At 42.5% G+C, this 72,089-nt stretch overlaps 1 protein-coding gene across 15 annotated transcripts; it reads left to right on the top strand.

Moving 5' to 3' along the window:
• Positions 1 to 41,111: 41,111 nt before the first annotated feature.
• On the top strand, positions 41,112 to 60,298 carry MED32 (mediator of RNA polymerase II transcription subunit-like protein). 15 transcript variants are annotated; one of them, XM_087661155.1, is made up of 5 exons: positions 41,112 to 41,506; positions 41,672 to 41,828; positions 53,579 to 53,651; positions 59,551 to 59,688; positions 59,765 to 59,895. In XM_087661155.1, exons 3-5 carry the CDS (start codon positions 53,628 to 53,630, stop codon positions 59,831 to 59,833), a joined length of 231 nt encoding a protein of 76 aa, XP_087517281.1. In that variant the 5' UTR covers positions 41,112 to 41,506; positions 41,672 to 41,828; positions 53,579 to 53,627; the 3' UTR covers positions 59,834 to 59,895. The 15 variants fall into 15 exon arrangements, 13 of the variants coding, with proteins under 13 accessions (XP_087517281.1, XP_087517269.1, XP_087517268.1 ...); XR_015687614.1 differs by lacking the exon at positions 53,579 to 53,651 and having other exon boundaries at positions 41,113 to 41,506; positions 41,672 to 41,819; XR_015687613.1 differs by lacking the exon at positions 53,579 to 53,651 and having other exon boundaries at positions 41,114 to 41,506.
• The last annotated feature ends 11,791 nt before the right edge of the window (positions 60,299 to 72,089 follow it).

Here is a 72,089-nt window from a genome sequence, read left to right as displayed (position 1 = left end):
GGGAGGGTAAATACAAGGGCATCCTTATAGGAGGTGCTATTGGCATTATAGATGATGGGGAAGTCGAACCTGCCGCGGATGGACGGATTAAAATCCATGCCTACCCTTCGAGGATACAACATGAAAATGGGGTCGTTTCTCTCGGAAGGGAGCGTGTTCCAAAACGCCATCCAAGCGTCAAGGTTGACATAAAAAATGCGTCTTCTCCAGGTGGGTTGGCAATTATAGCCTTCCACCGATCTCGGCACCTGGAGGACTTTATCATGCCAAAAGTCACGGTCCTCGGCTCCCCAAGCAGTTGGGTTGGCCTCTCGCTTCGCCAACCACTTGTCCTTGAGCCTTGCATCCGTAGCGATTACATCGTTTACAAGTTCAATGGGCATTACTCTATTCAGTGTAGTGGGAAGCTCAAAGCTCAAGTCGAAGGGATTGCGGGCACACTCCTGCTGTTCCTAGATGATCAGCTCTGCATGGAATCCAGTGGGGAGGTCCTCAAGGCGCGGTGGGAGAGGGGCAGGGTGTCTTGGGACAGGTCTAACGTTCAGCTTCTTCCTTGCCTTCTCCACCATTTCTCCTCTGCGGTGCTAGGCTCTTTTTTGCATTTAAGTTTATTTTCTTCCTCTAGCAGAGAGGCTTTAATGTCAACAAGTTGAGGATCAGGCATATTGGTTAGAGTGGTTGATACATTATCATAAGCAGGAGGCAAACTTTTTAACAAGACACCAATGCAAACATCTTCATTCATTTTTAGCTTTACCCCTGCAAGTTGAGTAAGCAGGATTTCCATGTAGTTCAGATGGGATGCCAGGGATGTATGAGGCTTCATATCAAGTCGGAAAAATTCAATTAATAGACCATACTTAGATGACTTTGATTGTGCACCAAATAAGGTATCCAATTTAACCCAAGTGTCATGGGACGTGTCACAGGCATCCACATGATGGATATAGCTGTCGTCCAATTCCAGTTTAATGATGGCTTGTGCTTTGTCATCATTCTTCTGCCAAGTAACTGCAAGGTCCGCATCTCGAGGTTTCTTCTCTTTGCCATTTGTGATGGCCCAAAGACCCTTCTTCATCAAGATGAGCTTGATGCGGGTTTGCCAAGTGTGGAACCCGACTCCCTTGAACCAAGCATTTGGAGAGTCTTTTCCCATGTTGGATGGCTGAAGCAACAAATCAACTCCAGAATTTTGAGATTTTATCAGTGGAAGAGTAGATTACAATGTGTCAAGAGACACAGGTAATGACAGTGGGAAAACACACTATGTCTGTATTGATGTTGAGCTTTAATCTTCTTGTTCGGGGTCGTTCGGTCCTTCTTCAATCTTCTCAGGTCCTTCCTCTCCTTGATTTGATGCTACGACAATGGGTCAGAGTGTGCTTTAGCTTGGTTTAGTGGCAAGAGTGAGAAAATGAGAGAAAAAATGAGCTTGGGAGATTTTGGCTATGGTGGAATTAGGGTTTCTGAGACAGGGGCCTGGTTTTTTGCAGATTGCAAGAGTTGTAGTTGATCATTTCCCAAACTTTTTACATGTAAAGGAAGCTTATGTCATAGCCTTTCAAAGCCCCATGGTTACAGCCTGGAATTCATTGCGTGCTGGCGGTGCAGACAGTATGATCAGCAACGGTGCAGTTCTAGATAGCGACGATGAATTTTTGCAATGCCAGGGCTGTCAGTTGCCAATGTGCCTCTATGATGTGCCAGGAAGGAGCGCAGGGAGTCAAGGAATGATTCTCCAGAAGAGAGCTTGGGGAGATATTGCCTGGTTCAAGAGATCTAAGAGCTCAAAGGCAGGTAGGTGCAGGTTTGGCTATGGCTGCCAAACAGGGCAGTGAGAAAAAAGAGTAGAAGATGAAGTCTTGAGCTGGAGACTGAGCTCAAGCTGAGCTAGATGAAAGTGAAATGGAGCTGAAGGAGTAGTGCCATGCCTATCTGTGCTCTGATACCATGTTGGAATGAGCGGGATCTAGGACATGGCAGAAAGTTATGGTGGATGGAAGGAGAAGAGTGGACTCATGATGGAGAAGACAAAGACACTGTTTGTTACACAAGTGAATTAGGTTCCAAGATTGAGACTTGGACTCATAAACACAATCTTGTGTATGTGGACAATGACATTGACACTTTACTAAAAAGAAAAGAGTACTATCATTGCATTAAGAAAAGGAAGCAAGTACAATGCTTTATAGGAAAGTAGGAAACTGCAGTAGGCACTACTGTGCATATGGGGTAGGTAAGCTTGCATGTCCTTGGCCCTGAAGCTCCATACAAAGAGGCTGTTAGTGAGTGTGATTGCTGAATCTCAACACAAAGTGTGCACCATTTTTGCTTGCAGCCAGGATGTTTGCCAAGCTAATCCCATCGTTGGTATGGACCTTCACCTTGTCCATTCCCAACATGGCATAGACGTCCCTCTTCGGCTTTCTTTCAGCTTTATTTGGCAGCCCCAGTGCCCTTTCCACCAATTCCGAGGTCAGCTCAATCTATACTTGCCGGGTGGCTTCATTCTCGTGCATCGTGATGGCGCCTCTATTTTTGTTAAAGGTGCGCAAAAAGTCAGTGCACTGGGTGTAGTCCACCCTCTGACCCACTGCGTCTAGGTATTTCTGCAGACGACACTAGTCTATAATTTGGCGCACTACCGGCTCTTCGATGGCCACGTCTTCAAGGTTGAAGATATGATCGAACTTCAACTGGTTAAAGGATCTAGTCTCCACTGTGAGGCCGTACTTGCTCCTCCTCTGAGAAGGGGAGCTTGCCAGCCTTGTCCTGGCTTGCCATGATCGATGCATGCAAGTTCAGCCATTTCCACTATTAGTGCTTTTTGACAAGTAACTTGTTGAAAGAAGAAAAGCGTAGCAAATTTTATATTTTGAGTATAGCCTTAACTTTTCTTTTCAGACTTTTACCATTACATTTTACCATTGCATTTCAAATTTTATTGACATTTCATACTTGGTTCACTTTTTAAATTCCACCTTACCCCCTCCCCCTTTGGAACGAGAAGAATCCGTCCCAGGATTGGAGGTTGAGAGGACAAGGGCGTTCAGCATAAAGAGTGTCGGTCTATTTGCGCAGGAGCCAAGCATAGAAGTTGGGGTTGTACTCGAGCTGAGCTTCACGGTCTAATTCGAATGGATGGATACCCACGTGTGTGAGGTATGTCAGAACATCGATTAGGAGATCGCCAGAGTCGATCCGACTTGCAATATGGAGTTCTTCCTCTGTTAAGAGGCGGTCAAGGTAGGGATGCCCCTTGATGTGCTCTTCCATGGGTCGGCCACGAAGAGTGGTTAATACTCGATACGAGGTTGGCGCGACGTAGGTGGGGTCGTACTTTGCTGTTTTGATTGCGTGGCGGTGCTCAACGTTGGTCATTATGCGGCACCCCTCAACTTTCCATTGCAGCCTAAGAGTGTACCAATGCTTCAAAAACGTGGAGTCAGTATCAGCGAGCTTGGATAACTCGGTGATTTCCTGATCAGTGATAGCAGAAGTGGTTCGCTGATTGTAGGATGTGATGAGACGTTGTTTAATGGCTTGCTCTTTGGAGATCTCGCTATTGAGCAACTCAACAGCAGAGCAAGAAGCTTTTGCAAATGCGAATTCAAAAGTCTCCCAAGAGCAAGGCATATTGCGCACTTCCGTTGCAAAGGGCTCTTCTAATAGACCTAAGTCCAAGCGGTCGTAGCTGAGGGCTAGCGACACGAAGGTGGCATCGAGTCATTTAATGCATTTCACCACGTCATCTCCGATGTCCTCAGCGAGGTCAGCGGCTAGCGCTAGAAAGGATTTTCATTCATAGGAGGGTGTAAGGCCGACGGGTGGTCGAGGTTTGCTAGAACTAGAGGCCTTCACAATACAGAGTTGCGGTTGGGAGTTTCCTTGAGCCTGTAGTTGGGCTGTTTGGAATATAGATGGAATGCTGCATTCAGGTTTGCTTGGGGGAGTCAGATTGGCTTGGTCGGATGATGCCTCCTGTGACGGTGGCTATTGCTTGGACCGATAGGCCTGTGCAACTCTCTTGGGCCGAAGCGTAGATGAGTCGGATGGTTGGGGCTCTGGAGAGCACTGCGGTTTATGGTTTTGAGGTGTTATGGACGTGGGCTGATCAAGCTTGAGGGTGGCATATGAATAGTGCCTTTGGCCATGGGGGCCTTAGGGATCCACAGCCAGGTATTTCCCTCGTAGTAGCCTTGCGTATGCAAGAGGGCTTTAGGGACCCATCTTTGCTTGATCACGCGGCACTTCCTTTGATTGCGTCTTGGCCTCCTAGGTTTAGAGTTTTGGGTCTTTTGAGGATAGGAGCGTTGACTCCTAGGCAGTTGTTGTGGCTGTTTAGGCACCCATTGAAGACGAGGCTATTGGGCCTTAGCTTTGGCTGCTGCAGGTTGCGGTTTATGGACGTCGGGGAGTGGCGGCCGCGCACTACCCCCCTCCTTAGTCTTGCCTACGAATGTTTCTACCGGTGGCTTTGCGGACGGTGATGGTGTCGTGCAGCCCTTGCTGAAAGTTGTGACAATGCGCACATTGCCTATTGCTAGGTGGATGCGCTGCGACTCATAATCAACATTGTAGTGAGTCTACTTTTTGAAGGTTCGCCCCAGCAGTGACTCCGTGCCTGCGTCTGTAGCATTTGGCAATACGTAAAAAAGCATTGGAACAGTCTCAGACTCGATAGAAACGGCGACTCTGCACTTTCCGAGAAGTGCGTATGAGTGGGCCCCATATGGGTTTAATTTGGCACTTGTGGGTTGAAGTAATGGTTTGCCAAGTTGGATCCAATGAATGTGGGTTAAGACATTGAAATCGGCTCCCTCGTCGATCAAGGCGTTGAAAGTTCATGTTTGCTTGGCAGTGACCGTGATAGGAGGTAAGCAGGTTCTATGGCTGCCTCATCCTCTTCATTGATTTCAGTGATTGTAGCTACTCGTACTTTGATCAGCGGTTCTAACAATGGTGGCTCATGCAAGGGATGCGTGGGAGGGTAGTACTTCTTAACACGACTGCCATTGAGGAAGCCTATTCCCTCACCGTCTAGTGTCTCAAGCTCGACATTGCCGGTTCGGCTGATTGCACGAACTTTGAAGGGTCCAAGACCTCTGAATTTCATTTGTTGCTTATGCCCCTTAACTAAGTAAAGGAGTACTAAGTCACCCTGTTCAAACTCGCGCTGCTTGACATGCTTGTCAAACCAACTCTTGTGTCGGGCTTTCTCATAGATAAGCGCATGGGTGGCTAGAAGACGAGTCTCTGATAGGCGTTCAAGCTCGACCAGGCATTGCATCCATGCCTTCTTCCCATTGTTCTTGAAGTGCTATTCTATGGCTAGGAACGAAGAATTCTAATGGTAGAATTGCCTCAGTTCCATAGGTCAGCCTAAAGGGGGTTTGGCCTACAGCCGTTTTATAAGCTGTGTGGTAGGCCCAAAAGGCTGCCATCAGCTTGTTGTCCCAGTCGCTTCGTGAGGCTGAGACTACTTTGGTCAGGACATTGACGAGAATCTTATTCGTGGACTTTGCCTGACCATTCTCTTGAGGATAGTATGGAGATGATTTGCGATGGATAATGAGAAAGGTGGACAGGAGATGTGCTATCACTTCGTTCGATGGGACAGCCGAATCGCGAGATTACTTGCTCCCATAAGAACTTGGCAGTCGTCCTAGCATCATTTTTTCGTGTGGCTCTTGCCTCTGCCCATTTTGTGAGGTAATCCGTGGCCACAATGATGTGCTTGGCTTGTGAGTACTGCGCCGCAGGACTGATGGGTCCTGTGAAGTCGATTCCCCATTTTTTGAAAGGGTTGTCGAGCAATAATTGGGGTCAACTGCATTTGATCCTTGCGAGTCGAGACTTTTGTCCCCGTTGGCACTCGTCACAATGCTTGATGAATCGCGTGGCATCATGGAAAAGTGTGGGCCACCATAGTTGAGACTACAGCACCTTTCGTGCTATCGTGTCTCCGCTAAAGTGTCCTCCCGCAATGCCGTTGTGTGCCTCCAAGAGCACATCGTGCATCTCATGCTCACATACGCATCTACGTAGCAATCCGTCTTGCCCTAGCCTATAGAGTTGGCTTGCAATCAGCTGGTAGGACTGGATTTTCAGGATCAAGCGCCTAAGGCGGGCTTTTTCTATTGGCCGCTCAGGTAGTCCGTGCTCCAGCACTTGGAATATGTCGTCCGCCCAATATGGTGTTAGATTAGCCTTAAATAAATCTCTCTTGCTCGACAGGTGGAATAGGTAGGCGTCGGGTAACTCATCAACGATGCCTTGTCCAGCAGCTTCTCCCGTGGGGATGCGTGACATGTGATCAGCCATGTAATGTTGCTTTCCCTTTCGTACTACCACGGAGAAATCAAACTCAAGAAGCAGGAGAAGCCATTAAGCTATGCGTCTTGTAGCACAAGGTTTGTTTACTAAATAGAGCAGGGCTTGATGGTCCACGAAAAAGATGAAGGGTGTGGCCAATAGATAATGCTAGAATTTCTTCACAGCAAACACCATGGCCAATCCCTCTCTTTCTGTTGTCAAGTAGTTCATCTCCATCTCAGTGAGTTGTCTGTTAGCAAAGCTCGCTGGGTAATCTAAGTTGTGCTCACTAGGCTGGCACAACACTGCCCCACAGCAAACTTAGAAGCATCGATGTGCACGTGGAAAGTAATGGTCCAATCTGGGGCTCGTAGAATTGGTGCTGTTGTTAGAGCCTTTTTCAATTCTTCGTATGCTCGTTGGCATGCCTCGGTCCACTTGAAGACAATCAGTAGCTTGTACAATGGTCTGGCGATCAACGCATAGTTCAATACAAACCGCCGATAGTATCCTGTATGGCCTAAGAAGCATTGAACTCCCTTGTAATTAATTGGGGATGGAAGGTCAACAATAACCCTAACCTTCGAGAAGTCAGTGGCAATCCCGTTCTTCGGCACCACGTGTCCTAAGATGCATCCGTGCTTTACCCAAAACTGGCACTTCAAGGGGTTTAAGGAGAGACGATATAAGTGACATTGTTCAAAGACTGCGCGGAGTTTGTCTAAGTGTTCGATCCAGGTCGAATGGACACACAGGTCATCGACAAAGATCTCTAACTCCTTGCGAAGCATGTCCTTAAAGATGGTGCATATGAGACGTTGGAAGGTGGCAGGGGCATTGGTCAACCCGAAGCGCATGACTATGTATGCAAAGACGCCCCACTCAGTGGCAAAGGTGGTCTTGTGCCTGTCCGCAGGATGCACTTGCACCTGGTTGTACCCTGAGAAGCCGTCCAAAAAACTGTAGGCTTCCTTGCCTGCCACCCTCTCAAGCATGTGCTCAGTGTACGGTAATGGATAGTTGTCTCTCTTCGTAGCAGCATTCACCTTCTTGTAATTGACACACACTTGGATTTTTCCATTCTTCTTCATCACAATGACTATAGGTGATACCCAGTCTATGTGCTCAATTTCGTAAATGAATCTAGCTCTCATCAGCTTGTCGATTTCCTCTTTGACAGCATGAGAGTGTTTTGGATTCATAGGGTACGGTCGCTGCTTGACCGGTGTTGCGTCCGGTGTCATGGGTATGTTGTGAGTCACGACACTCGGATCTACCCCCTGAAGCTGCTCTAAGGACCAGGCAAACACGTCTATATACTCTCGCAAGAGAGTGGCAAGACTCGTTTCTTCTTCATTGGTCAAGTCATCAGCAATGAATACCGGCCAAGGTGTTTCCCCTTCCTGGGCTAAGTCTACCTCCTTGACTTTGGTTGGTCCCTCAATTGGTTTGCTCTCTGCCCTTGACATTTGGCTCCTAGTAGAACTACTACCCTATCTCTTTTTTTGAATTTCGTGAAGCATTTAGGGAGGTCCTGCGGCTTTCGATGTTCTTCTGTTCGTGTATCCCGGGGTTGCTTTGCCTTTTCCTGCCTTAACCATCTGCGCCTCAGGTGGACGGGTAGGTCCCCCTTGGTACGTCTGGTCGTGGGCGGCCTAGGGATCTCTGGATCACTATCCGAACTAACTTTCGATTCTGAGTCAAACCCTCTATCTTCGCTAGAAGAGGTGGTCTCCCCTGGTGGCCGCAGTTCAGATGGTGATTCAATTTCCTGGATGGGCTAGGCTGCTTGCTCGTCTATGGCTCCTATGCGTTCCAACCAAGCGCGATCACATTCCATGCGCATGACTCCTAGTCCTACTCTAAAGGTTTGCCTTTTCTGCGGCTTGGCGTCTGCTCGTATCTGCTCAATTTCTTGTCCTTCAGTGTCATATTCTATGGTATCTACTTCACCCTCGCTCTCATCACTAAAGGATTGGCAGTCTTCAAATTCGTCGCTAGAATCTTTGTCATCCAACTACTCATCATCTCCTAGGGTTTAGTATGCCTCGTGTCATTGGTCAGGAACTAGGGCCCAGTTATACATAAGGTTTAAATCGTGCACCCTTGGTGTGCAGATCGGACGCTGTATGCTCGCGTAGTGAATGCCAGAAGGTCCCCAAGAACAAAAGAACTCTACTTTTTGCACAAAACTCAAGGTAGAAAGCATGCACGACATGAACAAGAGACCAATTGGGTGCAATCTCCCCCCATGCCTTGTGTGAGCGCTCCACAAAGCATGTATTTTATGTATTAATCATCTTCAAGCTCAAATAATAGCCCAAATTACAAAATAGCATGCTTTTGGCTTTTGCGTTTGCTTTAGCACAAAATAGAAATAAATCTAATGGGCGGGCGCCCAAAGAGTCAGGCATACCCAATACAATGTCCAAATACAAATATCATAATCGTGCGCCCATGCGCATACAAAATAATAAATAAATATCCAACGCCTCAATAAATAGGCACGACAAAATATAGGCGCCATGCCTAAGGTATGCGCCCATCAAAATATAAGTGATAACTCGAATACACGCTATCCTCTAATGCTTTCCTCCGCTACTGCTGCTATCTCTACACATCAACTGAAGCATTCACAATCGTTAGTAAAATAATACAATTAAACCGACAAAAGTGAATACCTAGCAGTCTTTAGCTTCATAAATAAATCAACTGGTTAGAAATCAATCCTAACATTAATTTATCACGAGTGCGCACTCTAAACTCATAAACGTTTATTAATTTAATATGTATTTGTGGAATCACCCATGTGCACACTAAATTAATGAAACGCCCGAAAAGGATAGGCGTCCCCATCAACTTCTCGCACAAAGAATCCACTTTGTGTATGAGCCCCAATCAACAAAGTTTACGGAATCCACCGTGAAATATGCCTCCTGGCATCATACCCCTTTGTTGATCAGTCTTAATCATAGACTCAGAACCCATTAAGTAATGTTTCCATTGTTTTAAAGCTTGTACCACAGCTAATAATTCTTTATCATATGTGGAATATTTAAGTTCGGAGGGTTTCAGTTTACAACTAGAATAGGCTATGGGATGATTATCTTGCATAAGTACGGCTCCTATTCCAGATCCGCTAGCATCAGTAACTACTAAAAAGAATGGCCTATTGAAATCAGGTAGTTGTAATACAGGAGCATGGGTTAATGCATGTTTCAATAAATCAAAAGATTTCTGTTGATTATCAGACCAATGATAAACAATACCTTTCTTAAAAAGTTAGTCAAAGGCAAAGCAAGTAATGAAAAATTTCGCACAAATTTCTTGTAAAAACTAGCAAGACCTAGAAAAGAATGTAACTCATGCACATTTTTAGGTATAGGCCAGTTCAATATTGCTTCTATCTTCTTAGGGTCAACTTTAATACTTTCTGATGACACAATTTGACCTAAATATTCAATTTCTGTTTGAAAGAACTCACTCTTTTCTGGATTAGCATACAATTGATTATCTTTCAACAACTTGAAAACCAAAGACAGATGTTCATAATGTTCTTTCTCATTTTTACTGAATACCAAGATATCATCAAAGAATATTATAACACAATGCTGATATTTCAAAAATATGCGATTCATCATTCTATTAAATGTAGCAGGTGCATTAGTCAATCCAAAAGGCATTACTAAAAATTCATAATGACCAAATTGTGTTCCAAATGCAGTCTTGAATATGTCAGATTTATCTAATCTCACCTGATGATAACCAGATTTAAGATCTATTTTACTAAATATGGCAGAACCTTGTAGTTTATCCATAAGATAATCGACCCTAGGAATTGGATATCTATTCTTTACAGTAATCTTGTTTAGGGTACGATAATCAATGCACATATAATAAGTATTATTCTTCTTCTTTACCAACAAAACAGGTGCACCAAATGGAGAACTACTAGGTCTAATCAATCCTCTATTTAATAATTTCTCAATTTGATTTTGAATTTCTTTCTGCTCTATCTGGTTATGTCTATATGGTGCTTTACAAGGTGGTTGTGTACCAGGAATTAAATCTATTTTGTGGTCTTCAGGACGTGAAGGAGGTAATCCAGGTGGTAGATCTTCAGCAAAACAATCTTTAAATTGTGCAAGGAATTCTTTATACCTAGGGTGCATATGTTTTTGTTTAGCTTGCAGTTCATTCACCCAAATTAGATAAGATTTACTACTTTTACGTAATGCACGTTTAGCTTGAGTATGAGAAAGCAGTGGAAAAGCATTAGACGCATGCATACCATACAATGTAATGTGTTTTCCTTGAAAATGAATATTAATTGAATGCGTGGAATAATCTATATCAGGATTATGCTGATGATGCCAAGGCATATCTAAAATAATATCACTGGACTGTAATGGTACAACTAGAAAATTCCTTCTTTCAATGTATTCACCAATTTGAATTTCTAAATCATGCACCTCTTGTGTTCCATTATACCTTGTGCCTAAGAATGCTGCTTTAATGCGATAATGCGTAGGAACAGCTTGTAATTTCAATTCCTTCACTAACTTTGCAGAAATAAAATCATGTGTACTACCATTATCATGCAAAATAATCTTTTCTTTACCATGCGCTAAACATTTCATTGTCAACAAAGAATGTAGAGTTGGCATACCTGGTAAAGTATCCGAAGGAAATAGTAATGTCGTCCTCATCTTCCGTAAAGTCAGGCATTTCTTCATGTTCTTCATCTTCCATTGCTCCAAGATAGTTTATATGGACAGGTGGCTTCTTCGATTGGCAATTGGCTGCTAGATGTCCAGGTTGATGGCATTTGTAACACACTATAGGTTTGGCTTTAGATACATTGTTTGCAATGGCAGGAAGTCTAGGAATATTAGGATTTGGCTGTGAAGATGGCTTAGGGTTTTGATTGGTATTTGATGGCAAAGCAGGTGGTTTTGTCCAAGACTTACGGAAAGATGATGAAGGAAATCGACTTTGATTGAATCTTTTAAAATTTGAATTGAATTTCTTAGAACCATAGTTACCATTTGCTTGAAATTGTTGTTGACGCTTGTCTCTTCCTTGAATCTTGTCTTCAGTGTCACGAGCTAAAGAAATTGCATCTTCAAGAGTTGCAGGCTTGAACATATTGTCTTCAGCGTAGTATGCCCAAGTAATCTGGACATATACTTGCGCTTGTGAGTCGCTTTAGGTACGTCTTCAAGCATGCGTAATTGGAGTAAGGCATTCCAAAAGCGTTCGGTGTACTGAGAAATAGGCTCATGATCTCTTTGCTAAAGAAGGTCCCATTGCTTTATGGCTTTTTCGTGGAATTGTGGAGGAAGGAAATTCTACATAAACTTCTTCTTGAAACTCTCCCAGGTAGTGGGACAATCTATGCTCTTATGAACCACGATCCACCAAAGAGATGCTCTATCCACTAAATGATTACTGACACACTTGATTTTATCTTTTTCAGCGTATGTTTCGTCATGAAGGTAATCGTCAAACTGACTGATGAATGCAAGAACAGTTTTTCCATCTCGAGTGCCATTGAAAGTACGGAATTTGAAATTTCTTTTACTTATCTTTGTTTCTTTGTGGATGGATTGAGCTTCGAGAGTCGCACCAATGGTACGTCGGATAAGATCTTCAGATTGTGGTTCCTCTTTATCGGTAGTCGATCTTTGTAAATTGGCCAATTGAACTTGCAATGCTTGCCGGGCTCTTCGTTCTTCGTCCAACTGCATCATAATTAAATCCAACTTTTGTTCCACCATAGGTTCAGGAAGATCGCCTTCAGCCATTAAATCATCCATATTTTGTTCCGTCATCCTGCAAAACTTCAAAAGACCTCACACTCTCAAAATCCAATTAGCGGGATGAGCGTAGCTCAAGATCAGGTGTACAAGGCTTATATATTTTGGTTTGGATTTCACGGTCTTCGTCTTTGGCAATTGAGAGATTTGAAATCTTTGAAAAATCTGCGTTTTGACCTTCTGCGTGTGCTGAAACTAGTTCAGCAAGTCTGCGTATACGAACAGAGTCTTCCAGGGAACAACTTTGCAGTTCAGTGCTTCTGCGCAGGAACAGTTCTTATGGGAGTTTTGAGCACAAGTCAGTTCTGACTTCTGGTTACTTGTCGGACTTGCAGAGTTGCAGACTTACAAAACTTGCAGAGCTTGGTAAACTAGGAAGACTTTAGTGATTAAGCTTTTATAAAGCTTTAATGACTAGTCTTTAGGAACTATTAAACTGACTGTTGCCATCGATTTGAATTTTAGGAGGGGATAGCTGTTTTTCACCGTCGAATTTTACGCCAGTATGTCGCCCTGCCGCCGTTTTGATAATTTGAAGCTTAATAATCTTCTAATTAAGCTTTATAAGCTTTAAACTCAAGCTTAAACTTTTTAAGATATGGAGGCTTATCTATTTGACTGTGGAAAAACGTTTTGGAGAAGAGGATGTAGGAGTGGTCCTCCACCATTACAGGCCGGTCCTTTGCAATCAGAGGCTGTAAATAGAGGTTCTTGACTGCCAGGAATCCACCTGTATCGACCATTCGTGATGAGACTGACCGTAGAGCTCGATCGTTCCAGGAGCTCCGCCTTCGCACAAGATGGGTAGCGATTGAAAGCTCTCGATCTCAGCTTTGCTCTGATACCACTGGTGCGCAGATCGGACGCTATATGCTCACGTAGTGAATGCCGGAAGGTCCCCAAGAACAAAAGAGCTCTACTTTTTACACAAAACTCAAGGTAGAAAGCATGCACGACATGAACAAGAGACCAATTGAATGTAATATTCCCCCATGCCTTGTGTGAGCGCTCCACAAAGCATGTATTTTATGTATTAATCATCTTCAAGCTCAAATAATAGCCCAAATTACAAAATAGCACGCGTTTGGCTTTTGCGTTTACTTTAGCACAAAATAGAAATAAATCTAATGGGCGGGCGCCCAAAGAGTCAGGCATACCCAATACAATGTCCAAATACAAATATCATAATCGTGCGCCCATGCACATACAAAATAATAAATAAATATCCAACGCCTCAATAAATAGGCACGACAACATATAGGCGCCATGCCTAAGGTATGCGCCCATCAAAATATAAGTGATAACTCGAATACACGCTATCCTCCAATGCTTTCCTCTGCTACTGCTGCTATCTCTACACATCAACTAAAGCATTCACAATCGTTAGTAAAATAATACAATTAAACCGACAAAAGTGAATACCTAGCAGTCTTCAGCTATATAAATAAATCAACTGGTTAGAAATCAATCCTAACATTAATTTATCACGAGTGCACACTCTAAACTCATAAACGTTTATTAATTTAATATGTATTTGCAGAATCACCCGCTATGGAATCACCCATGTACACATTAAATTAATGAAACGCCCGAAAAGGATAGGCGTCCCCATCAACTTCTCGCACAAAGAATCCACTTTGTGTATGAGCCCCGGTCAACAAAGTTTACGGAATCCATCGTGGCACGGAATCCACCGTGAAATATGCCTCCTGGCATCAACCTTAGTCCATTGCCACTTGGATTCCTCTAAGAGATCCTGGAGCGGTTTGAAATTTGCAGCTGGATTGCCAGCTAGCTTGTGTGCTTCTCTACCTTCGCATCAACTCCCTTCACGCATTGGATCTCCATCACAGCAGCCATATCCGATCTCCCCGAGCATTGATATTGAGGTATTTGATCATTCTTTCAGGGTTTTATTTCAGTCTACAGGTTGCAAACAGCAAGGGCAGCCATGACTTCAAACCCTTGAAGCTTATTCTCCTCATATTGTGCCTTACACCTATCAAGGCTCAAAGAGGCTTGTCATAGGCCTTTGATAGCCCCTTCTTGAGCCCCCCATTACCCCCTTTTAAGCCCATGTGGAGCAGCAGCAAGTTCAGCACCAACAGGGCAGATTGCACCATTTTTTTCCAGGCTATTAGCACTCGTCTACTTCAGCTGCACACTTGGCCATTGCTTCTTGCTCTCTACCTTGATCAAGAGGGCTATAGACTTCATGTTTGATGTCATTCAAGCTTTGGGCATTGGTCTTGATCATTTGGGGCTGATTTCTTCATATTTGGGACTGTCATAAACTATCATAACAGGCTGAAAATAGGGCACCATTGGCATTAGCATTTGTTGCCTATACTCCATTCCGGTTGTGCTATTTGATGCATGTATGTGGTCTACATGATGCCTAGTGCCTTGGGAATGAAAATGTTATCTGGTTTGCAGTATCTTCCGCCTTTGGACTATGCACGTTTTGACTCGTGTGATCATTATCTTTATGGTAAGCAGAATAGGTCTACGCATAAGAAATCGGGTAGGCCATGCATGAGTGAGCCCTTGGCTTTGGTGCATTCAGATGTTTGTGGGCCCATGCCGTGTATGTCTATGGGTGGCGGGAAGTACTTTGTTACCTTCATTGATGATTTTTCTAGGAAAGTGTGGGCTTATCCCATAAAGCAAAAGTCCGATGTCTTGGCAGTCTTTCAGCATTGGCTTGCTCTTGTTGAGAACCAGACTGGGTATAGGCTAAAATGCCTTAGGACTGACAATGGGGGAGAATATGTCTCATGTGCTTTTGAGCAGTTTTGTGATGACAGGGGTATTAAGCGTCAGTTGACCGCCCCTTACACCCCCGCCCAGAACGGTTTGGCTGAGCACATGAATAGGACTATTCAGGAGCGTGTCCGCTCTATGCTTAGCCATGTAGGCCTACCATAGAGATTTTGGGCTGAGGCAGTTAGTACGGTAGTGTATGTCATAAATCGATCGCCTTCTAGTGGATTGGATTTCTAGGTTACAGAGGAAGTTTGGGCTGGTAAGCCACCCTCTTATGCGCATCTCCGTGTCTTTGGATGTGAGGCATTCTGCCATGTGCCCAAGGACAAGAGGAGTAAGTTGGATCCAAAGAGCATTAAATGCATCTTTCTTGGTTATGGTGATTCAAGAGAGATGGGCTATCGCCTATGGGATCCACAGGCGCGGAAAATAGTACGCAGCCATGATGTAGTCTTCCATGAAGACAAGATGCACAGGCAGCCTGAGAAAGTGATTGAGATCTGCAGAGTGATCTTTTAGGAGGAGCCTAGAGCTCCTGCACAGCCAGTTGGACAGCCTACAGCTGCAGCAGATGCTCATGGTCAGGGTGTTAAACAGGCAGCTGGGCACGCAGCAGAGCTTGTAGTGAGACGGTCTGCTAGAGACAGACATCCACCTGATAGATTTCAGCCCTCTATGCATTATATTTTGGTTACAGATGTAGGAGAGCCTTTCACTTATGATGAGGCTATGCGTAGGGGTGACAGTTACTCCTAGGAGAGGGCTATGCAATCTGAGATTGACTCCTTGCATAAGAATGAGACATCATGGAGATTGGTGTAGAGAGTGCTTCATTAGACTTGCCGATCGTTTTGATGGCTTGCTCATATGCCTCATGATCAGAGAATGGTAGGTCGATTGTAGCGAGAACGTGCATCCAATCCCGCTCATCCTCTGGGCATGGGATATACTTGGTCAAGGGCCCATAGGGCTTCTTGACCTGAGTGTTCCCCTTGAGCATAGCAGAGATGGCGTCTAGGTTGACCGGTGAGGTCTTCCAAGTGTCCACCATCTCTATCCTTACGGCATCTGCTCTATTGCCAAGGAAGATCAAGCCATTACCCCAATCTTCAATGACTCTAGCGTTGCGCATCCAGGGTCGGCCTAATAGGATATCGTAGTCCACTCCCTTCATGACTATAAAGTCAACAGAGAATTGGACTCCTGCGATCTTCACTGGCCAATTCTTAAGTACCCCGAATGGCTTCACTCTCATACCGTTTGCTAACGTGACATTGAATGTAGCAGTTTCGACAGGTGGGTTTCCCCAAGTCTGAAGCACTGCGTGGCTAAGCACACTAACCCCAGCTCCCATGTCTATGATTCCCTTTCTTGTTGTGTCACCTAGGGCTAAAACCGGTAAGACTGCGTGCATCTCAAAGCCTTCCCAAAAGGCATTGACGTGCAAGGATTTAGGCATGGAGTGCAACGTCAAATTTGGTAATTGCATTTCTGCATCATGGTCTTGCGGGTCTGCCGTGACCTGCTCTTGTGACCCTTCGACCCACTGCTTAAGATCTTGCCATAGGGTAAGATGCTGCTTAAGCAAATCTCCCAGGCTAAGTGTTACAAAGGTAGTCACCAGCGTGGTCAGGAGATCGTTGGATACTCGTCCCTCCCCTAACCTAGATTGTCCGGGCCAAATGCCACGGCTGATCTGAGGCTCTATCGCATCAAGGCTTGATCTTAGCGGCACTGCTTGTGGAGCGGTTGCTTCTGCCGACTTAGGTTGAGGCAGTGATATTGGCGTGCTTACGCTGGGGAGGTCATCGACCTCGTCTTCTACAATGGGCTCAGCGTCCTTAAGATGCTCTTGAGCCTCCTTCACCCATTTCTTCACCTTTTCCATGGCCTTTAACTGTCGCTTCGGATGCCGGTATTCCCCTACCTTAGCGCTTCCCTTTTTGGCTGTCTTAGGGGCTGAAGTCTCTGCCTCTGCGTCTAAAACCTTCTTTCCCGCAGGCAGAGTCGTAGCACTCTCGATTTTTAGTGCGACTTTAACTTTCGATCTCTTCTTCTTCCGCCTGCGGCTTTTCTTCCCTATCGAGGTTGCGTCAAGATTGCTAGGTCCTGGCAAAGAGATGCCGGCCTACTTCATTTGGGCTTGGGTCATGACCCACAATGGAATAGGTGTGGCCTCCCCGTTGAGGTTTTTGACACCAAATAGCCCCAATGGGACAGATGGCAAGTTGGCTGAGCTAGAGGATGGCTTTCTCTTTGGGCAATCTACGAAAAGATGGGTGATTCCACACTCTGCGCACCTTTGGTCAGCCTTGTCTCTATTTTGCTGCTCTCTTTCAGGGCAACGTGATGAGACATGATGGGGTGACCACAAGTCCAACAAGTGACTGGATCCTGCGGCGGCTGCCCTCCTAGGCCTCTATCTCGTCCTCGTCCTAACACCATCACCGGCACGGGTCGATAATCCATGAGGACCACGTTGCCCTCGTCATCGTGCGAGACATAAGGGTATATGTAGGTCTCTTCATCATTCGGCTCCTCCACGTAGTGGATTGGAGCGTCACTCGGTGGGTGGGTCATGTAAGGACCAGGCGGTCTAGGAATGCTTGTATAGTTTATGTCCATTCTAGGGATGGCTGGTTTCATATCGTTAGGCATGGGAAGAGGGGGCTTCCCTTCCAAAGAATAGTTGCGGCATGCTTGCTAGGTAAGGCTGGCCGTAGGGTTGCGAGTATGGAAGTATTCTTGGTAATCTACAATGCGTGACATCATGGCCAAACCTACCACAGTTAGCACAAGGTCTTGACCTAGGGTCTTGACACTCGGCCTTGACACTCGGCCGGCAAGTGGTTTCCACCACAGTACACGCATTGGACGTGTGGGCGCGTTGGTCGTCTCAACATGTCTTGCAACTTGGCTAATTCCATCTTGACCTCGGCCAAGCCTTGGTCTATCTTGGTGGCCTTCCCCTTATCTTGGGATGATGGGATTGACCGCTCACTAGAGGTTGACATTCTCTCTGAGCTTCGTGAGTTGGTCTCCTCTAGATTTGAGCTCCTGGAGCTCCGCTCTTTCAGCTGATCATCGACTCTGATGGCTTCCTCAAACACTCTAGCTACCGCATGTAGCTATAAGCTTGAATTGCCTGCCAAAGCCTTATATAACTCCTCATCTTGAATTCCACTGATGAATACAGTCGAAACTGCTCTTTTAGTTGGTCGCTCACCTAGAGGGATTCTCCTGAAGAGGCTCCTCACATGGGTCATGTAGTCGCGGATGTCCTCCTTCTCTTTCTGCTTGATGTTCATCAAGCATACTAGCAGGTTATCGGAGTATCCGGCTCAGCAGATCTCTTGACGAAGAGATCCTTGAGGTCATTGAAGTTGGCTCGCTCTACATCATCTAGGCTCGTATACCACGTCCTAACCTTGTCGCCTAGGCAAATCCCGAATGCTTGCGAGCATTGAGTTTGCTCGTTGAGGCCGTTGGCTTTGTAGACTTGCTCAAACTGCTCAACAAAGCCGTATGGGTCGTCATGAGGTTGGTACTTATCGAATTGCTTGGCAACAATCGGTATTTTGGCCTGGCTCTTTGAGCCTTGGTTTGCCCCTAATCCTGCGAACATCGACATCACTAGTGTGGTGGCACTCTGCTCTACTGCTGTATTATTGAGCAGCCGTTTCATGAGAAGCTCGCTCAACGTCAAGTCTCCCTCTACTGCTCTCTCATGGTCCGTTCCGTTTCGGCCAGCCAAGTTTAGCACTCACTGCACCTCATGCAGCTCCATGCTTTGCCTTTGGCTCCTAGCCTGCTAATCCCTATTGTACTCGGCTATGCCCTACAATGCCTTACGGGCTAGCCTTCTCTCCTCTTTTAGATCTGCAATGATTGCGTCTGCTGTCCTGACGCGGTGCTTGTACCGAGCGTGCGCGTCGTAACTGCTCACCAGCTTGCTGAATAGCATTTGGGAATACATTCAAATCGAGCTCCTCATTAGATCGATGGTCGGAGCTCTCTTCTGTCATGGTCGAGTTCTTGCTCTCCACTATGCTATCGATCAGGTTGAATAGACTTGACAGATCCTCGTCATTGGCGCTCCTTGCTTGGTCATATTCTACGCTTTGATGGTTTGTCTATGTCTTGGTTCTCTCCTGCTGGTGGGTTCCTTGAGTGGTTTTATCTGGATGAGCTCCTTGACTTATTGAATACAGTCCTCAATTTTTGTTCACTCAGTGTGTGTCGTTTCTCGTGCACTTGTGGTCAATCAGGCTTTCAGCTTTCTTATGTATACTTCAAGTGCGGAATTCAATGTGAGTGCGGCAAACAATCTCTATATGCTTACGCCCTCTTGTCTCGTCTCGGGCTTGATAAGCTTCATTGCTCAAGTCATGGCCATTCTAGTGAATTCTGGGGTCTGCACTGCTTCTTGTTGTTCACTAGGGGGTCGATCACAGGTCCTATGATTGGATTTCCATTCTCAATGCGTCTGGTCACTGCAGCATCGTCCCCCTGTCCCTTGGTGGTGACTCCTACATCGGGAACTGCCTACAAGGCGCTCGCTATGTTGCCCTGGAGCAGGTTGCGCTTCCAGTTGGTTGTGGAGGTAAACTTTCTTTTTTCTGCCTAAGGGTGTGTCCGATTCTGAGAATCGGACGTTTGATTTACCGGTGGTCCGATTCTCGGAATCGGACAAGGTGGGTCTGAGTTTGAGCTGTCCGATTCTCAGAATCGGACAGGGGTCAAGTGTCCAATTTTCAAAAATCAAACAAGTGGTCCGATCGGACCAGGTGGGTGATCCGATTGCTGACGTGTCCTAATCTGTGGGTTCAATTTCCTCGATTGGATGAAGCGTCCGATTGGACGGGGGTTTGGTCCAATTGTCCGAGTCCAAGTGGTCCGAGTATCTGATTCCCAAAATCAGACGGGGTTGGTCCGATCGGACGGTTGTCTGAACGTCCGATTTTGAGAATCAGACACTAAATCGGGTGTCCGATTCCGCCGACCTGAACGCACTTTCGAGCATAAAATCGTCTAGAATCTTACGGTATTGATTATTGTAGGCTACAAGATTCAATAAGAATGATGCTGGAGTGATGGGGAAGAGATCTATATACCTGGGGATCGCCGATAGCAATGTAACTCCTCGCATTGATCGATCGAAATGGGTCACCCAAGCTCTCTCTCTCTCTCTCTCTCTCTCTCTCTCTCTCTCTCTCTCTCTCTCAGCTGGTTGCAAATGAGGATTTCCTTGCCCTCCAAGAACTTATACCCCTGCCGGACATTACTCGGATGTTACTGATCACTCTCCTTGTGATTCCTACACATTCAAATGAGCATTTCCTCCATTTTCCACCTGTTTTCCCCGATTTTCTCCCTGTTTTACAACAGCAAACCCTATGCCTTTCGGGTGCGATTTCCTAATGTTAGCCTACTCTAAACACAACACGAATCGAAAGCAAAAAACTGAACTAATTTCTCCATGTTTTCCAATCATCAAACAACCAAAATATCCCAAAATACTTACTTGTTTTGAAGATCAAAAACACCCAAACTTCCTACCTATCTCAAGCTCCGTTTCGGGGATGCAGCCCCTACTTCGATGCTCGATATGAGGCGCGCAAGTGCTCAAGCTTGAATCCGTTGGTCCCGGCAATGGAACCAAAATGTGGGAACTTTCTCTCAACCGCCAAGACCCACGGACCACTTATTGTTTCAAGCGTTCCAAGCAAGCTCTAATAGCTATCTCTCACCTAGCTGACACGCCGTCGATCCTACGAGTATAGTGAGCTTACCTTGATGCTTGATCGAGTACCCTCCTCTCTCTTGCACTCCAGTAGCTCCACGATTCTTGATGCTAACTCAAGCATCCTCAATCCTTCTCGATTTCCAAGCTCCATCCTCCATAGCTGTGCGCGCAAGAGAAGAGAAGAGAAGAGAAGAGAAGAGAAGAAGAGAAGAGGAGATGGTGGAGAGCTTCACCCTCTTGATCCCTCACTCCCACACACTCTCACACTCCCTCTCTCAAGAGCACACACAAGCAAGAAGGAGAGAAGAAGAGAGGAAGAGAGGAAGAAGAAGACTCCTTTTGCCACACCAAAAAGAATGCCCTTCTCATTCACTTTTCAACTTTATATACAAAGCCTTAAATCCTTTTTGGGTGGTCATTCCCTTTTCCCTTTTTTACATGGCCGGCCGTAGCCTAGGCCCTTTTTTCCATTTTCCACCGTTCTAATTTATCCTATTCCCAACTAATGCGTACACTTTGCACAGGAGCGAGCCTGGCGCTCTTTTACAAGGATTGGGGAGCGCTTCCCCATTTAATGGTGCACTTTTTACTCTTTTGCTATCTCGGGGCGACACTGAGACTTTTTGGGGGTCGTGCCCGAGCATTTAAATTTCCAGGGCGTCTTTTCCTTCTTTTATACTGCGTCTTTTTTGCTATTTTCCTTTTTTACTTTTTTCCATTTTCCCGCTCCTCTGTGCTGCGGTATATACGGTAAACAAAGCAAGAGCAAGCAGAAGAGAGCAAGTTTGCCTATACACCAAGAATGAGATCCTTCATTCATTTTTTGACTTTTATACATGCCCTATATCCTCCTTGGGCATCCATCCCCATTTTTGGTCCGGCCTTTGTCCATTCCTCCACTCTTTTTCATGCTTCTTATTAGCATGGCCTTAGCCCCTGTCTTTCATTCTTCACAACTTGCACATGAGAGAGCTTGGTGATCTTTTTACAAAATGAATTACAATGCGCCCGGCACTTTTCTTGCCAAAATATTAAGGTGCACTTATTCTTATGCGCTTCCTCTTACATTTAGAATTTTTCTTGCACTTCATGTCTTCATATTTTCATGAGTGTGCCTTTGTCCTCTGTCTTTGGATTGTCTTCCACTTTCAATTTTCCAGATTTTTTCCACCTTGGTCTTTTGAGGGTTAACAATGGCACAAGATCTGGAGGCTGAATCCATTTTCTTCTTCTTCTTCTTCGCTTATTCATTCTTCTCTTCTCACAATATACACAATGAGTATCTCCCAGAGTGGATAGATACTTTGACTTTAGGAAACTTTATATACATCCTCTTTTCCTTTTTCATGCAACAATAGGATATTACTTAACCTATGTTATATTTCTCAACACTATGGTAGAAGATTTTGATTGTGCTTATTGAGAATTACTATAGTGGATCATATGTGCATCAAGATCAATCAATATTTTGGATGTTATTGTAGGTATTAGAAAAGAGATGATGGTAGGGTGCAATTTTGGAAAGCATAGAATGTTTTTTGGATAAAGCTCCTACATGCACTTGGGCGCTAGTACTCAAGTGCACTTGAGTGGAAGAAAATAAAAAGAGAGGAAAAATGAGTCTTTGCAATTGAGTGAAAGAAAGAAAAGAAAGAGAGGGAAGTTTTCAATGTGGACTTATAGTGAAATTGGTATGGAGGGAAGAGAAAATTTTAAGGGCATTGGATCCATGCATTCGAGTGCATAGGAAGGAACAAGGGAAGGCTAGAGACCATGTGAGTAGCTCTTTAATAGAATTTAAAGTAGTACCTTTCATGTACCATATGATACCCTTCATCAGTTGAGAGACTTTTAGTAAGCATATCTACAAGATTCTCATCAGTCACAATCTTAACAAGCTCAGCAGACTTGTCCTCTACCACCTCCTTGATGAAATGATAGTGCATCTCAATGTGCTTTGTCTTTGCAATCATGGAAGACCATATTCTTGGCCAATTGAATAGCACTCATATAATATGAATGTAGTGTAGGAGTAACATTAATACTAAGGTCTACCACTAGATGACCTACTAACCATAGGGCTCCTTGCAAGCCTCTATGATTGCAACATACTCTACGTCAGTAGTAGATAAGTCTATGCATTTCTACACCTTGGACCCAACAAATAACACCTCAAGTAAAAGTGAAGACATACCCATAGGTGGACATTCTACTATCTACATATCATGCATAGTTAGAGTTTGTGTAACCCATGATTGTAGTATCTTGGCCACCATAGCAAATGCTCCTTGTAGTACCTTTTAGGTATTGTATGATACCCTTCACAGCATACCAATGTTGCTAGCCAAGTGTAGCCATATAGTGTGCCACAACTCCCACTACAAATACTATGTGAAGGTGAGTATTGATTATGGCATACATCAAAGTGCCCAATGCAAATGCATAAGGAATCTTGGCCATCTTGGCCTTTTGCACATCTAACTATTTGACAATCTGCCTGATTGACTTCTACATGGGAAGGTAAAGGATAATCAATAGGCTTAACATCCTACATATGGAAGTGCTCAAGGAACTTCTATATGTACTCCTACAATAAGTAAAGGAGCCCCCAAGAGCAGTCACGCATGATGCACATTCCAAGAATATGTGAGTCCTATCCCATGTCTTTCATCTTAAAGCTCTTCTTGATCTCATGGGCCACCGAAGCATATTATTGCAAGCTATCTAGCTGGTTGTATGGGAGTAAGAGGCTCCTCTTGAAATATCACCCTATGTACCTCAACTACTTTCTCATGCTGCTTGTGCATCTTCTCCTCATGGAAAACAATATCATGCCTATGAATGACATTCCTAACCTATGAATCCCATTGGCGATAGCCCATCTCACCTACATTCCCATAACCAAGAAAGATGCATCTCACTAATTTAGGATCTAGCTTATTACATTTGTCCTTAGAAACATGGCAAAAAGCCTCACATCCAAAGGCACACAAATGAGCATAAGACAAATGTTTTCCAAACCATATCTCCTCTATAACTTGAAAACCAATAGTAGTGCATGGGGATCTATTTATCAAGTGTATGATACTAGTAACTACCTCAACCCAAACATGTTACAATGAGCATGCTTGGCCAAGTGTACTATAGATTCTCTCTTGAATAATCTTGTTCATGCACTCTACAATACCATTGTGGGCTAGAGTGTGAGGGGCAGTCAACTGATGCTTAATACCTTTCTCATTGCAAATCTGCCCAAGTGCTTTAAAGACATATCCACCCCCATTATTTGACCTTAGGTATTTCAACCTATACCTAGACTAGTTCTCAACAAGAGCGAGCCAACACTAAAAGGTAAATAAGACATCCAATTTTTGCTTAATAGGATATGCCTAGACCTTACACAAATAATCATCAATGAATATAACAAAGCACTTCATGCCACCCAATGATTGACATGGCATGGGACCACATACATCAGGATGCACAAGAGCCAAGCCCATGTGCATAATGCTAGACTTCTTATGAGAATTGCATGTTTGCTTACCATAAAGACAATGATCATATCATGAATCAAACATTTGTAGTCAAGGGGCAGAAGATACTATGAATAAGAAAGCATTTTCATTCCTTTTAAGACATGTGCCTAAGGAGATGATGCCATAAAGATATACATGGTATGTCATCCATAGCCAAAACATGGCCAATAGACCTAGATACAAGCAAGGGATAGAGGTTGCCAACCTTGGCACCTTGAGCAAAGAAAAGATTCCCACGGATAATCTTCCATATGAAATGACAAAAGATACATGATGTCATGCATCATCCAATTGTCTTTGGTCAAAGCTAGAACATGGTGTACATCATGCAAAACAAAAGTGTTGCCTGAAGCAAATTGTAGTCTAGCATCACCAATGCCAATAATATCTAATACCAAGTCATTTCCTACTCTCACAGAACCTATCATGCTACAATAGGAATGAAACCAATCCCTATGCAGGGTAACATAGAAAAAAGCACTTGAATCAAGCGGCCAACACTGAGAAAAAATGGATGAGGCATTATTCAACTAACTAATATCAAGAGTAGAAAGTTGCCAAGATATAGTCATCATCATACTCATGCTCCAAGGCATTTATCTCCTCAATTTTCACGTTGGACTTACTAGGAACAATGCTGCAATTATCAAACTTATCATACACTTTGCCTTTGTCTTTCTCCCTCTTATCATCGTGCATCTTATAGCATTGTGGCTTAATATGACCTTGCTTTCCACAATAATAACATGTATGAGAGGCCTTATGACCACCATGGGACTTACTGCAAGAATGCTTGTGAGATTGAGACCTTTATGAGTCTTTGCCATGGTGATCATTATCGCACTTACCATCATATCTGTTCCTAATAATCAATGCATCAAAAGTATGGATTGCATCCACATTCATTCTGTTATCTCCTCTGTGAGTAGGGCACCTTCAAAATCTTGAAATTTCAAACCATCCTTAGGTATATTAACACACATGGCAATATGAAAATTTAGTGTGCTTATACAACAAGATGCCAATGGATGGTTCCACCGAGTATAGTTGAATTGGTTAAGGATTGACTATTGAAGTCTCCAATTGTATTTGCAACACTAGCTTCAACTTCACAATCATTGAATATGCACTCATATTTAGTGGCAACCTAAAGGCCAACAACAGACCCACTCCTACTACCTATCTAGAAAATTGGAATTTCTGCTCATTGAGTGTCACAATAGATCTAGGGGGTGGGATTTTTAGCCCTACAATGGGAACATGGTCTATTCATAAGAATCTAATATATGACAACAAGAGCAATGTTGGCAGTAGCAATCATAGCAGTTGCTACTAGTGAAATCAATGAGAGAATGTCACATCGGGCATTGGGCTATATAAGGAAGTCAGTGAGGAGATTGTAAAATATTACACGGCGCAGCGAACAGAATCTGAGAAAGAGATAGAGAGTACACAACAGATAAGAGGAGAATCAGTAAAATTCTTTAACTCCAAACAACTGATACAAAGATGGCTCTGTCCACCCGTGCGCTTCCACTGTGTGAAGCTTAGATGGCGATCTAGACAGAAGATAGGTGAAGAGCTTAAGGCTAGCTGGAACAACAACTCTGACTGGGTGAAAGATCAGTGTTAGATGGCTGCGAAGGGGTTTAGCTTTTATAGCCCGCGAAGGTCGTTAGGTCGGCCTGCTGACCGACCTACCATATGAGCCTCCACTAGTCGGCCAGGGAATATTCCAGGGAATATTCCCTTTACCATCGGGCCGGGGGCGCTGCCCCCGGACCCCCGCCAGGGGGGCCGCTGGCCCCCCTGGGACCCCCCAGCCAACGCAACTCAATGCAATGTGCCTCGAGTTGCTACCAGCTTAACCACTCCATCTAACCCAAAGATTAGACCCACAACAGTCACCTTTTTGCCATCCGGTCACATAGACCTCATCTGATATACAAGTCAGGACTCAACCAATGTCCGGGCTCACATTTGGCTTCTCCTCATAATGGGGGCCTTACAACTTTGAGCACCATGGATCATTGGTAGCACCTAATGAGGGTGGGGCATTGATCATATCTAACAGAGATCAAGGGTTGCTCAATCCAGAGTTCAAGGTTCAAGGATCAAGTATCCAAGGGAAATTAGGATTTAAAGGCAAAGGGGTCCCATGCTCAATTGTTAGACATTTTGTGAGTCCCTTTTGGTTAGCTGGCATCTTGAGTGCTATCTAATAGAAGAGCTAGCTCTTGTTTTTTCCTCAGTCATAACATCTGGTAGTAGTACTACCATTTTCTTGTATTCCTTGGTTGTCTTCAATTCATGAAGGTTATGTGATCCCTCACTAGTTGTTCCCCGAGTATTGTGTCAATATCACTTTCTGTCTCTACTAAGACAATTGTATTGTTCTATTCATATAGCAATATATATTTGGGTTTGATCAGTTGAGTACACTTTGGCATCTAATTTCATTATTGCGACTATATCAATTTCTAAACCCCAGACACTAATTGTAAAGTAGGATGTCGATGTCCACCTATGTCGGCTTTGAGTACGACTGCACTCCATTTTGTGGTGGTAGTGCTTGGACATGATTACACATGATGACCATGATCATCGTTCCTCCATGTGCTAAGTTGAATGCATATGTGTTCGCATGGTTCACCTAATGCAGTTCTGGCTCTAGGCCAAGCACAACATTCTAGGTCTAAAAAGTGCCAAACAACACCATCTCCTAAGGCTTATTTGATCCTTAGAGATGATGTATCCCAAGCACAACAATCTTCTCTGTAATTCTAAAGGCACTATTCATATTCCACTCCTCTGATTGATCAGCTCTTCCCCTAATTGCTCCCACTACCTAACTAAACCTCACAAGTCATTTCTTGCCTTTGCTCAACCCAGTTGGTGTTCCCTCGAAACCCCCAACTCCATCCTCACTTCTGATTCCAATGGCTCACCCACCTAGTATCTCCTTTCCGAAGTTCTTTGGATCTTTCAATGAAGATCCAGATGCCTTTATTTGTCAATTTGATGTGGCATACATGGTCAACTTTCTTGGCTAAGTCAATGAACCTCATAAGGTTTTTGTATCCAAATCTTCAATGCAAAAAAAGGGTGTGAACTGGCTAGTAGCAAAACATGGTTGGCCAACATGGAATGATGCACTCACCACATTCTGTATTTGGTTCCAACCCCATGGAACGAATGAGAGAAAATGTGAAAGACTTTGCCACCTAAAGCAATGAGATCAATCCATCCAGGCATATACCTCCAAGTTCACTATTCTTAATAGTCGAATTGATCCCAATGCCCAACCAAAAGATGAAATCTTGAATACACATTATATTCAAGGTTTCAATAAACCTATCTAGAAAGAATTTGCTTATGATGATTTATCAGGTAATAACATCGACCTAGTCTATAAGAAAGCTCTTAGATTAAAGCAATTTCTGTCCAAAGAAAGTCAAAAAAAGAAAATAAATCCAATAAGTCCACTTCAAAGAATCAAAATGATGTCAGTAGTTAATCCACTTCTGACTTTGACTTGGAGGTAAAATCCAACGGTGAAGAATCTAGGTAGCTTTCCTTAGTTTGTGATGAATATGGAGTTGGTGAAGATTTTTGTCTACTATTTGGAAGACCTTGCTTACGCCAAAAATCCATAACTGAGATAAATATAGACTTACAATCCATAGGAATGAACATAAAATAATTGTCTTCTTGACAAATGTTGCCCACATGCCCCACACATTGTGATTGTTGGAGTTCCCATTTGGTCTCACTCTCTCTTTCTTGCTCTTGCTCTCCCGCCGTAGCTCTTTCAAGCAAGCTTCGATCCTTCTCACCTTTTAAGTGGTATCAGAGCATGGTTGCTCAAGCATTTTGACTTGGTTTGTGACTCCTTCAACTTCCTATTGATTATCTACACTCATTGGGTCTCCTTCGCGGCAGCCATAGCCGACTCTTCCAAGCTCCCGTCACTCCCTGGCTTCCCAAGCACCTACCCGGTCCATTTGGGCACCCTTAGGGCATTCCTTCAAAGGTATTGGAGCTCTATTTTGTTATTTTAATTTAATCCACAAGTTTTGTGAAGCAGGGCAGCCATGTCCTCTTTCTTCACAAAACTTGATGTCTTGCCCTTGATGTGCCTAGCAAACTGTCACAATGTTAGGTTAGGTTTAAAAGTGTCTAGGTCCAAGTCATATTCTTTGATAGGATCCATAGGCTTGTACAATCAGCTAGGGCCACACCCACTTTTATCTTCCCTCTTTCTTCTAGGAGCGACACCATCTGCACTTCTTCTCCTTGAGGAGGTACTTCAACATCCTCTATCTCTTGGACCTGTGGTCATGTCTCTGCAACTATCTCTGTGGCTCTTTGTGGCTATGTAGTGCTTTGTACTACATTGTTCTATGTTGCACTATTCTATTTCTCCCTAGGAAAGTTGAACTTCACTATCTTGGCAATAGAGGAAATGTGGGTTTTCCTTTCTTTGCTCGTGTTACTGCCGCAACTTCCAATTCCACCAAATTAAAAGCACGTTCTTGGGTCTTCTGTTGGGCATCGGGAGTACCTTTCACAAGAGCGGGTCTTTTGCTATGTGGCCTTCTCCTTTGCATCGACTACATAAGGGCTTGTAGTCCATGGACCTTTTAGGGTTTGGACAGTTCGATGAGATATGCCACTTTTTTCCACATCTGTAACACTCCACCTCTGGTCTCTGGCCACTCAAGACTGTTGTCCTCTGTAACTTTGAGAAGGAAACATCCTTGGATCAAAATTAGGACCGAACTCCCTAGGCTTTGATCCAATGTCCTGTGTTGTCATTTTGTATTCTAGCAAGTTGAATCTTGCTTCTTCATCTTTCTTTCTTCTATCGTGCATCTCCTTTAGAGAGCAGATATCCTCTGTATAGTTCTTCCTCAAACAGTATGAACATAAGGCTCCAAGAATGGTTGGTTGTTGGGTACATTGAGTGGCTAAATGTCCCGCTTGATGGTAGTTCCCACACCATGTATTAGACCTCATCACATCTCTCCCACCTCCCACAAAAGTGGATATATTGGTGGTACTCACCTTCAGCGTTTGTAGTTGTTATGTAAACACATTCATAAGTTCCTTCTTTATGCTTGCAATTGAATTGGAGAGGTAATCCTTCAGATTTTCACGTCATGGGGTACTTGCAGTAGGGTTTTGGAAAGCTTCTATGATTACCGCATAAACTGGTTGAGTTGATCCAGAGGGTCCTCTATTCTGATTCTCATTCAGAGCTGCTATTGAGACTGGGGGTTGTTGCATCCAAATGATGGTTGGTCCATCTCTTTAGTATGGATTCCATTCGTGAGACATAGGCTTCTACTCGTTTACCAGACTTAAGTTCATGAACTCCTCTTGCATCCACTCTTCAAAACCTTTACGCTTGAATTTAGTGAGGAAGGCCAACTTTAGGTCATCCCATGTGCCAAAAGTTCATGCTCTTGTCTCTTATACCACTAAAATACCACGCCTTTGAAAGTAAGGGGTTCTAGCATTGTTAGCCACGCATGCTACCATAAACTCTACTACATGAAGATCAGAGTCTTCATTGTACTCTCCCTTAAAAATGGGCAATGTGACTACATTCGTTGGCATGTCATTAATGGTTCCAAGACGGATCTCACTAGGAAGGGGACCTTGTTAACCCTCAGACGAACAAGGTGGAAAATCGAGAAAACCTAAAGTTGAAGATAAGGCCAAGGCAAAAGTGAAACGGGAGATGAAGGTGCACCAAGGAAATATGGAAACACAAGAAGTGCAAAAAAATCCTAAGTCAAGGAGAAAGGTGCACAAGAAATAGCACAAGTCAATGCTTTTGTAAAAGAGCACAAGCACACCATGATTTATTCTAAGAGTGCCGGGCTCTCACCCGTGCAAATTGTAAAGGTAGATGGGCGATAGGAAGGAAGCTAGGAAGATAGGAGGACAATGGAAAAAAGGGCCTAGGGCCATGTAAAAAGGGGATGGCTGCCCAAATGGGATTTAGGGCCTTGTATATAAAGTTCAAAAGACGAATGAGAGCTCATTCTTTCGGTGTTTGGTAAAGTGGACTCTTCTTCTTCTCTCCTTCTCTTCTCTTTGCTTGCTTGTGTGTGCTTGAGGGAGGAAGTGTGAGGGTGTGAGTGTGTGAGGGTGAGGGATCAAGGAGGTGAAGCTCTCCACCATCTCCTCTCTTCTTCTTCTCTCCTCTTCCCTTCTCTTCTCTTGTCTCACACGTGGCTATGGAGGATGGATCTTGGAGGTGTAGGTTTGAGGATGCTTGAGCTTGTATCAAGAATCGTGGAGCTATCAAAGTGCTTGAGAGAGGAAGCAACTCAATTGGGCATTAAGGTAAGCTCACTACACTCGTAGAGAGGGATAGCACATCGGCTATGTGAGAGGTAGCCATTAGTGCTCGCTTGAAACACTTGAAACAATAAGTGGTCCATGGGTCTTGACCCTCTACATGTTGGTTCTGTTTTTGCTAGGACCAACGGATTCAAGCTTGAGCGCTTGCGCACTTCAAATTGAGCACTGAAGTAAGGGTTCCATCCCCAAACCGGAGCTTGAGGTAGATAGGAGATTTAGGCGTGTTAATTGTCAGAAACTAGTAAGTATTTTTGTGTTTGGATGTGTGGATGACTAGGCTAAAGAAGCATGAATGCTATCTGGTGATTTTTTTATTGCATTAAGTAGGATAGGATTAAAACAGTGTGAGCACACAGTAGGGTTTTGTTGTTGAATAACAGGTTGAAACATGAAAAAGAAGGGCAAAAAACGAAACCTTGGGGCAAGATTAAGGTGAGTGTAGATCTGGGTAAGGTAATAAGAGGCAAGGAGTGGAAAGGAAGACCTCATTTCTCATTAGAGAGAGAGAGAGAGAGTTGCTGAACATCACAGAGGAGATCACATGCTTTGATTCTAGTGTTTTCGACCAATCCAGGTACGTAAGGATCTTCTTTATATGCCATTGAGGTGATCTGAAAGGTATGATAGGGGGCCATGACAAGAGCTAGAGAAATTAGCCAAAAATCATCGCGTTGCGCCGTCAGGTTCGCAGTCGGACCATTGTGTCCTGGTCCGGGACTCCCAGAGTCAGTAGTCGGACCATCTGGCTAAGAGCATCGGACCATCCGACTCCATGAGTCGAACTACCACCCTGGGTCCGATTGGACCACCCATCTAGTTAGACACTCTTTGACAGTCAAACCAAGCCCTTTGGTCCGATCGGATACCAAACTGTCCAATCGGACAACCTTTCCCAACAAGACGGCCGCTCAGTCATTGTCAGACACTCCCATTTGTCCAGTCGAACGTGCACAACAATCTGATTACTCTATAGTCGGACCCCAACCATTGGACTCAGACCCAACTACTAATCGGACCCAGTCCAGTCAAACTATCCAACTCTAAAAGTTGGACCACCCAGAATCGGACTAGTTGGGCAGAAGATAGAAGAACTAGGAGTCGAATCACCCCCCAAGGCAGGACCTATTGGGACACCTTCCCAAACACCTCAGGAAACCCACCCTCACTTGCCAAAGCCAGGAACTAGTGGAAAACATGATTGTGCCACTTAGAGGTAGACTCTAGGAGCTTGGTCGCATAGTTGACTAGGCTTGTAGCCCAAGGATTGACCTCTTGACTGTGACCCAGCCTTAATAGATGTAGAGGGAGCATCATAGTTTTCGTGCTACCCTTAGGAGCGACCAAAGACCATGTGTAAAGCCGTATTAGGTCGTACACATGAAGGGGGGATAGCTAGAATTGCATGATCATTTCATCAATGCACCCCACACCGTAACTCCTTCCACAAGAGTGCACTGGAAAAGGACAGAAAGCCTGATTTTGTACCATGCACAATGAAACACCCAACACTGAGTGCACATAAGTTTAGGACAGTTTTCAATAACAAGGAATGCAATGAGACTTAATAACTCAAGGAACACACCAATAGGAGGAGACCCCATAACATAGTCAGATGCAGAAACGATGTCAGGAACAAACACAGACCAACAATTGGACCTGGGTGACTTCCTAATTGCAATCCAAGACATGGTTAACGAATACGACACGCTAACTAGGATAGTAGTCCATGGTAGGCCAGTAGAGGAGGTAGTGGCAAGCCTGGAGGAAGAGAGGAAAGTGGTTAGAAGAGCACTATAAGGCATAACTGCCTACAATCACGAGCAGAGAACTAGGAGGCTGCAACAAGACATAGATGTGCACGAGGCTTGACGCGTGCTAGTCTTAGCCGGCAAAAAAAAGGCAAGACCGACCACAAAGAAAGAGAAAGCACCAAAGGCAGATCTCACGCTGAGTGAGCTTGTGACCAAGTGCCTCATCAACAACACAGCTACTAAACAGAGTGCCGTAGCATTAGCGACCTCGTTGCTCTCAGGCCCACGAGTTACTCAGGGGGGAAAGAGCCAATCAAAAATCCCTGCGATAGCTAAGCAGTTGGACAAGTACCAGCCTAGTAGCGACCCGTATAATTTTGTTTAGCAGTTTGAGCAAGTTTGCAAGGACAACAACCCCACAGACCTAGCACAATGCTCCCAAGCTTTCAGACTCTACTTAGGCAATAAGGATAGGACATGGTACCCTAGCTTAGACATGGTAGAGCGGGAAAACTTTGCTTGGCTAAAAGATCTCTTCATTAAGAGATTCTCGAAAGCAGGATACTTTGATAACCTCATAGTTTAATTGATGAATGTCCGTCAAAGGGACAAGGAGGACATACGGGAATACATCATGCATGTACATAGCCTCTTCAAGAGAATCCCCACGAATGAGTGACCAAACGAAAGAACAGTCTCCACCATGTTCATGAACATAATTCGTAGTGAGGAGTTGTACAAGGCTTTGGTAGGTAACTTTAGCCTGCAATAGGGTGTGCTAGCAAGGGTCTTCAATGAAGCAATTAGGGTGGATGACCAACTAAGAGAGAGGAGCTCTCGAAATTAAAACTATGATAACTCTAGTCAGAGGACCTTAGAGGAGACCACCATCTCTAGCAAGGAATCAACTCCTAGCATGTAAGACAGGGGGAAGAGCATAGACCAAGGCCAGTAGCTAGCTGAGGTGAGGATGGAGTTAGCATGATTGCACGAATTGGTGAGGAAACCAATGTGACCACACATCCAATGCATACATTGTGGCAACAACCACCTCCCAGCCGAGTGCCAAGATCCTAGATCTAGGACTTGTGCAAACTGTGGTAGATTCGGCCACGATGCCATGAACTGTAGGTTTCTTAGGAGATTCCCCTATGTCTAGCAGTACAACCCACCGTAATTGGGGAACAGGCTGCCAAATTTCCTTGGAAAAGGAGCCCAGCTGGTGCTTCTAGCAACAAATGATGCAAAGCCCATCATCCCCAAGATAGATATCAACCCGACAGGCATAGCTCGGCCACCAAGACCCTATGTGACCCATCCACCGACCAGTCTATTACCTGGAGGAGCCTAACAAAGAAGAAGCCTACGTAAGCCCTTACATCTGGTATGACGAAGAGGGCAACCCAATCCTAATGGATTATTGACCGATACCAATGATGGCATTAGGTAGAGGTAGGGAAAGGGGATTCACAGGGCTGACCCAAGATCCAATCTCGTGTTGGACTTGCGCTCACCCGGGCCACATATCATCTTGTTGTCTAGAGAGAGAATAACTGAATAAGGAAGAAGCCAATCTCAGATGTGTTGAGTGTGGCATCACTCACCTCTTTGCTGATTGCCCTAGATGGAAGCCATCCCCTAACTCGACAAACATGCCCTTATGCCCTGGGGGCTATTTGGAGTCGAGACATTTGACAGCGAGGACACACCCATCCCGCTACATGTCATGACCAGAGCACAGACAAAGCAGGTGAGAATATCACTGCTAGGGCCCAACAATGTAGATGTAGCCTCAATAGGAAAAAAGAGCCGATGGAGAAGGAGGAAAAAGACTGACGCAAGGGTCACTCTTAAGATTGAGGGTGCGACAATGCTAGTGATTGACCAAAAGGTCATGGATGTAGAGGTAGAAACTACCACTCCAAAGACATCAGAAAAAGGGAGTGCCAAGGTAGGGGAGTATCCCCATCCTAGGCGCCAACTTGAGGCAATAGCCAAAGTCAAGGAGTGGCTAAAAGAGGCCCAAGAGCACCTTAAGGATGCTGAACCTGTCTTAGAGGACAAGATCGAGGACCTCTCTAGTGTAAGCATGCCAGTCTCACCTACATGACCAAGGTCAAGAGACACACTCATGCCATAGGTGATGCCACCTAAGCCAAGTTTAGATGCCACGGATCGGCCAGTCAAGACCCGTGGCCAAGGAGCACAAACTTAGGAGAGAGGCAAGCAACCAGCAACCTCCTTGCAACATTAGTGACCACCACAAGGACCCTGAGTTTGGGAGACCTCCTCAGACGACACCCCAAGATATGGCAAGAATTGAAACACTGGGTGGAAGAACTGGTGGAGCATGCTATCGCTGACTTGCAGGATCATGATGCAGTCATGTAGATGCCCAGCTTGACACTTCACTCAATGTTGAAGTCACTACACATTAATGCCTTTTGGGAAGGTATTGAAACGCACACAATATTGCCTATCCTAGCCCTAAGAGACGTCACATGGAAAGGAATCGTAGATACCAAGGCATGAGTGAGTGTGTTGAGCCATATTGTGCTCCAGGCTTGGGGAAACCTACCCATTGAAACCACTATGTTCAACGTCACTCTAGCTAACAGAATGAAAGTAAGGCAATGGAGTCTTAAAAAATTGACCAGTGAAGATTGCGGGTGTCCAGTTCTATGTAAACTTCTTCATTGTCATAAAGGGAGTGGACTACGACATTCTACTAGGATGACCCTAGATGAGGAACAATCGAGTAATTGAAGACTGGGTAATGGTCTAATGTTCCTAGGGAGCTGAACGAAAGAGGTAAAGGTTAAGATGGACACTTGGAAGACAACCCCTATTGCCCTAGATGCCGTCTCTACCATGCTCAAGGGTGACATACCAATGAGGAAGTATCACAGATCCCTGACCAAATACATCCCTTGTCCTGACAAAGAGTGAGATTGGATGCACGTACTAGCAACCATCGATTTTCCATTCTTAGACTAGGAGGAGACGTACAAACATGCTACAAAAACCACAAGTGTCTCAAGGAGGGAGCCCGTAGTGCCACTCTATATGATGGCCAGTACTTTCTCTTTGCACATTGTGCAACTCTTGCTTGAGTTGCATTTTCCTGGCTTGCGTATTTGTGCTATGCATTTTTGACAAAGTATCTCATGCCTCCTTTGGCGTACTTGCATCCTGAATATGCACAATCATAGAGTCTGAAATAATGATAGACAGCCAGTACATAACTTTTCTGGCTCTCTCATGCCATCCTTTAAATGCATGCATTTGTTGTTGACTGGGAACATCAGGAAGAACTGGTTCTTCTTCGTTTCTTGCAATGAATTCCCAATATCCTTTTCCCATAAGGAAATTCGTCATTCTAAACTTCCATGCTTGGAAGTTGTTCTTGTCAAGCTTTTCAATGACAATCTGTGAAAGAGAATCAAATGCCAATCAGATGCCATTACAGAACACTGCAAAAAATTCTGTCACTGCAAAAAACACAGCTTCAGCCTCACAAGGGCAAATCTGCAAAACTGACGAAAGTGGTATTTGACCACACAATCACTTCCTAGTGACGATTTTGCATCAACAAGCAACAAGGATGATTCTGTAACTCCCAATGTCTCTGCGCATAGGCATATGATGCAATTTCTATGGTAACTTTTCACCGACCTATAGAACAGTAGTCGCACAGCATAAAACAGGGCCTTTTCCTGAGTGCATGCGAAAAAGTTCCGCCTCCAAAACAAGCCCCAAAATGGCCTCGAATAAAAAAAACAGGGCAACCTAGGGCTAAAGCTAAAAGTGAAACAACCTAGGGTATCTGAAAAAGTGAAATAAGATCTTCATATGTAACGGTGGCGGTGTGGGATACTTTGGGCGCACAGAAGTCATCTTCAATACCAATTGGAGGTTCTCCCAAATCAAGGTGGGATAGAAAGTTGGCAATGACATGTTGGGTTCTTGGGTAATGTATTACTGTGTAGTCAAACTCTTGTTGCATTAAAATCCATCTTGCGAGTCACCCAATGACATTTTGCTACTTGAGCAAGTAGACTAAAGCTAAATGATCCAAATGAAAAATGAAAGCGTACATGAGTAAATAGTGCTGCAACTTCTTGATTTAGTAGATCATGCCAAGACATTCTTATTTGGTGACCGAATAGTTTCTCTCTGCATAGGACAATTATATGCTTACATAACACATCCATTGTATCAAAGTTATTGTAGGGATTTTCTTAGAATGCCTTTTTCACCAAAACACGATCTTTCATTCTACAACAAAAAAGAATCTCCCAAAATTGGCAAGTTGAAATCATGGATCAACTCAAAGGTAAGGAGGTTCATTTGTCCTTTATTGGTGCCGATCTTCTTCAAGGTGTTTCTAGGAGTGGTCAATCTACCCTGAATGAGAGTGCATCTCTAAGATGACTCAACCTTCTATGGGTAAAGACAAGGCATTGTACTTGAACATTAGATCTTATGTAAGCTTTATCAAGTGCACAAGTAGTCCATGTGATACCAAGCATGCTAGGGTTGCAACCACAAGGTTATAGAAGTAGGAGCCTCTCAATATTGGTGTGAATCTTGCCAGAAGCAAGATGAAGGTTGCAACCTCAGGTATTGAATGTCAGTCAAGATAATAGACTTCTTATAGGAGACTTGGATTTCATATATATTTAGGATGAGTGTCACTCAATCAAGGTACATGAATGAGAAGCAGTAGTGTATCATAGTCTGGGATTTATCAGCTCTAGATTGGCAGGAAAAAGTAAATTGACTTTTGGATGAGATATAATACATCAGTAGATGGAACCTAAACCAAAAATGGTGGAAAAGAACCTTGATTTCTACAATCTCAAAAATGCTATTCGAAAACGTGCATTCTTTGCTACAATGTTCACAACAATCCTATTGATGGAATTTTTTGAATGCCACTAATCTAGTAGGATTTAGATGTGTGAATGATTTCTAACAGTTCAAGTTGTTTGCCTTTTGTGTCCCATTTTCTATTTCTTTGCCTTTGTTTATGGACTACTTGATTGGGCACCTATTTGAGCTTCCTATTGCTGCAAAAGCCTCTTTTGTGCAACTTAGCATAGCAACTAACCCTCTCATTCATTTCTTGCAAATTCATCTTCACCAAATCTCCTTCCTCTTCACATGTTGTTCAATTACCTATGTCACTTACAGAATAGTAATGTAGAAGTCTCATAGTGCAAACTTTGTGAGGTCCTTCGCTTGCTCTGATGGAGTACCATTCATGACAATTCTTGTAGAGGCTCAAGCATGATGGTGTGCTTCATCATTTGAGAGCTTTGTAATGAGGTATTGCATCACTGCATAGAATTCCCTCCTTTAAAGAAAGGCACATGCCAAAGCAAAGAATGAGGAGAAAACCAAGTTTTTGAAAAAGAATTTGGAGGAGGCATCCTAGCAAATCTTGAACCTAAAAGGCAAGCTCTCAACTGAAAAGAAAGGCATAGGAATCTAGAAGCATAGATTCAAATCATGAAAGGGCTCCTATAAAGATTTAATAATATTCTTTGCAACTTATTTGGGTGAATCATGCCATTTTAGGTTTGTCTCCTATATCTAACACCATTCTAATGCTATTTTGTTTTGTTTCAACCAATCGAGGGCAGTTTCTTTATTAACCTTGGGTAATGTTATGATAAATAATTAATATTTATTTTTATTAAAAATAATAAATTTATTTATATGATTTATTTTAAATATTTATTATAAGTATTCATCGCATAATAGTGACGCATTGCATATGTAAATGTGTAGCATTGGTCACATTATGCTTGGTGGATGGCAAGGAATTTAACAATATTTCATGCATTCGGTAAGCAAATAATAAGTGGTTGGAGAGATAGAGATTATATGACTTTTGTATAATATGAAGGGAGCATTTTGGTGTGTGCAAATAATATTTTGGATACCATTAATATGTGATGTATTATATTTTAGTGCTCTTGTACATAAGACTATTTTGATATTTTTGTAATTTTCATTCGATAGCCTTATGGCAAGGCATTTATTTTGTTAAATCAATATATGGCTTACATTTTAGGATTTAATCCAAATCTTAGAAAATATTAAGAAAGGCAAGGTCATTCATACAAAAAAGCATAAAGTGAATGTAATATTCCATTTTGAGCATTTTGGAGTACACTAAATACATGTACAAGGGAGGTGCTCACTCATACATGGGATAAGATTGTACCCAATGTTGTATTATTGTGCCATCCTTTTTCATGTTCTCTTTCAAATTCCTTGTGTTTATCTCAATCTCTTGGTGTTCACTTCAATATTGGTTAGATTGTTATTAGTTTACAGTGGAAGATTTAACATATTGCTTATGCAATGGGAGTGGTTATTAAGTTTATGGCAAAACCCAACACTCTGTCCTTGGGTATAGAGATGTTGATTTTGCAAGGAATGCAAACTGTAGGAAGTCTATGATGAGTTTTGCCTTCATGTTCACAAGAGGTATAGTTCTCATGGGTCTCTTGATTATACCCATGTACAACCTTATTTAGCCAATAAGATATGCAAGGAAGTCATGTGCTTACTCATCAAGTGAGAGATCTAGACATTGCTATAGAATTGCCCATTCTGCATTGTGATAGTCAAGGTGCCATCCAGTTGGCATAGAATCCAATATTTCATGCAAAGACAAAACACATTGGGGTGAAGTATCGCTTCATTCGGAGAGGTGTTTAAGGACAAGAAAATTGAACTTGTTAAGATTCATATAGATGACATCTTATAGATCTTCTCATGACGAGTTTATCTTCCAAGCCCTTTATTTGATAGGCATTGGATAATAACTTCACTAGCTATTCTTCTTTAAAGGCACCTTGACTTTTAAGTGGGAGGTTTTTGGGGTAAAGGCCAATGGCCAAAGCTCAATTGGATGCTCAAATTACCTTTATTTTGATGTCTTGTGCATCCCCCCCCCCCCCCCCCCAAACAAGAAACTCCCTATGCATGAATCCCACTCCTCTTTTCGCTTTTTAGTCCAACTCATCAGTGGAAGGTAAAATTTGAGATGAACATGGAGTGGCCATGTTGTTGATCTTTGGCTATTGATCTTTTTTTAAAAAATTTATCTAGAATCCAACCATATTTACTAGAACCTGAGATACACATCCCCATAGTGAAACCTAAATATCTAAATATTATCCCTATTTTGACCACTTTTTGCCTTTCTAGCCCAACTCCTATAATGCATCCTCAATCATACTAATTACTTTGTGCTAGATCCAACAAACTCATGACTTTAATAAGCTTGCTTTTGCTCGCTTTAATAATCATAAACCTTCCTAGTTGGATGGTTTTCCCTATACCCGATTCCTTCTAGATTCCCTACATGAGCTATTGAATTTAGCAAGCAAAAAGTGGATGCATTGCAATTGCAAACAATAGAGGACTAGGAGAGCACACTTGTATTGCTCCTGGATTTTTTGATTAATTAAATAACTTGAGCATACAAAATCAAGGCTTTAATATGACATTTTCTATTTTAGCCTTATCTCTTTCCCCATTTTCCCCAAAATAGATGCCACCAATAAATACCTATTAACTTTGTTCCTAATTTTAGCCTAACTGACTCTCTATCTAACATCTGTGAAGATTAGAGCATTCTTGGCTTCCAATATTTCATTCAGCATCAATAGCCAAACAATTTGTGATAAGATTTTCCTTGTGTTAGTCCACTACTACCTTTTCCAAGGATGTAAAATAGTAGCATGACTTCTATTGTACCTCTACACCCCAATTTACGTAGCACTTATACCCATTCCATATATGATATAGCCTCTCTTTCTCCATATCTACAATTGCCTTCAGTGGTCCCCCTACTTGGCCAACACATCTCTAGTGGCCATTGCCCCCATCATAATCCTCCACACCATGACCTTGTGTCTTAGTGGCAATTTACATGCCCAATTTTCCTTAAACCTCTTTCTGAGCTCATCTTCAATAGGCAATGTTCCCCAAAACTTGTTGAACTTGCCTAGAATCGGGGTGTTAATTTGTAGCTCCTCCTTGATTATATTTGGTATGAGCATCCTGCCAATATTTTTCCATTTCTCTCTAGGAGAGCGATGCCCTTCTTGATGCTGCTAACACCCTTCCTTGGTAGTGGAGATAGTTAGCTCACAACAAGAAAGTCTAGGGTGAGCAAGGTGGACTTTGTCAAATTCCACTTGCCTTTGGCCTCCTCCCCCTTGATTAGATCCCCCATTCCTTTTGACTAGTATTTGAACTTACTTGCACCTCTTTTTGTAAGTTCATATGCTCTCTTCATAGCATCTGTGCCATCAGAGGCTGACACTCCCAGGTCCAGAATATGTTCTCCTTAAAACAATGTTTTGAAATGAAGCCACCCTCATTTGTTTTGCTCAATATATTCTTCAATGAGTCCAGTAGGAATTTGTGTACTCCTCTAGTTTTGATTTCAAACAGTGCAACTATGTGGTGAAGACTTAGCTCCTTCGATGCCCTCAATCGTTTTCCTAATCTTATCCGATACGCAATTTGCTCTTTTGGCCTGAGTTACACCTATACCAAGTGGGTGTCGAAGGTAACTAAAGATTTTGCCCCCTTTTGACAAGCTTACCATTGCAATCTCAATTGGCAAGGTCTTATTGTCTTAACACTTATCAAGCACAACTTGGCAAGGGCTTCTCAGGCTGGGTTTAGACGAGCGGCGGTAGAGATATGTCAAAGGGACATACTTTTGACGTGGCATCCCACAAATGGCTAAGACTTCCCTCCTCTTTCCATTGGACCCCCTCCCCCTCCCCTTCCCGCTCCCCCTCCCCTTGGGAAGAGCCTTGGCACTAAGAAAAAACCTCTTTATCTTCTTGTAGCACAGTGCCTCCAGCTTCATTGCTCACACAAAGGAGGTTGATGGTTGGTCATGTTTTGCAGTGCTGCCGCCTCTGTTTGAACCCAGACTTATTTCGATTGTTTTCGATCTCACTAGTGGTAACGTTATTATTATGTGGTTACGAAGACCTCAGAGGGGATTTTCTCGCTTTCCCACCCCCTGCTTGGTGTTCGCCATCAGCCATCGAAGCTCCGTGCAAGGATTGCCAGCCCGAGACCTGCAAATTCAATCTTGATCAGGCACGTTTCATCGGCTGTTGAACACAAATAAACGTTGATCCGCTGCAAAAGGTAAAACTATTCGTTGCCTGCGAATTAATTATCCCACAATTTCGTCGTCACTACTGCCTTGATGAATCTGCAAAACAATCGATAACTCCTGCGTGAAATCAATCAACAGCTCTTACTTTGCACGGCATTCATTACTGCTTTGTGCCTGGACTCGGAGCTGTGCAGGATACAATAATTGGAATCTCCTGCATCAATATCCCTTGCGCTGATCAGTCTGCAGGGTGTGCACAGGGTGCAATATTCGGATTGAAGTCCTGTGTGCGTTGTGGATCAGCAGCGGCCATCTCGACTGCAAAAACGTCAGATTGATCGGGTACACCAGGTTCAATACAATTGCATCTTTTCAAAATCCTATGCACCATCAAAAAGTTAACTAAGCATGTCTAATTATGGCTCTCTGCATGTCCAGTACGTGTTAATGAAAGTGTTAATTATGGTCCAAAACCATTAGAAGGATCTAAATCAAAGACCTTAGATTGAGGGCTTTGTACTTCTTTCAACATTTTACCTCCTCAAAGGCAAGTAGACAATAGATGATAAATGAAAGGGGCGATGCACACATTTGTGCACTTGGAGAATGTTAATATGATTCAAGCAAGGTTAGAGTAATGCGAATAGGATTAATCAAGCAATGATCAAACTCACCTCTTTAATATGCAATCCAAGTATGGTGGGTTTTGTACTTCAATTGTTTCTAGTCATGTTCTAGAACATAGTACTTGAATTGTGGTCATGGTAATGTCTCCTTTTAGCACTACCTTACAATCCATTGTATGAAGCACGATAGTCTAGAGTACACAGAGATACTCTAGTGGATAGATTCATTCAAATGTTGGTATTACTTGAGTTGTCTTTGGTATAGTCTATTGCAATCTCTAGTGTTGGCTTGGAATAATGTATCAATTACTTTGCAATAATTTCATTGATGCAATAGCATTGTGCAAATTCCACGATGTTGCAAATTGTCAAATAGAAAGTTAACAAAAGTTATCATATTATACATAGTGGTTGTGGTTAGGATTGTATTTGGTGGTTCTTGTGGTATTGAAGCTCTAAATTGTTGATGATGTTTGTTGTGAATTATATATTTGCAAGTCATCGATTGGTTTTCTTTCGAGGAGCATTGCATCTATGTTCCACAAATTAAGCTTCAATGTTTGCATACTAATAGTTTTGCACTTTGGTAATTGGAATGTTTTTGTTTGCATTGATGTACTCTCCACATTGCTACCAATCTTGAATGTATAAAAGATGGAGATCAATGTTACAGCCTTATGTTTCAACATTTCAAAAAATGAGCTCTGACCTTTAATTGATCTCAAAACTCAAAGTCAAGTGCCAATGTTGTAAAGGGAAAATGCCACTATTGCAAGAAGCTTGGTTACTATATTGATAAGTGCTGAAAGAGATTGGCCAAGGAGAAGAAGAAAGACTCCGTTTTGGTTGTCCAAGAGGCATTAGCCAGCAAATCAGCAGATGATGATTCTTCAGCCAACTTGGTAGAGGAGGATTATGCATCTCTCACATGTAGCTATGATTCTTCGATGGCTGATTTAGCATTTAATGCTGTAGAAATGCGGCAAACCTGGTATTTTGACAATGATACTTCAAAGCACATCACTTCGAGGAAGTGCTTGTTTACTTCTTTGCACGCAACCCTTGCTGGGAAGCATGCCACATGTGCGAACAGTAGTAGTTATAATATATGTGGCATTGGGATAGTCACTATTACTGCTGTAGATGGTTCAAACTTTATGCTTCTCAATGTATTGTTTGTGCGTGGCATTACAAAGAATATATTATCTATTTCTACCTTCAATAAGTATGGCTTTCAGGTCATCTTTGAGAATGACAAATGTATTATCAGAGACAGAGAGATGGACCATGCAGTCAAGCTGTCTGATACCTTGTACAAGGGTTTATTTTTATTAGAAAATTATGACCAACATCCTCATGATGCTCTAGCAATCACTAGTCTTATGCTTGCTATGTAGAATGCGGAGCTTTGGCATGCTGGTTATGGACATATGAGCTTTGGGAGCTTGACGACCCTTCAGATGTGTCATATGGTAGATGCATTTCCTCCAATGGAGACTCCACCTCCTCATGTATGCGAGGGATGTATTTTGGGCAAGATGCACAGATTTGGCCTTAAAAAAGGATGGTGCAATGCATATTGTCCGAAAAATGTAGCTTATTCACTTTGATGTTTGTGGTCCCACATGAGGACACATGCACTTGGGGGTCACCTTTATTTTGTTACATTTATTAATGACTACTCAAGGTATACATTGGTGTATGGGCTAAAGGCTAAGTTTGATATAGTCACGCATTTTAAACATCTTGTGGCAAAGCTTGAGGCTTATACTGGTTTAACAGTGCAGACACTTCACACAGATAGAGGGGAGGAGTACATGTCTTATGCATTTGAGATATATTTGTTGGATCGTAGCATTACACATCAAGCCACTGTTAGAATGACTCAGCAAAATGGAGTTGCTAAAATAAGAATTGCACCTACAAAGGATTTGAAGACGATTACACCGTTCGAAGTTTTGCTCCTACATTCCATACGAGTACGATGAGATGTGTCATTGCTATGGCTGCAAATTATGGTTGGAAAGATCAGTTGGATATTAAGGCAGCATTCTTGAATGGGGATTTGCATGAAGATGTTTATGTGTCACAATCTCTGGGGTTCATGATTAAGTGTAAAGAGCATATGGTATGCAAGTTGTGTGAAGCTCTTTATGGTCTCAAACAAGCTTCTCATGCATGGTACTCTAAAATTAATGCTTATTTGGCCAGCAAAGGGTTTAAAAATAGTGTGACTGCATCCATTCTATACATTAAGAATGAAGGGGGGGACTTGCTGATTATTGTTCTTTATGTAGATGACATGTTGCTCATTAGACCTACAGAGGGAAGAAGGGTTGTCTATATTATTTGGGGATTAAGTTTACCCAAAATCAGCATGGTATCATTTTACAGTTAAGAGTATTTGGATGAGCCATTACATAGGTTTAAAATGCAAGATTGCAAACCTATGTGTACTCCTATGGAGCCAAGCTTAAAGCTGTCTATGCTACATGATGGTGAGAGATGCATGATGTTGCAATTTATAGCTAGACTGTTGGCTGCCTTATTTACCTTTGGAACACGTCTTGACATTTAGTATACAATATCTGAAGTGAGTAGATATATGCATAGGCCATAGACTATACAAGCAAGCTCTTAAGCAGATCTTTAGATATTTGCAAGGTACTCAGTCGTATGGATTATTATTTCGTGGGGGGGACATTTGTATCTGCAGGATTACAATGATTCAGATTAGGCTGGTGGTATAGACACTAGGCAGTCTACTAGTGGACATTGTTTCTTTTTCTAGGCCGTTCATGCATTTCATGGCTAAGCAAAAAACAACCTACAGTGGCTACCTCGTCCTGTGAGGTTGAGTACAGGGCAACCTTCACAGCAATGGTGGAATGTGTATAGTCGGGCAGATTGTTGGCTGATCTACTTTACCTTTGGAGGGTCATACACCCATTTTTTTGGACAATCAGAGTGCTATTGTAGTGGCATGGAATCTTGTGTTTCATGCTCGCATGAAACACATTGAGGTACATGACCATTATGTCAAAGAGAGATGCTATGTAGGAGAGATTAGTTTGATGTATGTCCCTACACAGGAGAATGTTGCAAACATTTTCACCAGAGTACTTCCTTGTGAGAAGTTTAAGGCTTTTCGAAAGTCTTTGAACTTACTACCTTTTGATGTTTGATCTTCCTGTACTTCTACCACATTGGCATTGCAGGGGATGTTAGAATTTGATAATTCTATGAGTAGTGCTTAATATTTTAGTTAGTGTGAACACAACTACATTAATAAGTTGTGTCACCACTTTTAGAGTTAGTTCTAGAGTTAAATAGACTCTAGTTGAGTTATGGATAGGTCTAACTTAAGACCTATTATATGCTCATTCTATCATTCAAGCACTTGCATCTTTTGAGTGTAGAACTGTTGCCCCCACTCTTGTTTATTGTCTTGTGTTCACACACACACACATACACACACATACATACACATTCTCTTTTTCCATATTTAATAGATCTAGCTTCGCTGGATGATATCTATCATGTTCCTGAGCTTGGGCTAAACTTGTTATCCGTTTAGCAGCTTTTCTAGTTGGGGCGGGCAATTGTTCTCAAAGCGACTACAATCGAGGTCCTAGGTGTTGTGCTAAGAAATGCACTTAGCCACTTAAATAGCCTCAAAACATGCTTATTTTAGGCTTATTTTAGCGAAAACCCTATAACGGGGAGCGGATCGAGAAAGTTAAGTGGAAGAGGATCTAGAACCCTAATTTTCTATAAATTGGCAGCCAACCCTCCACTCTTTCACAATCTTGTTTTTGCAGGTTTCAGGTGTTACCAGCTTGCTGCCCGCACCCCGGTCACGGAGGACATCTCAGCCCTTGCTATCCATCACTGTTCCCTACAGTCTGGCGCATGTTTCCAGCCCTCCACACGTTGATTGCTGCTGTTTCTGCCTAGCGATTGACTGTTGTTCATCTGCACTGCTGTCGTACAGCTTGCCACACCAGCAAACTGTTGCGTTTGCAGGCTTTAGCTGCCGCCCTGACAGTTTTCTCTCTTCTTTGTCTGCAGTCGCTGCAGTCTTTCTCTCTCCTGCAGGCTCCGTTTTTAGTATTTCTCTCTCCTGTAGGCTGTCTTGCCTACGTTTTTAGTCTTTCTCTCTCTTGTAGGCTGTTCTGCTTGCGTTTTCAGTCTTTCTCTCTCTTGCAGGCTCCATTTTCAGTCTCTCTCTCCTATAGGCTCCGTTTTTAGTCTTTCTCTCTTCTGCAGACTGTCCTGTCTGTGTTTTTAGTATTTCTTTCTCTTGCAAGCTCTGTATTTAGTCTTTCTGTCTCCTCATTGCTGTTGCATCAGATCCAGCTTCTCACTACTGCATTTGTTGGTGTTCAACATTCGGAGGTTGCCTTGCTACGATTCGGGATCCGTTTGGAGTACGACACACTCTCCAGCTCATTACCCCTGCCCTGATCCTAGAGATACATGAGTTCGAGGTTTAGTATTCATTCACTGCATAGTGTGTTTGCTGCATGAGCATCGTATTATTAGTAGTCATATCATTTCATTTATTCAATGTGTTCATTGTCTCTGAGTTACTCTAACCCTAACCCTAAATGTGTTCTTTTTATCAGTCTGTGCTTTGTCGTACGGTTTCTGTTTATGTTTCTGTGTTAGGGTATTTTTATTTACATGGTTTAGAGCCTGGTACTCTGAGAAAGTTAGGCCTTGATTTGAAAGCTCTTCGCAAGAAGCAAAAACAACAGTAGGTTCAAATGACTTCGAACACATCAACACCTATTCAGTCTCTAGATCAGCCTATGCCGAGAATCGAGCGAGAGTGGGCCGATCAGCTTGCTCCACAAAGTTCCAACATGGTGGGAGAAACATCTGAGTATATGGAAGAAAAGATAGGCAAGTTGACCTCTGAGGAATATAAACTGATCATAGCCTATCGATAAAAGAAGATTGAGGAGCTTGATCGAAGGATTGCCCTTCAAGAAAAGCTTCTAAATGAAAGTATGCATGGATTTCACTCTTCAGATGTTGCGCGTAAGTTTGATGATGTTGCAGGGCCGTTGAGACCTCCATCAGGGATAGGCCCTCCTCTTGGAGAGTAACATCCGGAGTATGTTCCATTTTTTCAGACTCTTCCGTCCTCTCCGGTGCAAGGTACTTTTGATTCGTCTTTTGTGCCTTATTCTTTTACCTCTTCTATTTTGCAATATACTGGTAGAGATCATGTGGAAGAAAGAGTCAAGTGTGTTGACTACGGAAAAGGTCCTCTAGAGGACCAATTCTTGTATGTTAACATACGTTGCGGGGATTATAAAAAAAAGCCAGGTAACTCTTCTTCTGTCCTTTCTTCTTTTCCGTCTACTTCACATAATCAGAATGAATTTGGTGTTCCTTTCACTTCATTATATGGTGTATCATCATCTTCACAGTTTCATTTTCAATCTTTAAATGATAAAAATGAACAAAAAGAATCTGCACCTCATATATCTCACTTTTAAAACCCACTCATTCCACCACATTCTTCTGCTGCTTCACCACTTTTATTTACACAATTTACATTTTCATTTCAGACACCTCATGTCGCACCGCACATCACTCCGGGGGGTTATGGAAACATAGGCATATCCTTTAGGACCTTATCCTTCCCTCAGTTGGGTGGTGTTCCACCTACCTCATACACACTTTCAGGATCATTGCAGCCTGGGTAATCCCACTCAGTCTTTCCCGAGTGTGGATCAATTGCCTCCACAATTTGCCTCCATGGCATTGCCTAGTGGACCTTCTGGTCATAATACTGTGTCCCAGCCTTACTTTGGACAAGGTTACTGTGTCCCAGTGCCTCCGCCTACACCGACATCTTATGGAAACATTCATGTTTCAGTGCCTCCGCATCAATCGACACTCATTGGATACTCATAGCCTACTTTTGCCTACCCACCTCTTCCCCCTCCTCCTTACTCTTATCAGATACTCTCACCTCCACTATCTTTCCCACCATCATCTTACTCCACCCACCCGACACCTCATGGTTCTAGCTCATCTTCTGCCAAGAATGCATTTAATGACAAGACTCGTCTTAACGGGTCAAACTTTACTACTTATTCGAATTTGATGAGACATGTCATTGATTCACAAAACCTATGGGATCTAGTGTAGGGGTTGGAACCCCAACCCGATCCCGCATTTGTTCCATACAAGATCGTCTGCTCATGGAAGGCTAGGAATGCCTCTGCTATTGTCGAGCTGATGCAGGGTTTACTGCTAGAGTTTCATTCTCAGCTTCAGCATTTTGACTTAGCGTCAGAGCGATGGGCACACTTGATTGACTGCTATGCGGCTCGAGATAGGACCCGTCATATTAATCTTGACCATGAGCTTCAGCTTTTCAAAATCACTGACCGTGATGACTTGAAAGTCAAGTTGGTTGAGTATCGGTGTCTTCTCGCTGAATTCTCAAATATGGGGACTCCCAAGTGCTCTGATGATCAGGTCACATTGTTTCTAAATAAACTCCCCAAGAAATACTTCAATTTTGTGGAAGGAATAGTTTTAAAGCCTATGTCACAACTCTATAGAAACAGAATTTGTATCCTTTTTCACACACACACACTTCAAAGCATCAATCTTTTCTGTGTGCGAGTCTAACCCTGATATGCGTGAGTTCTGGTCACAGGCGCCCAATCGGGCCATATAGGTGGAAGTGTGAACTATCTTTTCTCTAACCCACCGCGTGGGTCCACCATAACCTGTGACCACTCATCAGTGGGGCCAGCTCCAATGCACTTTTCTTTATATCTAATTAGTGCAAAGGAAATAAATTTAATAAATTATTATATAGACAAATTAATGAAAAAGGATACAAATTCTGTTTCTATAGAGTTGTGACAGCCTACCATGTCTACATTCTATGAATTTGAGTGTCAGCTGTTGCATTATGCATGGTTGTTCGATCAGTTTCATATGAATTCCTCTTCAGAGGGGGCTCTTTTTGCTCATTCTCAGAAAGGGCAACAAGGGAAGGACAAACCAAACCAAACCAAACCTCCACTCAAAATCAAAATCAAACTCAAAAGCTAAATCAATCTTGGGGATTCTCAAGGAAACTCCCAGTCACAACTCAAACCTAGGTGGCAGAATGTACCTAAAAAGAATAGGTATTGTCAACATTGTCAAAAGACTGGCCATTTTGACGACGAGTGTTGATCAAAGGCGCGAGGTATAGTACCAAAACCTAAGTCTCAGATCCCCGCCCCTTAGTCGGGCAATCCTCAGCAGGGGAGGCAGGGTGATGGCAAGGGGCAGTTTAAAGGTCAGACTCATACTGCCACCACACAGTCATCTCAGTCGACAACGTTCTCAACTCTAGAGGGCTTGTCTGACTGGTCTACAAAGGCCCATATCGTCTCCATAGAGATATCAGTTACGAGTCTCTCGTCCACATCTGTGAGTTGCCTCCCGACGAGGTTACTGCAGAGGCCCACTCGTCACAGCCGAGCACTTTAGCTCCAGTTTGGACTGTGGACAGTGGAGCTACACATCACATGACTCCTATAGAGGACATGTTCCGTACCCAAGCCCCTGCAATCGGGCGGGTCCGTGTAGGAAACGACTCCTCGGTCAAGATTCAGGCTCAAGGTTGCGTCAGTTTTGCCACTGACAAGGGTCCGGATTTGGCTTCGCTGGACAATGTATATCATGTCTCTCAGCTTGGGGTGAACTTGTTATATGCTCAGCAGCTTTGCCGGTTGGGGCGAGCAGTTTTCTTTACAGCGACCACAGTCGAGGTCCTTGACTCTCTGATTGGTTTAGTAATTGCTCGTTGTGAGGCACAGCCTAATGGCCTATACCACATGACATACTTTCTGATCGAGCCGACTGCCGAAGGCTTCTTGTTCCATAGCTTCCAAGCCTTAGCCACATCTCGGGACCCTACACACAATGAGTGTCTTTGGCATTTTCGCTTAGGGCATCTTAGTTATGACTCACTTTATGAGTTGTCACGCCGTGAGTTGGTTGAGGGCCTTCCACGCCTGAAGCTAGCTCGAGATGTCTGTAAAGCCTATGAGCTCGGGAAGCAACACCGTACTCCATTTCCTCAATAGTCTACACATAGAGCTGAGGAGCCTCTTAAATTGATTCACGTTGATCTTTGTGGGCCGACATCCATTGCCGCTTTGAACCGTGCGTTGTACTTCTTTTTGATAGTGGATGATCATTCTCAATATGTGTGGGTGTACTTTCTCAAGCATAAGACAGATGCTTTCACATACTTTTCTGCTTGGGTGCTACTGGTTGATAACCAGACTGGTCGTCGTGTTGGATGCATGAGGAGTGATAGCGGTGGTGAGTTTATCTCCCACGAGTTTACCGAGTTTCTACAGAAGCATGGCATTTCTCACTATCTCACCTCTACCAACTCCCCCTCTCAGAATGGAGTTGTAGAGTGTAGGAACAACACAGTCATGGAAATGGCACGCTCTATGCTATTCATAGCAGAGCTTCCTGAGCGCCTTTGGATCAAGGCTGTTAACACTTCGGTGTATATTCTCAACCGGTGTCCGACTGCGGCTCTTCCTCAAAAGACCTCGTATGAGGCATTTTTTGGCTCTCGGCCTGTTATTTTCCATTTCAGAGTCTTCAGGTGTTGTGCGTACATACACACGTCTGATGACAAGATAGGTAAGCTTACTCCCGGGCTGATCTCCTTATTTTTGTGGGATATTCCTCTGAAGCGAAAGCCTATCGTTTGTTCGATACTCGGACAAACAAGGTGATCGTTAGGCGAGATGTTGTTTTTGACGAGAGGGATACCCTAGGACAGCCCTTTGATGCACACACCTATCGTTCTGTTGTAGGAAAACTTCTTTGGTAAATTTTCACTAGGCCAGATTTAGCTTACTCAGTTAGCATATTCAGTCAGTATTTCACAGCATCTAGGATGTCACATTGGATTGCATGTCTTCGTGTGTTGCGTTATTTGCGGTATACTTTTTCTTATGGCTTGACATATGGTTCTGGTTTATGTTTTCAGGGGTACACTAATTCTGATTGGGCAGGAGATCCTGACACTTGGCATTCCCATGGCGGTTATCTCTTTACCTTGGGTACAACTCCCATTTCTTTGTCCAACCGTAAGCAAGAGACGGTGGTGGCTTCCATGGTCGAGGCTAAGTACCGGGCTCTCTTCGATGGCATCACCAAGGCCATCTATCTGAGGAGTTTACTGGCGGCGCTTTATTTTCCATGTGACTCTCCCACAGTTGTCTATTTCGACAACTAGAGTGCCATTGCCCTTGCAGGCAATTCGATCATCACCCATGGACATGGCATGTGGGAGTCCACTTCCACTTTTCTAGAGAGCAGGTTGAGCTAGACACTATTCGCCTAGAGTTTGTGCCTTTATCAGATAATTTTGTAGATATCTTGACCAAAGCGGTCAACCGGCCAGTTCTTCAGTACCTGCTACCCAGGATCGGCTTGGGTACACCCTCCCCTACTTCTTCAGCTTGATGGGGAGAGGGTGCTTCCCTCTTGCTTTCCCTTCTAGTTTGAGAGGGGGCGGCTCCTACTCTTGATTGTGACAGTGATGATGCTTATAGTTTTTTAGACATTACATTCACTTATTCCTTTGTATTGTATTATGGGCATTTGTAACTTTATCCGCACTATCAGGATTACCTGATTGTAAAAGGGCACTTGGACAAGTGAACACTTCCCCTGCGAGGGCACTGTCCTAGTGGCACCGTTGCATAGCATATTGCATGAGCATGACATCTTGTATCTCCCTTTGCATTACCCTATGCATTGGCATTCTGTTAATGTCAACATGCATTTGTGCGTATTTATCCCTTTTTGGTCTTTTGGAGTGGTCGACTCTAGGATCCACCATATTCGTAGCATAACACATGGCAGTTCTCCTAAAGGCAGTTTCCCTACCCTTGCTTGCTTTGCTTGTCTTGCTAAGCACACCGTTTTTTTTTTACCTCTTACATATTCAACACATGATTGGCACATACACTAACTTTTATCATCCTTAGGCACTTATCCTCGTCAGTGCGAGGGATTGGCTTGCTAGTTTTGTGAATAACTTGGGTTTAAAACTCTCTTTATCTTTTCTTATGTGTCACTTAATCGGCCACTGCCCCTATATTACTTATGTATTTTCAAAACAGTAAAAAAAAAAAAAAGAATGGTAGGCCCTTGGGCAGCCGACGAGCATCCTTGGTCCGATGCCTTGACCTCTCTGGGGTGATCACTTGGGCTCCCTTGGTAAGATATCCATCGCCTCTGTAGTCTTGGTAGACCACTGGGCAGCCGACGTGCACCTTTGTCCGATGCCCTGGCTACTTTGGGGTGGGACGCCTTGGGGTAAATCAAAATTTAGGTTGGCCTACTTTTCTTGCCCTATTTTGGGCCTGAGAGGGGGTGTTGTGCTAAGAAATGCACTTAGCTACTTAAACAGTCCCAAAACATGCTTATTTTAGGCTTATTTTAGCCAAAACCCTAAAACGGGGAGCGGATCGAGAAAGTTAAGTGGGAGAGGATCTAGAACCCTAATTTTCTATAAATTGGCAATCAGCTCTCCACTCTTTCACAATCTTGTTTTTGTAGGTTTCAGGTGTTACCAGCTTGTTGCCCACACCTCGGTCACGGAGGACATCTTAGCCCTTGCTGTCCATCACTGTTCCCTACAATTTGGTGCCTATTTCCAGCTCTCCACACGCTGATTGCTGCTGTTTTTGCTTGGCTACTGGCTGTTGTTCATCTGCATTGCTGTCGTACAGCCTGCCACACCAGCAAACTGCTGCGTTTGCAGGCTCCAGCTGTTGCCCTGATAGTTTTCTCTCTCCTGCCTGCAGTTGCTGCAGTCTTTCTCTCCTGGAGGCTGTCTTGCCTGCGTTTTCAGTCTTTCTCTCTCCTGCAGGCTGTCTTGCTTGCGTTTCAATCTTTCTCTCTCCTGCAGGCTCCGTTTTTAGTCTTTCTCTCTCTTGCAAGCTGTTCTGCCTGCTTTTTAGTCTTTCTCTCTCTTGCAAGCTGTTCTGCCTGCTTTTTAGTCTTTCTCTCTCCTGCAGGCTCCGTTTTTAGTCTTTCTCTCTCCTCACTGCTGTCTGCATCAGATCCAGCTTCTCACAGCTGCGTTTGCTAGTGTTTGACATCCAGAGGCTGCCTTGCTGCGATTCGGGATCCGTTTGGAGTACGATACACTCTCCAGCTCATTACCCCTGCCCTGATCCTAGAGATACAGGAGTTCGAGGTTCAGTATTCATTCATTGCATAGTGTGTTTGCTGCATGAGCATGGTATTATTAGTAGTCATATCATTTCATTTATTCAATGTGTTCATTGTCTCTGAGTTACTCTAACCCTAACCCTAATTGTGTTCTTTTTATCAGTCTGTGCTTTGTTGTACGGTTTCTGTTTATGTTTCTGTGCTATCACTTATGGTCATGGTTTATGCTTACAGGGGTACATTGATTGTGACTAGGCAGGAGATCTTGACAGTCGACGTTTCTATGGTGGCTACCTCTTTACCTTGGGTATAGCATCCATCTCTTTGGCTAGCTATAAGCAAGAATGATAATGGCTTCCACAACCAAGGTTGATTATAGGGCTCTCTTTGATGGTACTGCTGAGGCCATCTATCTAAGAAACTTGCTGGCTATGATTCATTTTCTTTGTGAGGTGCCTACAGTTGTTTATTGGAACAAATAGAGTGCCATTGCTCTTGTTGGCAATCCAATCATCACATCTCAAATATAGCATGTGGTGGTTCACTTTTGCTTTACTAGAGATTAGGTTGAGCTAAGCACTATTCGCCTATAGTTTGTGCCTTCTATCTCGGATCAACTTGGGTACACTCTTCTCTACTTCTTTAGATTGACGGGGTGAGGGAGCTTCCCTCTTGCTTCTCTTTTCAGTTTGAGAGGTGATGGTTTCCTTCTCTTGATAGTGACAGTGATGATGCTTACAATTTTTTTAAAACTCAGACATTTATTTACTTTGTATTGTACATTATGGACATTTGTAACTTCATCCACATGAGCATGAAACCTTGTATATTCCTTTGCATCACTGCATGCATCGACATTCTGTTTATGTAAATATGTATGCATGCATTTATTCCCTTTCGGTCACCTTGGAGTGGTTAACTTTGGATCCATCGTACTTATGGCATTACACATGGTAGTCTGCAAAGACAGGTTTTTTTAATGCTTGCATGTGGGCTTTGCTTAACTTGCTTGGTTCCATGTCGTATTGCTCGTCTCTTTACATATTCTCCATACGATTGGTACACGTACACCTTTAGATAATCTCTAGGCACTTATCCTAGTAGTGTGTGAGCTAGGTTTACTTGTTTTATGAAGGTAATGTGGCTGCTCATCCTTATTTTTCATACTGTGGGGTACGATGACTCAATGAGACGAATATTGATTTGAAACCCTTACTTAATGCCAAATATTGTGATAAACTAAATCAAAGCATTTTAAAAAAAAAGTCAATTGTTGATTCTATCCGCCTTTGTAGGACTTGGTAGGCCCTTGGGTAGTTGATGAACACCCTTGGTTCAATGCCTTTGCTTCTCTGGGGTGATCACTTGGGCTCCCTTGGTAAGATTACCATTGCCTTGGTAGGTCATTGGATAGCTGACGTATACCCTTTGCCCAATGGCCTAGCTGCTTTGGTGTGGGACGCCTTGGGATAAAAGAAAAATAAATAAAAGGGCTTGGTTGGTCTACTTCTTGTGGCTTAGTTTTGGGCATGAGAAGGGGTATAGAGCAAAAAATGTATCAGTTCGACTTAAATGGCCCCAAAACACAATTAATGAAGAAAGCTCATTATTTTAAAAAGAAATGCGATTCTAGAGAGTAATTGTGTCCCACATGCCAAACCCTAATTTGGATGTCCCCAAACTTTCTATAAATAGGCGTATTGCCCACCACTCTTCCCCAATCTCATTTTTGCTAGTTTTAAGGGTTGTATCTCTGTTGCCCACACCGTGTTCGCAGAGGATATTGCGGTTTGTCTACTACCACTTGGTATCTGATTTCAACCTCCATTACCCACATTCAGCTATCGCCTGCTGATCCTGTCACTACCAGATTTGCAATTGCTGCTAGGTGTTCCTTCCCAATTGTAGGTGACCGCATTCGATCTGCGTTTACTATCATCTAGGGCTTTTGGAGTTGTTGCCATCATCCAAGTGCTGTTGCCCACATCTGGCAGCTTGTGTTTTGATATTCTCTCTTCTCTATAGGGTCTTTCACACCGTCGCTTGCACCTTATACCCTATGGTCCACATGAGAGCATCAAATCTAGCCTCTCTGGTTGCATTTGTTGGTGTTTGATACACGGAGACTGCCTTGTTGCGTTTCGGGATCCTTTCAGAGTACAACACTCTCTTTTGCTCATAATCTTTGCCTTGATCTTAGAGATACGAGAGTTTGAGGTTCAGTATTCACTATATAGTGTGTTTGCTGCATGAGCATCATATGTTCAGTAGTCATTCACTCCATTATTCACTGTGATCATTGTCTCTAAGTTACCCTAACCCTAATTTATTCTATGTTATCAGTTTGTGTTTTGTTGTATGATTGGTTTTGTAATTTGTGTTTTAGAGGATTTCTTCACACATGTAGGACTTCTGAATCAAAGCTTGAATATGGACAAATAGGAAATAGCAGCAAGGTGCCAACACGACAAATAGAGACCAATGTAAAGTCATCAACAGTGATTGTATCCTCGTGAGTACAGAGATCTTGGAGTCAATCTTTTTGGAGAGTCATATGTCTTGTTGCATTGTTGTTGATGAGCCAAAGCCTCTCACAAGACGAGAAAGCCGAAGAAGGCTTTTCAAATTGATGGTCATGAAGGAACATTGACTTAGTAGTAATAGGAGGTGTAGAAATAGAGGTAGAGAGATGCATCGTTGTCGCTCCATCCTTTACTCGCAGACGAAGGTAAGGGTATTTCTTCTAGCACTTCTCCTTGGGTGTAACGTCTCCCACAATGTGGACACTCTAGATATCCTTTGTGCTTCCCTTTTTTAATTTGTATTCGAGTTGAAAGATGACTTAGGTATCTTAGACTTCTTCTTCCCTTTCTTTTGCTAGGCTTGACCTCTAATTGAGGATGATGCTGCAAAAGCACAGTGTTGTGCTCTGGCTTTGTGAGAATTTGTCTCCTTGCGATGTGCATCTTGCTCTAGCACCATTGGGAGTAGCTCCTCTCAAGCAATAGTATCCCTTGTACGAGAGGTTATAAGATTGTAGAATATGCCATAATTCGGTGATTGTAGATGTGACAAAAATATGGTGGCAAGGTCCTTTGAAGCCATGATCTTACTGAGGAATACAAGCTTATTCTTGATCTCCTCCATCTTGTTCACATGGTCCTTCATTGCGGGGGAATTTGTGACAGAGAGATGTCAAAGTTCCAACTCAAGGGGCATCTGATGCCCAAATGTTTGGACTTGGTCAAGAGATGCCAATCTAGTCTAGACTTTTGCTACGGTGCAGATATATCTTACATGCACAAGCACAAAATTCATGCAATTCAAGGAAATAAGAGAGTGGGCTATGGTGTTGAGCTGATGCCATAAAGCCGTTGAGTCCATAGTTGCTCCAACATGGGGATCCACAGCAGGTTGGGAAATAAGGTCTATCATGATATCCCATAGGTCAAAGGTGTGGAGGATGCATTGGACTTTGCACAACCATAGAGAGTAGTTTGTCCCATCTAGCTTCTCGGAGGTGGGAAGAGAGGGTAGGATAGCCACCTATATGGGGGGTGCCATAATGGCCAATCATCAATTAGTAGCCACGGAAGATGGAACGGAGATAGAATGATATGAAGGTGGTTGGATGTCACTATCCGCCTTCTATCAATTTGTGACGTGATCATTGTACCGATCTTGGCGCCCTTCACAATATCCTCACGGTCACGGCCGTGTGAATGCCACTCTTCCAAGTCTCGCTCATCACTTCTACAATCCTCATGGTCACTCAATCTTCTGTATCAGACTGGTCTGCCATCTGTATCCTTCAAGAATCTTGCAAAAAACACAAAAAATGCTGTTGCTGGTGGTGAAAGTGACTTGGAAGATGATGACTTCAGTCTGTTCAGAGCTTGTCTGTTTACTGTACAGCAGGTCTGATGATGTCAGCTGTCACAAGACTGTGACAACTAGTACCTTTTTGTTGATTTCTTTATTACATATTTTATTTGGTTTTTCTTTTTGGAAGGATCCCTCTTGAAATCTAAATGCCTAAGTTGCATGGTCAGTATGTGAAACAGACAGGAATGTCTAGTGAGTCAAGACTGGACAGTTAAGATCCAGTACGAGTTTGGAAGAGACTGATGGCATTGTAGATTGACAAGCCTGGAAGAGACTTGTGAAAGTGTATATAGACAAGTGTATTGAAGAACTAGCCTGGAAGAGACTAGTTCAAAGTAAAGATGGACAAATCTTCAAGAGATTAGTCCATGTGGGGTCATCAGTGGAAATTCACTTTCAGTTGAGCTACATTACAGATTTGGATGTAGCCATAGTCTGCAAAGATGGTCAGAAGACTAGTGGGGATGCATTGGAAGCAACTCCTAAAATTTAGGGAGTTACTATTTTTGGACCCCAGAATTTGTTTGTGTCATTATCTTCGTTTTTGTACGAGGATTAATCCTCTGGTCTGTGCCGAGGTCAAATTTTGAACCGAGGATGGAGAATTTTAGACCGAAAGGTTTAAACAGGAAAATTGTTACATGTATGCCATGTGTCACAATTTGGGCATAAATTCCCAAAAGAGAGAGAGAGGGCAGCACAAAAACGAGTTTCAATGTATGGGGGGACTCATTTTGTGAAAGGGGAGATGGATTGCTGCAGATGAGAGCTCTTGAGAGCTGGTCTACCTTGTCTATGATGCACAAAGGGCTGAGCCTGCTCTCTACCCTCTCTCTTTCTCTCCTTGACAGTATGGTTATGCTGTAGAATCAAGGGCCTTTCTTTTGATTCAGGTACAGCTGTGTGGAATATGCTGTTTTTGCATGAGGCAAGAGCCTCCTTTCTTCAGGAATAGGAGCAGTTGTTTGCAGTTCCCAGCAGGGACAGGTGAGGGTGGTAACCTCACCGAGCAAGTGTCTGAAACAGCACTAAATCAGTACAGATTTTGGACTGTTCAGAGGTTAATTCAGAGCCCAAATGATGTCAGAATCAAGGGGCACTTGGCCCAAATGATGCAGGACAGTGCAGGGAACAGTATGAACTGAAAACAGGTTTCAGAACAGGTCTGAACCAGTAATTACAGTGGGCTGAATGGTGCAGGGAACAGTATGAACCAAAAACAGGTTTCAGAACAGGTCTGAACCAGTAAATACAGCAGGCTGAAATGGTCAATTCTGCACTCCAACCAAAAGATTCAGACTTGGGCAGAGTTTCCCCTCCTGGTTGGCTTGTTTTGGGTCAGTAATTGTACTGTTATGCGGTCAAATTTCACCCAGAATAGGTGAAAGACAGCCCATTGTACTTTCTCTTTTTAAAAATAAAGAAATACTGCAAGGGGCGCCTAACTTAGGGGCCAACAGGGTGTATGTGTTGCAACAGGAGCATTCTAGCTTCCTGTATGTCTTCTTGATTCTGTGTCTTTAAGTTCAGGTAAAGTGGGCGACTGTTAAATTGGGTGAAAGCATTTATTTATTTTGGTTGTACACTACCGCCCTTCCCAGTGAACAGGCCGGTTACATCAGCAGTGAAGAATGGGGGAGTGTTTGAGGCTGGAAGGTCTAAATGATGTTGGATGGAGGTGCTTGTCTGCAAAGCGTAGGGTAAGTAGGTGGCTGGAGCAGCACTGTAGCCTGAATATAGGCTGAAACTGGGCGCACACCCCTGAAAGTTGCTGCCCTGGCTGAAGCACAGCCTGTGGCAATGAATATGGTGACATCAGCAGTCGAAAACTGGTTGCCTTGCATTGTAGGGTGGTGCCAATCAGAAGATGCAGCTTGGGAATGTTTGTTCAGACTGAAACACAGCTGGAGCTGGCTGTAAACAGGCCGCCCTGCACAAAAACACAAAAAAGGCAGATTTGTAGCTTTGGCCTGGTCTTTGTCATGTATGGCAGACACACAATGCATTTAATTTTGATTCAGCCTCTGGTATTTGTGGTGATGTGGATTGTGTTTGAGGACTATTATTGTGGCAAGTTAATTCCATGGTTTTTGCTAATGTGATATTTGCACTGTTTTTTTGTAGCCTTTTGGCTTCCTATGTTGTTTTTTACTTGTCTTTGAGTCTGCACGGTTGGCCAGAAGGCCCTCTGTAGATATTTCTATTCATTAATTCAAAATTCTTTATAGAGAGAGAGAGAGAGAGAGAGAGAGAGAGAGAGAGAGCGCTGAATGTTCAAAACACTCAACTAAAGAGTGGACAGAATGGAACATATTGTACAGTCTTTACAAAATGCACATACAACACTGTTGGCTGCTGCTGCTTCAGTCTTAGAGGCAAAGGAGGCTTCAGATGGGCTTCGGACTCCACGAAGTGATGCTGCTCTTGAGAACTTTCATCAAAGCTGGATGCTTTTTCAGGTAGAATGTGATCAGGCACAAGAGTTTGTTGAATCTGTTAGGCAGAGGATTGGTTCTGAATGTTTAGTTGATGAAGCAACGGGCTCTCTCGCTGCACGAACTGGAAATGATGGGAGGCCAGGCTTGCCTCCACTCAGTGCTGTAAGGCTTGAACAAATGAGCAAGGCTGTCCGTTGGCTTGTAATTGAGCTTCAACATGGTTCTTCGTCTCCTGCAGTAACCCCTAATCAAATCAATATGCCAAATGCTACAGCTTCAGCCTCTGATACGAAGCCATCAGAAGAGACAGCATAGTAGGCTGAAAACGGTCTGGAAGTAGATTTGTGCATGAAGCCATGTTATTGGATTTTACAGGTGCTTGTTGGGAAAGATCTTATTTGAACTTGTGCATGCCTCAGTTTATTAGCACAGACTCTTTGATATCCTTGAGCATACAATTTTCCAATTATCTCTTTCTCTTAGTAAAAGATTTCATGCAAACTCCATGTTGAGATGTTTCTGGAGTCCTATTACTCCTATTAAGGGTAGAGTTACTTAGTATCATAACAGTGATGTCCAGAAATTTGAAAGCTTGATGTTTTTGAGCATCACATAGCGTTTTTGAATCCTACTCACAAGAGTGCTGTTTGCAACTTTTTTGTCTTGCCTTGAAAGCTCATAGTTCCTTGCTTTGATCAAGTAAATGTGATTTAGGTCAATGCTGGAGACTAACAGGCAGCAATCTTCTTTTGGCCTTGGCTGTTCTTTGTTGATCCATGGGTTTGATTGCTGCCATCATGCAACTCTGGGCTTGGGGCTTAAGTACTCATTTGTGTTAGCCCCATCTGAAGTAGCTGCTGTTCTGCATGAAACATTTGTGCAGCTGTTCACACGAATAAATTTCCACTCTTTTAAGGGGAAATTCAGTGGGTTCACTTGTAACTCTGCAAGGTTCTAATTAAGCTTTGGACCTATATTATGGGTTGTGAATTTCAAGGGGAAAGGAGTTGGGTGTGATCACAGGTCAAAATTGATCAAATGAGTAGGTGGGATATAGTAATAACAATGGAGCTATTAGAGAGACTAAGACTCCTGCTTGTTCACTCATAAGCATTGGTGGAAGTTGTCTATTAACCTTGTCATACATTTACCCTGACGATTGACGCATGGATTTGGCAGGTGGTTTCATATTTACAACTTACTTATTTTGTTCAGACAATTGGTGTATATGGCTATCTTTTAGGTTGTCGTTTTTAACACTATTCTTTCGTTTTGAGGAGTGTACATTCTCTTTCTATGCAGTCTTTTGTGGATATGATTTTGCTTGTGCTTGTGAGGCCATGTGTCATGATCTCAAATGCTCAATTAGAGATGAGAGAGCTCAAAAAAAAAAAAGGGAAGAAGAAGAAACCTCAAGCTTTGGACCTATATTATGGGGTGTGGACTTCAAGGGGCGAGGAGTTAGAGTGTGATCGAAGGCCAAAATTGATCAATGAGTAGGTGGCATATAGCAATAACGATGGAGCCATTGGAGAGATTGTCAAGGCTTGCCTGCTTGCTCACTCGTAAGCATTGGTGGAAGGTGTCTATTACCCTTGTCTTGCCTTTACCTTGACTAGATGCATGGATTTGGCGGGTGGTTTTATATTGCCAACTTATTTTGTTCGGACCATTATTGTATATGGATAGCTTTTAGCTTGTCTTTTTTAACACATTCTTCTTTTGTTTTGAGGAGTATAAATGCTTCTTCTATGTATGCCTTTTGTTGGATATGCTTTTGCTTGTGCTCTTTGAGGCCATGTGTCAACATCTCAAATGCTCAATTAGAGATCACAGAGAGCTCAAAGAAGAAGAATAATAAGAAGAAAGCTCAAGCCTAAAATTTCATTTTTTTTCATTTTTTTCTAGTCACATGTCGTGATTTTGAATATGGAGAGTATTGCATGGAGCTGGGATGGCTTTTGATAATATTTTGTGGCATAGAGATGTAAACTAATTGGCATGCAATGGCCATTTTGAGTGGAGCATGAACAAGGTGGGCAGGACTTGGCATTTTAGCATGATAGCAGGGGAAACAAATGAATACATGGATTTGGTGCAACATGGACTTGAAGGCAATTTGGAGTGGATTCAAGGCCATGTGATCAATATTTTGGATAGATCTCGAGCACATTTGCTTATGTGAAAACTTTATAGCTTATTTGGGTTTGGAGGATTGGTCTTATTCTTTCAAACAATGGCAAGAGGCAAACCAAGAATCCAAGCATTGGTCTTGCCAACAAACAAATTAATGGGGAATGTCATCCATGCTAATGGTCACTTTCTTTATAGCAAGATTTTCAGCTAATGTACCCCATACAAATGCATCTCATGGCCTTGTCATTTGACTTTGTATGTTTTTTCCACACAAAAGTATGAGCGAGCATTAAAAAATAGGAAGATGTATAATGGAGAATTTTTGCCATTTTAAGCTTCATAAGGTGTAATTGTCTATAAAGCCTTGATTAGACTCTTGTTCAATATGTGATTAGTAGATATAATAGCTTTCAACTGGAAATTGATGCAAAGTCTACACTTTTAAAATGCATCATGCCATCTCCATAAGAGTCCTATTTTTTCTCTCAACCACTCCATTTTGTTGTGAAATGTAACACAATACATTGATGCTTGATATCCTTTTTAGCCATAAATGTGTGAAACTCTTTGGACATATACTCCCCCCATGGTTTGTATGTAATCAAGAGGACAACTTGTTTCATCCTTAGCCATAAATACGAATTGCTTAAGGCACATATGTATCATTTACTTTTCTCTAAGGGGTTAAACCATGTACAATTTGTTGTAATTATCAATAAAGGTGGCAAAGTACAAGTAGTGACCAATTGAAGGTGTCCATATAGGACCATAAACTTCACTATGTACCATACATGACTTCTTGGTGGCATAAGTAGAACTCCTCGTTGTCATCCTCTTCAGCTTGCAACTTCTAATAGTCCTAATAAATGTGATATTTAAGGTTGCAATAACAACAGTAAAAGCTGTTGCTTCTTCTATCTCCCTAGTCATTGGATTTACCAAAATCATGTGCATAAGTTTTTAAGCCACCAACAAAAGAGGTATTTCCCTTGCCTTTGTAATCATTAAAAAAAAAAAAGATCATATGTATGCAACACAATGGTTATGTTCAGATTGTTCTTCCTACAATAGCGTTGAGTTTACCTTATCAAAAGAGAAGGGATTAGGGTTGTCCTTCATCATGAACCGAAGTGTAGGTATAGAACCTTGATAATAGTCTAGTGAGGTATTCAAAATGTTTGCAACTAAGGTGCCATCTAGTATGGTTTCATCAATTACAATAAGTTGCTCTTGGCATTCCTTGACTTTTGTGAGAAATTTATCCATGGAATCACACACATTCATATGCTTAGAATTAGCCTACTTAGGTTGCAATGCGTGCTTGGTTACCCACTTGAAAGAGTCTTGCAAGCATGTTTCAAACCTCCTTATAGTTTTACATTACTGATTATGAGGTATGATTGCTAATTTGACAAATGGAGTCGCTAATGCATGACCTTGTGCATCGCTTGCACCCCATATGGATTTTTATTTAGTAGGTGGTACTTTTGGTGCTATAGTATCAAGAATTGCTTAATCCTCTATTATGCTTTTAGTAGTAGTTGTTGTCGCAATAGCTATGGTAGGATACTCGGATCACTTATGACTATCTATTAGCATACCTCTTGATCTCAGTGATGGCAGATGGATGGAATAATAATGTTTTTTTCAAGAGCTCACTCTCTTTTGATGCATTTGTCTCTCATATGGATGAACGTATCTTTTGCTCTCACACATACGCTCTCTTACCTACCTTATTCATTCCCAAGAATGCAAGCAAATAGGAAAAGAAAACAAGCGGATGCAAAAATGCTTGCCGATAACTCTCCTTCTTTGTTGTAGTTTGAATTCTGAAGGTGAAGTCTCGATGCATGTTTGATCCAAGGTGCATGAACAAAGGAAGCTCCTCTTAACTCTTCTTCTCCTTAATCCATCCTTCTATTCTCCCACTAGAAGAAGAAGAAGAAGATAATAATAATAATAATAATAATAATAATAATAATAAGAAAATAAAGAATATAGATGGTGGATTCCTCTCTCACTCATTCCCACTCTCATGCTGTCTATCTCACTTTCTCACTCACTGTGCGTGTGTGTGTGTCTCTCTCTCTCTCTCTCTCTCTCTCTCTCTCTCTCTCTCTCTCTCTCTCTCTCTCTCTCTCTCTCTCTCTCTCTCTCTCTCTCTCTCTCTCTCTCTCTCTCTCTCTCTCTCTCTCTCTCTCTCTCTCTCTCTCAAGCTATAGACTTTAGGAGAAGATAGGGAAGAAGGGCTCTCTAAAGTTTGCACAACCAAGGATGAGATTTCTATTCATTTATACAGATTATATAGATAGGGTTTCTTTTTGAATAGGCACCCTCAACCCATTAGTCCCCCTATTATCCTCTTATATTACTTAGTCTTTAGATTAGGCATTTGTAGCTTGCTCATAAGATTTTCAAATCTATGCATGAGATTCTTGTATTTGGCATAAAGGATATTTTAAAGTACACAAGCTTGTTGGAATTTTTAGTTTTCCTTGTAGGTGTGTACAATTTACATAAAAGGGAGCATGACATAAGCTTTACAATAAACATTCTCTGCAGGTTGCAAGTATTCAAAATTAACTCTAAAATATTGTAGATTATTTATGGGACTAATGATATATGCAATTTACAAGGACTCCAAAAACTAATATCTTTTAGCCTAGATCTTGCCATGGTCTTTTCTTGCTATGTCTTGTTGTTGCCAATCTTTACTTGATATTTTTAGTAGTATCTATTTTTTGCAACATTATATATAGTTTGGTTAATATTTGCATCCTCCTAGTTGAATGCTAGTTCCTTGGCACCCTTTGTTGAAGGTAATGTATGGTGGTGTGCACCATAGGCATGGATGCTAGGATTTAAGTGGTAAGGTTTGATGGAGGAGCAATGGTTCATGGATCTTGTTGAAGTAGAGATTGTTGTGGTGGTTTGTCTTCCAAGTCATTGAAGGTTGATGAAGTGCTAGAAATGGATACCTACAAGGTGTGGAAGGATAAAGAACTTGCTATTGAAAGTAGAGATGAAGAGTTGGAGTTCTCCATGAGATTTGATACTTGCAATTCAAAACCTCACATGTAGTCTTTTCTTATAGGAAGTGCTGATCTTCTTTGTGCACATGACATCTAGTGTTAGACTCAAAGATTAGACTAACACTAGGTGAGTCAAGACCCCTTAGGTATTTTCCACAATTGAGGGCCCAATTTGTGTATAGATTGCAGTGAAAATAATTTGAAAGGAAATGCACTTACATAGGCTAATAGATATGTATTAAGGATTGCTTGTTTTCATTTTCTTCTTGTTCGAGGTTATTGTAACAAGGCTAATCGCCATTGTCAAAGGATAGGAAGTATTATCAACAATGGGGAAAAAGGGATTTTGAAGAAGGTTATAAGGAGATAAGAGCATGGATGATTGATCATTTGAGTTCTATCCATTATTATATGATAGAAAATATTATTGACAATGAGAAAAAAAGGAATTTGAAGAAGTTTATTAGGAGATGAGAGTGTGGATAATTGATTAGAGTTCTATCTGCATGGTATGCACATCTCCATTATGATTCAATCATGAGTTGAGATGGGAGTTGGAGATCTTCTTGCTAGAAAGTTCATTTTTCATATTCTCATTTGTCAATTTGTTTATTTTGTACTAGAATGAGTGGATGGAGTCGTAGGGAAAGAAGGGTGCAAGTGACTTGAGGAGAGGCCTAAACCATGCAAGTAAGAGCTTCCTAGGTATGCCCTACCCTCTATGTGCCCTGATTGTGTGTAGGGTTAAAGAACGTATACTATGGGGTTAGAGATAGAGCTAGTGGACCAAGGCTTGAGAACCCTTAGGTTTAGTGTAGATGAATGTGTGTGTGGGTGTGTGTGTGTGTGTGTACATATCTTATTTTATTAATGCTCTCAAGCTCTAACATAGAAACATAGATACAATCATACGACAAAGCACAAAATGATAATAGAACACAATTAGGGTTAGAGTAACTCCTCAGAGACACTGAACACAATAAATAACAAATTTAATGAATCTAAATAATACAATGCTCATGTAGCAAACATAATGTGCAGTGAAGAATACTGACCCCCAAACTCTTGTGTCTCAAGGACCAAGCTAGAGAGTGTATTATACTCCGATAGATCTCGATACATAGCAAGGTAGCCTTTGAAGATGTTTGGAAATAGCAAATTCATCAATGTGGATGTTCCAGACCGATAGAGAGAGAGAAAAACATCAAATGCATATTTTGGAGATGACTTGGTATCCTGGTGAAGACTTGGAGCAGTAAAATGCAAGTTTTCCAATGAAGAAAAGTAGGTAGAACTAAAACGCAGCTAGCTAGGGGGTCGCCCACAATAGGAGATAGCTCTTGGATAGTCACCACACACAATAGACATGTCGCCAATAGTAACACAGATTTTGGGATTGATTGACAACATGTGATAGTTGATGCAAACAACAAATTGCAAAGGAACGTAGGTAGACATGTGCCAGAAGGTGGGAGATGATTACGAGCAGCTCTAGCTAAGATATCCTCTGTGAATGGGTGTAGACAGCAAAGCTATAGCACCTACAAATTGCAAAAAGGAGATTGTACTTAGTGGGAGAGTAGCTATCTATTTACAGAAAGTTTGGAGCCTCTCAAATGAGGGTTCACATGTGGGACACTGAAACTCTCAAATGCATCTATTTAAAAGGAATTGTTAAAATTTATCTATGAGCTTGAGTTTTGGGATTATTTAATTAAGGCTAATGATAATTTAGCTCAACACCTCCTCTCAAGCCTAAATCTGGAACTAGAAAGGGATTGTAAACAAGCCATTACCTTTTTCCTTTTCTTTTCCCTAAGGCATTCCACCCCAAAGCAGCCCTGGCATTGCACAAAGGGTGCATGCCAACTGCGTAGTGACTTACCAAGACTACATAGGCAATGGTTTTCTCAATAAGAAAACCCAAGTGTTCACCCTAGAGTAGCTAGAGCATTGAACAAAGGGCGCTCATCGATGCCTACTGGCCTACTAAGTCTTGCAAAGGCAAATGGAAACACAATGGATTTTTTTTTTTTGGTTAAGGGATTTGGTTTGGTTTTTCAAAAGATTTATCATTAAGTGAGAATTTTCAAAAAGTTTCAATATATTGTGTAATAGTGCACCGAAGGGAGATAGGGATGCTCAGTCCCAAGATCTTCACAAAACAAACAAGACCATTTCTAACATTATAGGGCATCTATGAGACAAAAGAAATAGACTAAGTTTATGAAGCAGATATGCTGGGTATGTGGAAGGGAAAAAACGAAGTGTGGAAAGCAAGCTAAGAAAGCAAGGGAAACTGCCATGTGCAATGCCATGAATATGGTGGATCCAAAGTTAATGAATCAAAGATGGAAAAGGGACAAATGCATACAGATGCATGTTGACAAGAATAGAATGTTGACACACTTGAGTTATGCAAGAGACAATGCATGTGTGATCATGCTCATGAAAAATGCTATGCAATAGTGCCACTTGGATAGTGCCCTCACAATAATAGTGTCCCAAAGGGAGATAGGGATGGTAAGCACCAAGACCTTCACAAAACAAATAAGACTATCCCTACCATTACTAGGTATTGATGACAAAGGACATAGGCTGTGTGTGAACTAGATATGGTTGTATGTGGAGAGGCAAAAAAGAAGTGTAGAAAGCAAGCTCGGCAAGCTAAGCAAGTAAGGGAAATTGCCATGTGCAATGCCATGAACTTGGGGTTCTAACCCCTACACAATATCCCATAGGTTCTATGAATGATGGACATTTCTCATCAAATTTGGCCAAATAGGATAGCTAGAATTGTTAAAATGAATCACTGAATGCATGCTTGGCTAATCAGGAGGAAGAACAATGAGGTATCAGATAAGTGGGGTAAGAATGGATGCAAAGAAGGAGGAGGAGGAGGAGGAGGAGGAGGAGGTGGTGGTGGTGGTGGTGGGTAGGCACAAATAGGCTGTAAGTGTCCAAAGGGCGGGGATTGATGTGGAGGCAACTAGAACGTGAATGTTTCCATAAGTTGTAGTGAAGGTGAAGACTTGAAGATTCATCACCCTTGTCCAAATGTTGGCTAGGATAGAGCAAAATGATTAGAAGGCCCACTAGGTAGGTAATCCCATGGAGGAATATTGTGGTACCATATGATCCACACCTGGGAATATCTAGGAGAGTATCCCAAGTTGTGAGAAATCCAAAAGTGCATGAAAGAGAGGATGAGCCTCCATCATGGGTACACCACCTTGTTGAGGGAAAGAATACGTCCTAAAGGCTACACACCTAAGGGTGAAGGACTCCCTCTATGGTGTATGAAGGCATGTGAGATGCACATAATGGATATGTAAAGAAAGATGTAGTAGAAGAAGAGAGAGAGATGGGTGGGAGATTAAATGGATTTGTGGGTGTAGTTGTGGGAAATGTTTTATGTTCTTTTTGTCCATTAAATACATTGAATTGAAATGAAGAATGAGATGATTTGCCTACTTCAAAATGACATTGACATGAAGAAACTAAAGAAAAAGAAGAGGGAGAACTTACAGAGGTGGAGGAATTAACCTTTTGTACTCTTCACCTTTCTTAGATTTCAAAAACTAAAGTTGGTCTTCTTTAGGACTGGTGAACCAATGTCTTGATTAGATAGTCTCTTCTTCATAACAATCATGAAAATCTTTTGGTGAAAGTGGAATTAAAAAATTAAGAAGTATAAAATTGTGTACCTGGCATGGGAGTAAATGAGAGTAGAGTTGTGAATGGCATAGATGGGAGTATTAGAGAAGTGAACGGTATGGTGTAAGTGAGAGAGGTAGAGAAGCGAATGGTTTGTGCTCCATGCCTGTTTCCATGGTAGGATGGTAGTCCCTTGTAGACCTTCCGTTCTTCTTGCAAAATCCTTAGATCGATGCACTAAATCTAAAAGGGAAAACTCATATTTTTAACTTCCAATTGTTGTTGAGCTTGATGCACAGGATGAGGTCATACTCGGCTCATGATATCTCATATGGTTTTTGGAGTCTAGGGCACTTCAGCCATGTCAGCAACTTGCAAAGCAAGTTATGAGACCCACTCCTACTTTTTTCATGATGGATTTGGGATGCACAATTATTTGTAGCAAAAATGGATACACCAAAATATGAGCCACGAAACCCTTCATGGTCATGGTATGAAGAAATCATGGCTTTCTTGAAGACTGGCATACTTCCACCCCATCTCTAGAAGGACTAACAAAAACAATTGGCTCTCTGAAGCAAGCATTTTGAGGTTATTATGGGCTAGTCGTATCACCACTCTCTCTGGAGTGCTACAAAGAGGGGTACTCCTAATGAAGTAGCATGCTATCTTCTTGGAGGAAGCCCATCAAGGAATTGCTGACACTCACTTCACTACTGAAGTAACAATCTACAAGATCCAGCAAGCTAGTTGTGGTGGTCAACCATGCATGGTGATCCCAACAAGTGGGTCTAGTGTGATTCCTACCAAAGGTTGGGTCAAAGATTGCTTGCCACTCTAACCAATCCTATCTTTGGAACCCTTCCAGAAATGGAAACTAGACTTCATTGATCCGATTTCTCCGATTGTTGTTTACACAAAAGACAAGTATATCCTGACGTCAATAGATTATTGCACAAAAAGGGTAGAAGCATGGGCTCTACCAGACAACACCACCAAATTAATTATTAAACATTTATTCCGGGATATCTTCACTAGGTATGGCACTTCGATTAAATTGGTTAGTGACAAAGGTATACACTTTGTCAATAAAGTCATCAAATAGCTCACCTCATTTTTTCTCATTATACATACAAAGTCTTCTCCTTATCATTTGTAAGCTAATGGCTTAGCAAAATCAACCAACAAGGTAATGTGTAAATTTTTAATCAAGTTGGTAGATCAATATAAAGAAGATTGGGATACTATGCTCCATGCAGCACAATGGGCCTTTTGGACTTCCTTCAAGATCATCATACCGGCATGATTTTGTACAAATTAGCATTCAGTCTGGAAGCCATTACAACCTTGGAGTATATAGTATTGAGTTTTCAACTCACAGTACAAGATCAAGTCATCCCAAAGGAATCACTTCCAATTCGGATGGAAGCCATTGCCCAACTAGAAGTAGTCTAGATCCACAGCACCTACATTTTATCTGAAGTCCAAGCTTGCAAAAAGTCAAGTGGATTGATTGTCTGAGAAACCATTCTTCTAGAAGGGCCAACTCGTCCTAGTCTTTAAGACTTGGATGGGCAAGCTTTAGGCAAGCTTAAATTCTAATGGAGCGGTCCTTTCTAAGTCTTTCAGGACTTCAGCACTAACTCATTCCAACTGACCAATTTATAGGGTAAGCTGCTATTGAAACTTGTTAATGGATTTCGACTACATCACTATCATGCTAAGGGCTTCCAGTGCCCATTTCCTACCAAATGGAATTCCCTTACGATCAAATTTTGAATTTGCTTCCCCACTAGTTGCTCATCTACAATTTAAATGGCTATCAAAAGTCCCTAGTCTTATTGACGTGGCATTCATTTATGAAGCCCACTCATTAACTCATACCCCCGGAGGTGCCATGGTATCTCAAAAAATCCATTCTAACCATGTCTGGTTATGGCATATTTTTATGAAGTGGCACACATGCATTAGCTTACAGTTCTTTTGTATTAATCACATGGTCTTTTAAGAAAGATTCTCCTCTTCAATACCCTTATTTCTTGCCCAATACTTGTGCACAAACCTACTTTCACTTCTCGTCCTTTCTCTGTGTCTCGCCCTTCTTCCATCTCCTTGTCATGGCATCCTTTCAACTCACCACTGAGGAAGTTTCATCCCTCAACCTTGAGGCTCGCAAATGCCAAAAGCCATATCAGAGGCATCAATAAAATACATGAAAAGTTTTTGCCTAGTCTAGTGGGATCACAAATCGGGCTTTGGAGAGTAATAGCCAAAGGCAACAAAATGCTAAGTCCTTTTTCATTCTACTGATAGACAAGTTTGGCCACATGTGCCAATTTATTTAGGGGGATAGCCAAGCATGCCAAAAGTTGCAAGTGGCGGCCATGCCACCGAATTTAGCCTAGGCATCTAAGCAACATGGATGGTGAATTCGATACTGCGGCTTACATGATTGTGGCAACCTTGGTGGGTTTGGTAGCAATGCCATCTTGAGAAATTATGTGGCCCAATTAAATGTTGTCTTGAACAACAAATACATATTTTAGTGTATTTAAACTTATACTTATCTTATGGCAATGTGTGAGGTAGAGCCGAGAGGTGCATCAAATGGAGAGTGGCTTTTTCAAAAACACTAAAATCATCTAAAACAAATCTCATAAAATTTGTCAGATAAGGTCCAAAGATCTCCTACATGTATCTCTGAAAAGAGGCCAAAGCATTCTTAAGACCGAACCACATCACTCAGTAAAAACATACACTCCCCATGATATGATGAAGGTTGTTTTAGATTGATCTTCTAGAGCAAGTTGGTTGTATCCACTGAAACCATTGAGAAAAAGAGTACAATTCATGGCAAGTGACCTGATCCAATATAGTATCAAAATAAAGGATCGGAGATTGTGGTTGCATTGAGCTTTCTATAGTCTATACATATTCACAGGTTCTTGTTCTTTTTAAGAACTATGACAATCGAGGAAATCCAATCTACTAAAGCAATGAATCCAAGTTGCTCCTGTTTGGCCATGTGAGGGTTCATCCTGTAGCACTGCATTTGGATTGGGACAACATTTGGTTTTAGAGGAATCCAATGTTGATAGAAGCAAGAATCCAATCTTTCATCTCGAAGTATTCCCAAGTGAAAAAATCTTTAAGGTCAACTTGCAAATTGATGAATTGCTGATCGAAGTTTGCAATTGGGCATTGATCTTGATTGGTTTGGTCTTTTCTTAACCAAACCAATCAAGATATATACTATTGGAAGTTTGCAATTGGGTACAGACTTGACTAATTTGGTCTTTTCCAAACCAATATATACTATGTTGGTTGGGCACTGATCTTGACTGGTTTGGTCTTTTCCAAACCAAACTAGTCAAGTATATCCTAGTCTTTTCCAAACCAAGATAGATTGTGTCCAATTCATCTTCCTTTACCCTTGTAACCTTTTGCATTTGCACCTAAAACTCATGCTCTTGATTTAGGATTTATTTTATGTCAGCATCAATATTGTCTAGTTCATAGTCCCTCAGGTTCTGAGTTCTTGGACTGTCTAATTGTTTTCATGTTCATGCTTCTCTAGGACTTCAGGCTGCAATCCTT

This window comes from Lygodium microphyllum, chromosome 21 (assembly GCF_053477565.2).
Source record: "Lygodium microphyllum isolate KBCC chromosome 21, Lygodium_microphyllum_v1.1.10, whole genome shotgun sequence".
Taxonomy (NCBI): domain Eukaryota; kingdom Viridiplantae; phylum Streptophyta; class Polypodiopsida; order Schizaeales; family Lygodiaceae; genus Lygodium; species Lygodium microphyllum.
Note: the sequence above shows the minus strand (reverse complement) of the source record. Positions and strands in the feature narration are given on the sequence as shown.

Excerpts from the sequence above, each read along its gene's own strand:
- MED32 (XM_087661143.1), top strand. The coding sequence starts at position 53,628 with ATGGTGGCTACCTCTTTACCTTGG. Across the intron at positions 53,652-59,550 it reads TGGCTACCTCTTTACCTTGG|TCTTTACAAAATGCACATAC; the intron begins GTATAGCATCCA and ends CATATTGTACAG.